This window comes from Lactuca serriola, chromosome 1 (assembly GCF_051521515.1).
Source record: "Lactuca serriola cultivar US96UC23 chromosome 1, Lser_US96UC23_V15, whole genome shotgun sequence".
NCBI lineage: Eukaryota > Viridiplantae > Streptophyta > Magnoliopsida > Asterales > Asteraceae > Lactuca > Lactuca serriola.
In genome coordinates, this window is record NC_136408.1 from 248,754,376 (window position 1) to 248,826,464 (window position 72,089).

General features: G+C 41.3%; 1 non-coding gene across 1 annotated transcript; it reads right to left on the minus strand.

Moving 5' to 3' along the window:
* Positions 1 to 30,907: 30,907 nt before the first annotated feature.
* LOC145079199 (5S ribosomal RNA) lies at positions 30,908 to 31,025 on the minus strand. Its single transcript, XR_013694719.1, has one exon. It is a non-coding gene; the product is annotated as a 5S ribosomal RNA (ribosomal RNA).
* Positions 31,026 to 72,089: the final 41,064 nt, after the last annotated feature.

A 72,089-nucleotide genomic window follows, 5' to 3' on the forward strand; every position in this document is an offset into this window, starting at 1 on the left:
TAGTTTTCAGACCGACCGAGACAACTTCCGCTCTCAGTCAGGCTGGGTCTTTACCCTGAATGGAGGAGCAGTGACTTGGAAAAGTTCCAAGCAGGAGACCACATCTAATTCAATGTGCGAATCAGAGTACATTGCAGTGAGCGAAGCATCAAAGGAGGCAATATGGTTGAAGACTTCATCGGAGACCTTGGAGTTGTGCCAGCCATAAAGGAGCATATGGAGATTTTCTGTGATAATGAAGGTGCGGTTGCCTTGACCAAGGAACCCTCACGAAGGGACTGAGTAGGTTCAGGCACTTGCAGCACGCTAGGAGCATTGGGTTGAAGGACGATATTAGTTTTAGTGATTAGATAACTTTTAGAAACTTGTAATAGCAAATTGTAATTAACATTTGATGATTAAATAAAGGTGTTTTATTTATAATTAAAGTTACTGTCTTGTGTTAATTATTTTCTATTATTTCATTTTGCATGTTTTGACTTCTTAAATAATAAGATTATTTAAACTGTCCATAGTCGTTCATATGTTGGAAGTAGAAAGAAGACTATCATGAATTGGCTTGTAGACTGTCTAATGTGTATTAGACATAACAAAATTTTGCTGCAACGTTCATGAGTACTTATGAAATAATATTTGAGTATTAGACCCATGCTCACTTGAATCACTTCATGGAATTAATCATGAGTGATTGTGAGACGATAATATCATATAGTCTTTAAACCTAGATATATGGTCTATTGTTTGCGAGTTGGTTGTGCATTGATAATGCGTAAACACATCAGTAACTTGATGTTATAAACTTGTTATGTATATGCGTATAAGTCGAAGTTTATCTGTTCCTTTTATCCTGCGAGGGTAAAGTGAAATCTTGGGCCCCTCGATGATTTGGTTTGACTTATGTGTCGGACCTGGCCAGGATTGAGTTGTTGTGTTCAATTAAGTTCTATCTTAGATAGATCAGAGATCGAGAAACAAACTATTGGACAATAAGTATGACTATGTTCCATGTGATTGTCCACATGCTATATTGAGAATGGAGGACTATACGATCCCTTATCTAAAGGAAGTGTCAAAGTTCGATAGAGGCTTTTGAGAGCTACGATTGCTAATCGGATTTTGAAGTCGTACTTGCATCTATAGTTATTAGACTTATCCAAGTGGGAGACTGGTAGATTAGTGTCTAAGTCCATAACTATATTCGGTATGTACTTGATCTGGTTGTAGCATGATCCTTTTAGGTTGCCTTCACCAGAGCAACTTGACTGGATGATTAATGGAGAAAGAGATTATTATGGTTTATTAGTATATTATATGAATAATATGTTAAAGGAGAAATCATATTTGTTTAATTAATATTGGTCAAGAATTAATTAAGAATTAATTTTGTGATCAAAAGAGATTAATTAAACTTTGGGGACTGAAAATGTAATTATTGAATCGTTTCAAAGTAGGTTGAGAAACCCTAGGGATAGGGTGGATGAAATCGTTATGCATAGCCCATAAGATTTCGTCCAAGATAGGGATCCAAAAGATTCTTATGGGCTGCTTGGTGGCTAAGTAACCGGATAAGGACTCTGGCTGAAACCCTAATCTCACACCTATATAAAGGACCCCTATGCTTCATATTTCAGCTACCACTTTAACCCTAGAGATCCAAGAGCCGATTTTAAGCCTTTCACCTCTCTCCAAGATCTTTCAACTTGCTTTGGTGTTTGTGATTCATTAGAGGCATCATATTTGAGCTGCTAAGTTCTCATAAGCTGTAACGCCCGTGTTTCAGGGCTAATCATTAGTAGATGATGTAATAGTCTATGTTAACTATTGTAACTCTTTTTGAAGTAATAAAGATGAAATATTTGAGTATTATGTGAATTATATGAATTTATGCGTTTTATACTTAATTATAAAGGTATAATTAATAAAGAATAAAAATAAGCGTCAAAATTAAAGTGTAAGATAAACCCGATATATTTAAACAAAGTTGTAGTAGTCGAAACAAGGATTTTGGATATATAAGGAACGCCGAAATCCGAGTTATAACGAAGAAGTTATGGTCTGTCGAAGTTTCGCGGCAAAACCGACACGGCACCGGGAAACGTAAAAAGTGAATTTACGATACAAGACTTTTCGACCTTAGTAATCTAAATGAAATTCATAGAATATGTTAAACTGAGAGCGTCCATAAAAAGAATGCCCAAGTCTGATTTCGTATGAAGAAGTTATGAATTTTCTAAGATTTGGCATAGTAGTGCATGACTCGAAACTCGAATTTTAGTTCGAGCGGTTTTTGGCCTACACGACCTAAATGAGAGTTGAAGATCTCATTAATTGGAACACAACGATAAAAAGACAGACGAAAACAGAGTCCGTATGTAGAGGTTATGAATTTTACACGGACATTTAACAATATAATCTCCTCCTACTGTTAAATTTAAGATCGGTCGAGAATTATGTAACATCCAAAAACCCAGGTATACCTTGTGAACCCTAATCTTTGAACATTGTCCGTATTGTTCCTTGATGAAGAGAAGGGTGGTGGACGGGTACACGGGGCGTACTAGAGTGTACGCTCAGCGTACTCGTGCACGTGTTTGATCGCGGAGGGCCGCCTAGTACGCCGGGCGTACCAAGGTGTACGCGGGGTGTACCAGGCCCAGATTGAAACCCTAATCTTAAGTAAGTCCCCTATTTAAAGAACGTTATGTCCTCTTTATGGCCACCATTTCCAGAGATTTATCCTCCCCAAAACCCTAAACCTCGTTCTTGTAGCAAGAGAGTGCCTTCGAGAGCTTGTGGGCGTGTTCTTGAGCATTAGAAGCGGAAAGGTAGCTTTGGATAAGAAGGAGTTAGAGCCTAAGCTCTTGGATCTGAGCTTAGTAGTGAGAGAAGCTTCATCTGGAGCTAAAAAGCTCCAAGATTTCCTACTCTTTTGTTTGTGTTTATGTGTGGGGTGTTTTAGGGTTTTTGTCCCCAAAGTTGATGGCTTTGTGAGTTGATAAGCCCCTATGTAACGAACCATTTTTCACATCAAAAAATTTCTTTTTTCAATCAATATTTAGTAAAATCATTTGCAAATAAACATTGTCTGATCAAACCATTTCATAAACATTTACTATGTTTGAAAACCAAAACATGTAATCAACCAAATGTCAGAGTATAAATCCCAAAACAATCCCATAAATGCGAAAAACAGTGTGTGTGTATGATGTGCAGCTACCGTGCCAGCTCCTTCCCCATCGACGAAGAGGTACCTAAAAACAAAAATGTAAACTGTAAGCACGAAGCTTAGTGAGTTCCCCCATCGTACCACATACCATAAAATCACATAACATACATACTGCCAGGCTATTCTGGGGTGCCTGACTACCCGGTACGACCATTCTGGGGTGCCGACTACCCGTGTGGCCATTCTGGGGTGCCATCCTACCAGTGTCAAACCATTCTGGGGTGCTAACTACCCATCGGTCCTAACAACCTATCCTTGGGGGACTATTTCACCCCCTACTGCTACTATCACGTATATCATAACATATTATCAGACATGTCCGGGGTGTCTAAACTACCCTTCGATCCTAACAACTGAACTCTACGACCATCACATATAACATATCATGCTGGCACATAACATATCAGGTAGTAGCAAACCTAGATGAATATCACAAAGACAATCATCTAACACACAACTCCTACTGGTGGGCTGGCATTGTGGCCGTAGACCCACTGCTACTGGAAGAAAACTCACTTCAAAGTAGCTGCTGATTTGAGTGGGAACTAACTGACTACTGCTGCTGTTGCTATTTCGGAAGTCCTCCGGCTATAATTCCCACAAAACGATCGGTCAAACACTGCTAGCTGTACTTAGGGTAAAATGACCATTTTACCCTTGACTAGGTGAAAGTCCAAGTCAAAGTAAACTTCCAGTTGACCCGACTTGCCGAGTTGGCTTGCCAACTCGTCGAGTCCCTACCCATTCGATTGTCCTTAATCCCGTCTCTACTCGTCGAGTTAGGCATTGACTCGACGAGTTCTCCTTCTAAACTGATGCCCAAAAGTCATTCATCCTACTTGCCGAGTTGCATGAACAACTCGTCGAGTTCATCTTCATCCGATGAACACTCTAAGCTGCGACTCGCTGAGTTGTATGAACAACTCGCCGAGTCTGTTCTTGAGGTAAGAAGATTGCCTTGGACTTGTCGAGTCAGGGAATTGACTCGCTGAGTCCCTCCATGGATGAGTCTGGCTTCCATCTCACTGAGTCCACCCATGACTCACAACTCCACTCAGCAAACACGAAAAAGGGGAAAACTCGGGGACTCGCGACTCGACTCGCCGAGTCCGATAAACGACTCGCTGAGTCATTCACATGCAATTACTATATACTCGATTCTGCTTGAATCCAGTCCATACCATACATAGATCTGGGCTCTTAGGGTAGGTTTTACACATAAAGTTTCCAACTTTACGTGTATACATGCATAGGATGGGGATTTAAGGCTTAATAAAGGCTAAAATGGTAGATCTAGGACATTTAAGCGATTTACTCCCATAACGGCCATGGATCTGAGCTTCTGGAGCTCAAACAAGTCTAGATCTAGAGGTTAATCAACTCATTACAATCCCTAATTCATAATTAAGCTTGGAAATTGGTTCAAGAAGGACTTTAATGGTGTTTTAAGGGACTTTAAGCATAAAAATAGACGGAAACTGAGTTATACCTCAATGAATCGATGAAATCACACCAAGATATCTGGCCTCCTTCTCCTCTTGATCTACTCTCCTTCTTCTCTCAAAATCTTCAAGAAATCACACCAAAACACTTCAATCTCACAAGAAAAGGGGGTTAGGTCGATATAAGGAGCTCTGAAGATGAAGGAGTCGGGCTTGAGGCGCATAAGGTTGAGTTAAATAGGGTGCAAACCATTGAAATTAGGGTTTCATCCAGACAGGGGGGACTCACCGAGTCTAGAATGTGGACTCGCCGAGTCGCCAACTTAAACGTGCTCAAAATCCCAACTCTACTTGGCGAGTCGGGCCTACAACTCTCCGAGTCCAAGGCTAAAAATGTAAATTACTTAGATACGTCATACGTACCATGAACCAGGTGCTACAAACCTCCCCCACTTATTTTAGACTTCGTCCTTGAAGTCTGCTGCTCGATCCTGAAACAGCTCGGGGTAATGTTCTATCATTTCTTCCACCTGCTCCCAAGTCCACTTCGAAGCCTTCAGGTGCTGCCATTGCACCTTCACTAATTCCACCCTCTTGTTCCTCAGATCCTTCGACTTCCGGTCGAGGATTGCGACTGGGCGATCAATTTAGTTCAGGCTGTCATCAACCTGAATATCTTCTAACGGCACCACCGCTAAGTCATCCACTAGGCACTTCCGCAACTGGGAGACATGGAAGGTGCTGTGGATCTGACTGAGTTCGGCTGGCAGATCCAGCCTATATGCCACCTAGCCCACCCGGGCTACAACCCTGAACGGTCCAATGTATCTCGGGCCCAACTTGCACCGCTTCCTGAATCGAATGACGCCCTTCCAAAGCGACACTTTCAGGAGAACCATATCCCCGACCTGGAACTCCAGGTCTGACAGGCGCTTGTCGGTGTAACTTTTCTGCCGACACTACGCAGTCTGAAGCCTACTCTGAATCTACTGAATCCTCTCGGTCGTCTTGAGCACCACCTCTGTGCTCTCCATGACCCTCTGGCCAACTTCACCCCAACATATCGGGGTCCTGCACCTCCTTCCGTACAACACCTCGAATGGAGGACGGTCAATACTCGCGTGGTAGCTGTTTTACGAGAACTCAGCCAAAGGAAGATAGGTATCCCAGCTACCACCGAAGTCTAGCACGCACGCCCGCAACATATCCTCCAGAGTCTGGATGGTCCGCTCGCTCTGACCATCCGTCTACGGGTGAAAGGCGGTGCTAAAATGCAGACGAGTGCCCAACTCATCATGAAACTTCTTCCAAAACCTGGAAGTGAAACGCACATCTCTGTCTGATATCACTGACACCGGAACCCCGTGCCGCGCCGCTATCTCCCTGATATAGATATCGGCCAACTTTTCGGCCGAGATACTCTCCTGGATCGGAATAAAATGGGTGCTCTTGGTCAATCGATCCACGATGACCCATATAGAATCTACCCCTCGCACAGTCCTAAGAAGCTTTGTGATAAAATCTATCGTAATATCTTCCCATTTCCACAACGGGATATCCAACGGTTGCATCTTGCCGTGCGGTCTCTGATGCTCGGCCTTGACCTTCCTGCAGGTCAAGCACCGCTCGACGTACCAAGCCACATCCCGCTTCATGCAGGGCCACCAATAGTCTAGACGAAGATCCTTATACATCTTCGTCGCCCCTGGATGAATGGAGAATCAGGATTTGTGCGCCTCCTCCATCAAGATCTGGCGCATGCCTCCGTGGTACGGCACCCACAACCTACGGTTTAGTGTCAATAATCCTCGGCTATCATAATCAAAGGAGGTGACTTGACCCACTATCCGCTCGCTCTTCCGATGCTCCTCCTTCATAGTCTCCTGCTGAGCTTCCCGAATCTGCTCTAACAGTGGAGTCACCACCGTCATCCTCATACACTCATCTCTGATCGGCGCCGCCTTACGGCTAAGCGCATCGGCCACTACATTAGCCTTCCCCGGGTGATAAAGGATATCACAATCATAATCCTTCACCACGTCCAACCACCGCCGCTGTCTCATGTTCAGATTCGGCTGATCCATGAGGTACCTCAAACTCTTGTGGTCCGTTTAAATGGTACACCGAACTCCATAGAGGTAATGTCGCCAAATCTTGAGGGTGAAGACCACCACCCCCAACTCTAAATCATGCGTCGGATAGATCGCCTCGTGAGGCTTCAGCTGCCTCAAAGCGTAGGCAATGACATGCCCTCTCTGCATCAGTACTGTGCCCAACCCCGAAATGGACGCGTCACAGTATACCACAAAGTCCTCTATGCCCTCGATCAGGGCTAAGATTGGCGCCTCGCACAATCTCTGTCTCAGAATCTCGAATGCTGCTTGCTGCTCAGGCCCCCATTGAAAGACCACGACTTTCTTAGTCAACCGTGTCAGGGGTACGACTATCTTGGAGAAGTTGTGAATAAATCTCCGATAGTAGCCTGCTAATCCTAGGAAACTTTGAATCTCAGATGGAGACTTCGAAACCTCCCATCTCATCACGGCCTCTATCTTCGCCGGGTCGACCGGTATACCATTCTGGTTGACAAGGTGCCTAAGGAATTGCACCTCGCGCAACCAGAACTCGCACTTGGAGAACTTAGCGTACAAGCTCTCCCTCCTCAGGGTCTCCAAAACCTCTCTCAGATGCTCCTCGTGCTCCTCATGTGTCTTGGAATAAACCATGATGTCATCAATGAATACTATCACAGACCGATCCAGCATCGGTCTGCACATGCGGTTCATGAGGTTCATGAACGTGGCAGGAGCATTGGTGAGCCCGAACGGCATCACCACTAACTCATAATGGCCATAACATGTCCGAAACGCGGTCTTCTACACATCCTCCTCTCTGACCCTCATCTGATGATAACCTGAACGCAATTCGATCTTGGAGAACCAAGATGCTCCCTGTAACTGATCAAAGAGGTCATCAATCCTCGGGAGTGGGTAACAGTTCTACACCGTTACCTTGTTCAGCTCCCGGTAATCTATACACATCCGATGCGACCCGTCCTTCTTCTTTACAAACAGGATCGGGGATCCCCAGGGTGAACTGCTCGGTCTAATGAATCCCCTGTCTAACAGCTCCTGTAGCTGTGTAGACAACTCCTGCATCTTTGGAGGAGCCAACCGATATGGTGCCTTGGCTATCGAAGCCGCACCAGGGACTAGGTCGATCCTGAACTCTACCTGTCATTCCGAAGGTATCCCAGGAAGCTCCTCTGGGAACACATCTGCGTAGTCTCGGACCACCGGGACCTTGCTCACCGTCGCCTTACCCGCCTCCCGGGTATTCATAACATACGCGACATATCTCGCGCAACCCTACTAATGGTAGCGCCTAGCCCTCGCTGCTGAACATACTGTGGGTCCACGCTGTGGCCTCTCGCCGTGGATCACCAGCTCTCCCCCACCTAGGGTCCTGATCCGCACTAGCTGTTGTGCGCAATCTATCACCGCCCCATTAGGACTCAACCAATCCATGCCTGTAATCACCTCTTTCCCACGCAACGGAATGGGAACCAAATCCACCAAGTAGCGCTCCTCAAACAACCTCAAGACACAATCTCTGAACACCGCTGATGACCGCACCGATCGATCATCGGCAATCTCTACCTCTAAAGGGAAATCCAACATGCCTGAAGACTCAGTAAACTTTTTGCTAAGCGCAAGAGAAACAAACGATCGGGTGGCACCCGAGTCAAACAACACCTGAACAGGGATACCGTTCACATGGAACAATCCTAACGCATATACACAGAGCACATATCAATAACGTAACATCATATAAATAAAATAAAGGGAAAGAATCATACCCGTCACCACCTCGGGTGCGGCGCATGCCTCCTCGGTAGTCAGCCGAAATGCCTGACTCCTCACCACTGGAGCCTCTGCCTTGCCCTGCCGGCCATCAGTGATCCGTAGGGTCGCTGGAGCTGGCGCCTTCACTGGCGCTGTTGCTGCCAACTGGGGGCAATTGGCCTTCTTGTGGCCCCTCTGGTTGCAGTGGAAACACAACAACTCAGACGTCTATATCACAGGTGCAGGGGCGGTATAATCCCTGCTGAAATGCCCCGTCTTGCCGCACTTATAGCAGCCCGACGATCCCAGTCTACATGCCCCCTCATGAGGCCTGCCGCATTTCCTACAGCCGCTCGGTCCTGACTGGCCTTTAATTCTACCATCTGATCCCTTAGGCTTCTTCCCCAAAGCCCCTCCTACCTGTCCCTCCTCTGTCTTCCTCTTCCAGATGTGCTCTAGATCTATCTCCCTCTCCCTTGCCCTGGTAATCATAGAGTCCATGGTGGGGCAAGCTGAAAAACTGACATGCTCCCAAATATCAGCTCGGAGCATGTCATGGTAGCGGGTCCTCCTCATATCCTCATCGCCCACATACTGGGGCACCAACAATGCCCTCTCCCGGAACTTGGCGGTGATCTCCGCCACAGTCTCCGTCGTCTGCCTTATATCTAAGAACTTCCTGGCCAGCTGCTGAAGCTCGACAACCAGCGCAAACTCTGCCCTAAACCTGGTCACGAAGTCTGACCAGGTCGTAGCCTCGACAGCCGAGGCTCCCAACGAGTCACCAACGGACTCCCACCAATCCCTAGCTCGATCTTGTAAACACCCTGCTGCAAAACTCACCTTCGACCCCTCAGGGCAGAAGCTAGTCAACTGTGCAGACTCAATGTCTGCAATCCATCGCCTGGCAGCTATGGGGTCCTTCGCCCCATGAAAATCCAGCACACCACTGCCCCTGAAGTCCTTAAAGGACAGTGTGCGAGATCCCGACTGGCCAGATGCCATGTCGCTCCTGAACGCCCTGAGGTGATCCTCCATCAACTCAACTATCCCCTCCTTGATCGACTTGAAGATGATGGGGGTCGACTCAAGTATGCCTCTGGTGATCTCTGACGCGATGAACTCGCGTAGCCCCTCATCTACTGGCTCGGAACTTGATCTCGAACCCGATCCCTCTCCTGAACTGCCAACTGTCGGCCTCGATCGTAGTACCACCATTCTGCAATACATAAATAACACTCATTAGTGATACTAATACCTTTTGAGGGATCACACCCACAATAAGTTCCCCGGTCTTGTCTCGGCCTTCCTTAGTTCGGGTACGGATCCTCTGCTTTCAGTAGTACGGGCCCATACTACCTTCCACATATATCCGTACCTTCTTCAAGGGCTGCCTCGACTCCACAAGTTCCCTTTCACTACTGTTGATCACTGCTATACTCATCCTAGGCTTGCCATAGGGAAATCTCTGACTCCGCCCTACCCGGTCCTCAGCTGCTGAAGGCCTCCTTGTAATGCCAATTAGCCATTACTTGAATACGATCACATGTGATGAGGCTCAGATAATCCTTCGAGTAACAGACTCGCTCCTACAACGGTTAGACTCAAACAAGATCTGCGCAATAGGGTCAAATCCAGCACTCTAAGATTGTTCAACCCTGTTCACATGTGACGTGACGTATGCACCTAATGGCTAACTCCCATTACTCAGAGTCCCAAAAAGCACAAAGCAAGTAGCATTCAGACAGAAGGGAACAATCTCAATCAAATCTGTTCTCATAGGGAGAAACTGCACTAGCATACAATGCTAAACTCGTACTATTAGGCATAACCTAAAAAGGCTATCCTACTGCTGTCTACTCAATTCTAGCATGCAATTCTCATACACTAAAACACATAAAGTAGGTCGCGCACATCACACACTTCGTGCTTTCTCAAAACTCATTACTTAATTTTGGGAAAACAATTTCTTTTTCAAAATCTTTTAATCCCTCGATTCGAGTTCAGACACCCCCGAAGGTGTGTCCGAATCTCTCAAACCAGGGCTCTGATACCAACTGTAACGACCCATTTTTCACGTCCAAAAATTTCATTTTTCAATCAATATTTAGTAAAATCATTTGCAAATAAACATTGTCTAATCAAACCATTTCATAAACATTTACTATGTCTGAAAACCAAAAAATGTAATCAACCAAATGTCAGAGTATAAATCCCAGAACAATCCCATAAATGCGGAAAACAGTGTGTGTGTGTATGATGTGCCGCTACCGCACCAGCTCCTTCCCCTTCGACGAAGAGGTACCTGAAACCAAAATTGTAAACTGTAAGCACGAAGCTTAGTGAGTTCCCCCATCGTACCACATAACATACATACTGTCAGGCTATTCTGGGGTGCCTGACTACCCGGTACGGCCATTCTGGGGTGCCGACTACCCGTGAGGCCATTCTGGGGTGCCATCCTACCCGTGTCAAGCCATTCTGGGGTGCTAACTACCCATCGGTCCTAACAACCGATCCTTGGGGACTATTTCATCCCCTACTGCTACTATCATGTATATCATAACATAACATATTATCAGACATGTCGGGGGTGTCTAAACTACCCTTCGGTCCTAACAACCGAACTCTACGACCATCACAAATAACATATCATGCTAGCACATAACATATTAGGTAGTAGCAAACCTAGATGAATATCACAAAGAAAATCATCTAACACACAACTCCTACTGGTGGGCCGACATTGTGGCCATAGACCCACTGCTACTGGAAGGTAACTCACCTCAAAGTAGCTGCTGATTTAAGCGGGAACTGACTGACTACTGCTGCTACTGCTGTTTCGGAAGTCCTCCGGCTATAATTCCCACAAAACAATCGGTCAAACACTGCTAGCTGTACTTAGGGTAAAATGACCATTTTACCCTTGACCAGGTCAAAGTCCAAGTCAAAGTCAACTTCCATTTGACCCGACTCGCCGAGTTGTCTTGCCAACTCGTCGAGTCCCTACCCATTCGATTGTCCTTAATCCGGTCTGTGCTCATCGAGTTAGGCATTAACTCGATGAGTTCTCCTTCTAAACTGATGCCCAAAAGTCCTTCATCCTACTCGCCGAGTTGCATGAACAACTCGTCGAGTTCATCTTCATCCGATGAACACTCTAAGCTGCGACTCGCCGAGTTGTATGAACAACTCGCTGAGTCTGTTCTTGAGGTAAGAAGATTGCCTTGGACTCGCCGAGTTAGGGAATTGACTCGCCGAGACCCTCCATGGATGAGTCTGGCTTCCAACTCACTGAGTCCACCCATGACTCACAACTCCACTCAGCAAACACGAAAAAGGGGAAAACTCTGGGACTCGCGACTCGACTAGTCGAGTCCGATGAACGACTCGCCGAGTTGTTCACATGCAATTACTATATACTCGATTCTGCTTGAATCCAGTCCATACCATACATAGATCTGGGCTCTTAGGGTAGGTTTTACACGTAAAGTTTCCAACTTTACGTGTATACATGCATAGGATGGGGATTTAAGGCTTAATAAAGGCTAAAATGGTAGATCTAGGACATTCAAGCGATTTACTCCCATAAAGGCCATGGATCTGAGCTTTTGGAGCTCAAACAAGTCTAGATCTAGAGGTTAATCAACTCATTACAATCCCTAATTCATAATCAAGCTTGGAAAATGGTTCAATAAGGACTTTAATGGTGTTCTAAAGGGCTTTAAGCATAAAAACAAAAGGAAACTGAGTTATACCTCAATGAATCGATGAAATCACACCAAGATATCTGGCCTCCTTCTCCTCTTGATCTACTCTCCTTCTTCTCTCAAAATCTTCAAGAAATCACACCAAAACACTTCAATCTCACAAGAAAAGGGGGTTAGGTCGATATAAGGAGCTCTGAAGATGAAGGAGTCGGGCTTGAGGCGCATAAGGTTGAGTTAAATAGGGTGCAAACCATTGAAATTAGGGTTTCATCCAGACAGGGGGGACTCGCCGAGTCTAGAATGTGGACTTGCCGAGTCGCCAACTTAAACGTGCTCAAAATCCCAAGTCTACTCGGTGAGTCGGGCCTACAACTCGCTGAGTCCAAGGCTAAAAATGTAAATTACTTAGATAGGTCATATGTACCAGGAACCAGGTACTACACCCTAGAACCCGAGATCTGTCCCTTGTTAGATTATTTTTTGTTATAGAACCATAAAAATCTATCCTTAGTCATTAAGAGCTGACCATGCATGAGTTAATAGTCTTTTAAGGAAGGAAGTGGCATGATTTGGGTGTTGGTGACCTTTACAGCCATGCAAATGCTTAAAGTCACTGACTTTATGGATTAAGAGGCATTAGAGTAACCAGATCTGGGATTTGAGCTTATGTCTTAGGCAATTCAGACCAAAAACCACGAGGAGTGTGAAATTGGGACTTACGTTGGGCGTAATCCCAGTCCACGCAGCGTAGGGGTCGAGTTCCCCGTTTCTAGAAAGCCAAGGGGTACGCCCTGTGTACAGATCTGGTACGCACCGCGTACTCCCTGCTGTTGACTTTTGTTGATTTTTAGGGTTTGGTCAAGATTGAGGACTATTAAGCTTTGGAGGGGTAAAATGGTCATTTACCCTTCTGTGAGTTATAGAAGGGTTAGTCTAGTTTATTGAGGGCCAATATTAATTAAGGACAATTATTATGTGTTAGGCGGGAGCTAGACACGGGGGTAGAGATGAAGATCTCGATTGCAAGATTTCCATTCATTAGCTTACGAGGTGAGTCTCCTCACTATACTTACCTTGAGTGGTAAAACTTATGTGTGACCAGAGAGGGTCTTATGTGCATGAACTGTGTAATGAGATATCATGCTATTTACTTTTGTTATGCTTTATGAGTATTATATTGTGATGCTGAGTTGAGGGACCGGAGGGTCCATATGAGTTGTGGGACCAGAGGGTCCCACTGAGACACATCGACCAGAAGGTCTAATATAGCCTCGAGTGGATAATGCGCTGTGTGTGGTATTTTGGGGAACTCACTAAGCTTTTATGCTTACCGTGTTATGTTTTATGTGTTTCAGGTAATTCCGAGGAGCGCGGCAAGGCACTGACATGATTGTACACACCGACAGGAGATGGTTTTTATGATTCTGGGATTGTGTTTACTTGTTGACATTTGAGACATATGTGTTTTGAGAATTATGATACAAGTTTTACTGTGTTTAAAAATGAAAATTTTGGTTGAGAATTTACGTTGTTACAAGTTGGTATCAGAGCCTTGGTTTGAGGGATTCGGATGCACCCTCGGGTGTGTTTGGATTCAAACTGAGGATTTAAGAAGGATTTTGAAAAAGAGATAATTTTTTCTAAAATTGAGCAAGAGTTAAAGAGAAGTCGAGCTGGAACTGTGTGTACAATCAGCCAGAGTCGAGCGGTGATTTCCCAAAATACCCTCATTTTGTGTTATGAGATATTTTATGTGATATAATGCATGCTAGAGAGTAGGCTAGGTGATTCATATATTAGGACTAGGGTGGCCTGATTTGTGATGCCTTAGCCTAGGGATTTCTGCTATTAGTGTTTAGCTTGAGTATGAGTACATATCAGGAGCGAGCCAATGAGAGAACTACTGTGAGAGTAGCTTGTGAGGCATAGAGTACTTGTAAATTGGGATCCGAGGAGGAGGACTTTGGGAGAACACTGATGCGGTGTGGAAGGTAGTATTGGGCCCGTACTACTGGAAGCACCAGATCAGTGAGCGGCCTAAGTAAGAATCCTAGGGATGCTAAGGAACAATTAGGGGTGGGTGATCGAGTGTAAGTATGCTCGAGTGAGTCTCTGATGATATTATGTTGTGTTTTAGAGACGTCATGGTGGGGACACAGTACAACCCTGGGAGCAGTGGGAGTAGCGATGAGGAGATATATAGGATGATCCACAAGGTGGTGGTTGCAGCTATCCGAGTAGAGATTCCGGAGATGTTTGGGTCTATCAAGACCACCTTGATTCAGACGTTTGACAAGCGATACGCTACTATCACTGAGGCTGCTGCTGCCGCAGCCACTACAACCGTCGCCGCTGCTAGGCCATATGGAGGTGACTCGTTGTTGTTCCAAGAGTTCAACAATACGAAGCCACCAGAGTTTGATGGGACGCAGGATCCAATTGCTGCTATGAGGTGGATCTACGATATTGAGGGGTGTTTTTATACATGTTCTTGTCCCGACCATTTGATAGTTTGGTTTGCGCTGAACTAGCTTCGCTTAGGAGCGATGGATCGGTGGAAGTTTGCGACAACTGGCTTCACCACTGCAGATCATGCTGTAGTGACATGGGAGAGGTTTGTTCAGATGTTTCGAGATGAGTATGTTCCTTCGATAGAGAGGGAACGTTTAGTGCAGGAGTTTCTGTCTCTCAGGCAGAAGACAGAGTCAATGACTGAGATCTCAAGGATGTTCCATGAGAGGGCGATGTTTTGCCCGAACACGTGTCCACTGAGCAGGCACGTGTGAGTCGATAGCTGAGCATACTGAGGAGGGACATACGAGAGTTCGTGGCAAACTCATCATACCGAACATTGGCCGAGCTCCATGCCAATGCCAGGAGGAGGGAGATTGAGCTTAAGCTTCAAACCAGGGAGGATGAGGAAGAGTTCCGGGGGAGGGACCGGAGGCCAGTGCAGTCGCAGCTGGCGACAAAGCGGGCTAAGCCCGCTGATTCCAGAGTTGGGGGCCAGAAGGGCCGCACTTGTGGCAAGTGAGGCAAGAGTCACGAGGGTTCTTGCCGAAAGGGGATCTATTACAAATGCGGAAAGGAGGGGAACATGGTGAAGGATTGCCCCAAGGGATTCTCGGTTTGCTTTCATTGCAACCAGACTGGCCACCGGAAGGCCGAGTGCCCCCAGCTAGTGCAGGGACTAGTACAGGGATCTGCACCTACTTCTGTGCATGCTTCTGAGAGCCGGCTAGTGAAGGTTGAGACGCCAAAGGCTCGCGGGAGAGCCTTTCAGTTGATAGCGAAGGAGGTCCGCGCAGCACCCAATGTCATGGCTGGTATGTATTCTTTTATTTACTTATGTTGAGTTTAAGATATTGTGCTTATATTTTGGTATGCTTAGGTACTTTCCTTGTGAATTATGTACCTGCTTTGGTGTTATTTGACTTGGGTGTGAGTCGATATTTCGTGTCATTAGCTTTTAGTCAGCACATCAGTATCTGACGAAAGGCGTTGAGTCAACCTCTGTGAGTTTCTATAGTTGACAAGCGAGCAGTTTTTGCTACTGATGAGATTTGAGGATGTGTACTCGAGATTTTCGGTGTTGAGTTTCCGATAGATTTGGTACCTATTGCGATGGGGGATGTCTGTGTCATTGTGGGCATGGACTAGTTGAGCCGACTCGGAGCTGTTATCGACTGTGAGCGTCAGTTGGTGACCATACAAGACCCTAGTGGGGGAGTACTTACGGTATATGGCGAGGGTACCCGACCTAGGTCAGCATTTTTCTCGGATGCTAGAGTAAGGCAGAGTCTATAGCAGGGCTGTAGAGGGTTTGTAGCCTACGTGATTGATACACGAGTTTCCGTAGAGAGGTCGAGTTCTATCAGTGAGGTTCCGATAGTGCGATAATTTCCAGATGTTTTCCCCGAGGAGTTGTCGGGTGTGCCTCCCGAGAGGCAGGTGGAGTTTCACATTGATTTGGTTCCGGGGGCGGCGCCTATTGCCAAAGCACCTTATCGCCTTGCGCCACCGAAGATGCAGGAGCTATCCTTTCAGCTTCAGGATCTATTAGGGAAGGGATTCATCCGACCGAGTAGCTCGCTGTGGGGAGCGCCGATCCTTTTGGTCAAGAAAAAGGATGGTTCACACTAAATTAGCATTGATTGCCGTGAGTTGAACAAGTTGACGGTCAAGAACCGTTATCCGCTACCGAGGATTGACAATCTGTTCGATCAGTTGCAGGGAGCTTCTTGGTTCTCCAAGATAGACTTGAGGTCTGGATATCACCAGATGAGGGTGCGGGATGAGGATATCCAGAAGATGACGTTTAGGACTCGTTACGGGCATTACGAGTTCATGGTGATGCCTTTTGGGCTCACCAATGCACCAACAGTGTTCATGGATCTCATGAACCGAGTATGAAGGGTTGGATCTATCGGTGATTGTGTTCATCGATGATATTCTAGTGTATTCGAGATCTAGGGAGCAACATGAGGAGAATTTGAGGGAGATTCTTGGGGTATTGAGATCGAAGAGGCTTTATGCCAAATTATCCAAGTGTGATTTCTGGTTACGCGAGGTCTAGTTTTTGGGACATCTCGTTAATCAGAATGGGATATTGGTCGATCCGGCCAAAATTAAGGCTGTTATGAGTTGGGAGGTGCCGAGATCCCCCACCGAGATCAGGAGTTTTCTAGGGTTGGCCGACTATTATCAGAGATTTATCAGGTATTTCTCCAAGATTTCCGTCCCCCTCACCAGATTGACCAGGAAGGGCCTTGCTTTTATTTGGGGTCCCTAGCAGCAGACCTCGTTTAAGACTCTTCGACAGAGATTATGCAAAGGCCTGGTGTTAGACCTTCCGGAGGGAATAGAGGATTTCGTGGTGTACTGTGTGTTGGGTTTTGAGCAATCTAACACTTCCTAAGTGTGCATGCAACCCTAATAAACCTTGGATCTATGTTTGTCTAAATACATGCAAAATAATAATTTTCCAAGGTTCATAACCTATCTAACATGGCATGGGGAACATTTCTACATAAAAGAGTTAGAAGAGATTACATACCTTTCTTTGATGAGTTTGATTCTTAAGGAGTTTGAGGGCCAAGCACCAATAGTGTGAATGCCTCAAATGGAATCACAAATCACCACAAACTCTTGGAAAACTTTGAGAGAGTATACACACTTTGTATTTTCGGCCACACACAAGCACACACACACTAGTTCACTAGTTACCCTTAGGGGCCATTTCATGCAACATAAGCATGCTTATATAGTGTGCATGGTTAGGGTGAAACCCTAATAACCCATGACTTTTCCTTTCCAAGGATCCATGGGTTAAAAGCTCCATGGATCATCCATGGACTTCCATCCAAGCCTAGCCCATTAACAAATGAGTGTTAGCCCACACCATATAAAACCAATAGCCCACAATTTAATTAGTCTTCCTTTTAATCTCTAAATTAATTCATAATTAATTTAAGAATAACACTAATTAAATAACTTCATATTAATATATTATAACTTACAGTATATTAATAAACATATGTGTATAACTCTCATAAAATTATCCATAAATAGTTTGGATGAAATGCAACCCAAATGGACCATGCCGGGTCGGGTCAAGTCTATACCAAATAAGTTATGGACTTAGACACCTTATCCAACAGACTCCCACTTGGATAAGTCTAATAACTATATTTGCGTATGTTACTTCAGGAACCAACCAACAATCGTAGCTCTCGAAAACTCAGTTGAACTATGAAGCGCCATTTTAGATAAGTGATCATATAATCCTCTGTTCTCATGATATCAGCCGGACAAATACATGGAACAACGTCGTACTTATTTTCCAGCAGTTTGTTTCCCGATTTCCGATTTGTTTGACAAAGAACTTAATCGAACACATCAATTTAGTTCTGACCGGCCGGTACATAGGTCACAACAAAATCATCGAGGGGCCCAGATATCGCTTCTATTTCTAGAAGGAATAAATAAACTTCGACTCATATGCTTGTTCTACTATTTGATGAATTGTACACAAAGGCACATTTTATAACATCAAGTTACTGATGCGTTTACGTGCAATCAATGCACAACCAACTCAGAGGTTACAACTCATATCTCTAGGTTTGAAGATTTATATGATATTACCGTCTCACGATCACTCGAGATAAATTCCATGAAGTGATACAAGTGAGCGTGGGTTTATTCCAATACTCATAACTTATGAGCACTCATGAATGTTGTAGAAACCATTGCTATGACTAAACCCATTTAGCCATCTACAAACTCGATTCATGACAGTCTTGATTCATACCTACTTCCAACATATGAACGACTGTGGAGTGTTTAAATAACTTAGTCATTCGGAAAGAATAACCTAGCTATTTTGGAAGTCAAAACATGCAAAGTGAAACACAATAATAATCGTATCCAATATGGTCTCAGAACCCTTTTGAATATAAATAGAACCACCTTTTATTTATCACCATATTGATTACACATTATTCATTGTATAATGTTTCAAACAATCAACTTAAGACTTGAATAAAAACAATAGTCGTCCCATGCTCCAAGCATGTACACTTTGTTTTTCTAAACAATAGTTATGCCATACTCCAAGTATGCACACTATGTTTGTCTATGATCCTTACATTGTGATGTAGATCAATTGAACATGATTCCAATGATACTCATTTCACAATCCTAAATCCTTATTGTAAATGTGAGAATCCCTGATTCCTATCATTTACCAAAAAAACTGTTAGATTTTAAACTTTTATGCAATGTTCCTCTTGTAATGATTATGCACAAAGTCACCAAAACCTTGTCACCAGTCATTACAGAGTATTCCAAAAGAAGGTCAACCTCTATGGAACGGAAGTCTCATATTCAAAGTACATTGCTTTGAACATCCTTCTTGCATTAAGGTTTTCTAATCTTACATAGATTGAATAACTTCCACCTATGGAGACATTTCCATAGTCCCATTTTGACTATCACTTCCGAACAAGAGTTACTTCTTTTCAGAATATGTCAATATGGTCCTTTCCGACAACTTATATCATACTTCCAACTTTCCCTGAGCAAACAATCTTTGGCGAACCTCAGATTTGTCCTCGACAATTGCTTAATCACTTTAGTTATATCCAGTTCTAGACTTTTCCCTTCTAAATGCCCTGAGCATTTGGAAAATTTAGAAAGGATGAATATTATAGCACATGAAATCGATCCTATATCCGAAGCATATGGGACACGATTCATGATGTCTCACATAAAGACATGATACTAGACCAGTCTTTTGCTACAATATTTTTATTTGCCATGTTTTCAAAATTTAACTATGAAGAGGGATGACGTAATCATAATCGAATTTTGAAGACGCAATATATATAGAATTTTATTCAAGTTGAACCATTCCAACATAAAATTCATATATATATATATATATATATATATATATATATATATATATATATATATATTCTTGACTAAAGATGATTAAAATCTCAATCTAAGCTTTAGAATTGAAATGAAGTATAATTTCCTCTCCCTTAATTATAGCAAAACGACTTTCTCAACCCCTGCAACTTCATGAATTGAGACTTTTGTTTTTCTATAATTAACATTGCTAGCTTGCAATACTAATCATAATTATCATGCTCCCACTAACATGATGATTATCAGCATAACACTTATGCTCCCACTAGCTCCGACATATTTCCAGAAATTTGCTGGACTTCTGAAATTTAGATTCATACACCCTTTCTTAGATAGCTCACATGTGTGTCTAAACATTTTTCAGCCGTTGCCATTTCTCACAAGTCCATGTTAGTGTGCCGGTGAACCACACGCGCTCCACTAACGACTTTTGAAAATGCAAATAACACAATTGATATCTACGTAAAATCTACTTAGTGAAAGCGTTTCCTCACCATCATTTTCATGAATCGGAGAGAAACCTTATGACACTTATATTTTATAGTGTATGAGTTCCTATCCATGCGAATTTGTCAAAACCATAATCACAAGATAAGGTTAGTGACAAATTCAGCCTTACATGGATTAAACTTGTCTAGTCTTAGTTTCTTGTCACCTTGGTAGCACAAGGCCCACCAATGCTTCCAAATTGAACTCTGATAACTCACATGCAAATTCAACTTATTTGAAGTAGGTACAGAAATAAGAATTATGTCAACACGATAGGTTGCAAACCTTAAGTCGTGTGCTAGTGATAAATTACAGGTTTTACTCTTGATTAAATCTTGAAACTCTTTCAGGATCTTTAAGGCTCCCACTGTCCCCTTGACATATAAGTTTCCCCAGTCAAGAACCATTCCTTGACAAAACGAATATTCAAGGGACAATGCGGATTCTTATCAAGACTAACACTTCACACAATTGGTCTTAGTTGGTCTTTGTCTCATCCAAGACATCACAACTTACCAATCTCAAATGTACAAGAGTAGAAAACATTTTACTCTTACATTTGACTAGTGTTAATAAATCCTCCTTTATGTCACTCAAAGTTACAATCTTGGAGTATGACTCTAAGAATTGTTTTGGAACGAAGTATGACTCATCTTCTTGATTTTAACCAATCCAACAATTCATGACCTCTCTTCTTAGCCATAACAATGCACTAAGACATCCTTAGAGTATGAATTTGTGATTTGGTTTCATAATCATTAAGATGATCATGAAATACGATACTAAAGTACTCTCCCATCCTTTCAGATTTGAGAAACTTTTATCTTTCTGCCTAATTTGATTCTTCTCATTTATTTTGTCATACATTGTAACCTTTCCAATGTTACAGAATTATACTTAACCTTATAAGTATAATCATATTTACTAATCATGACAAATCAATCTTTGTGGTGGACCTTGACCAGCGCACACCCAGTGTACCTAATTCCTTAGTCCTTCAATTGACTCACATATACATGTGATCAAAGAATTAGTCTTAATTTTCAAAGATGAAAATTCTCATTCATCATACAATACAATTTGTATGATTCCAAGTTTCTATCCAATTGAAACTTGGGTGATGAAAAACTTTCTTCATTTGGTAAATTCAGACACTACCACAAATGAAATAATCAAATCCACTTTCCAATATTGCTATTACTGGAAACATATAAGCAACAATTTTCCACAGATGCCATTGTAAGGATATTTTTAAAATAAATAAAATTAAAACCCTTTTTTTCTTTTATTTTAAAACTTTGCGGAAAAACTTATCCTTACAATCCACATGAAAACCTTGTTGTTATCTATTCATAAGCAATATATTATAACTCTTAAGCAACAACTCAAAATTCTGATTACCGAACCATGCGATCGAAACCCACCTTCGCAATCAGAATCAACATATACTTACTTTAAGCTTCCTATCTTTTCTTTGATTCTTAAAAACATCAACATATGACCCATTCACATTATGTAATAAGAATCTCCAAATAGAAACTTAATAGAGTTAGTCAGTGGACTTTACCCGAAGTAGAGTCAAACCTATTGACTTGATCAATCTTATGATCTTTCAGGTAAATAGGGCAGCTTTGCAACCAATGCCCCTTCCTTTGGCAACAAAACACAAGGACCCTTTGGTAATGGCACATGAGACTATCTCAGACTTAGCCTTTCTCTTTACCATTTGGTCAACCGAGTTGACTATGGCCGATCCCTTTCCATTGGGAAGAGAAATCCTTTTCTAGATATCCAATGCTACCATTGTCAATGTCCATTTATGACTTGGGAAGTTGTTCTTTTAATCAAATTTGCTTTACTGGTGTTCCGAATCATTGCTGATTCCACAACACCAAGCAAAAAGATAACATCATTAAGGGTCATGTCATAGTCTGCCTCATAGTAGTCCCAAAGAGACTCACTATGTTACTAAGAAAGTGATTGAACATCCAACATTCACGAGACTTTGACACCTAACTCTCCCGGCTTGTCAATATGTGACTTTATCTCCAAGATGTGAGCACACATAGACTATGCTTGCCAATAGGTATTGAGTGACTTTAAACTTTTCAAGAACTTGTGGGTGAGGGAGAATAATTGGAAGAGGTGGAGGAAGTGAAGCATGATGTTGAGGGACACCATCTTCAAGAGATTTGGGAAGATCATAGTTGTCTGAACCAGACATCTATAATGGGAGAAAATCAAGTTAGTTGATTCAAAGTCCTTAATATAACACCCAATATGAAATATTAAGGCTAGGACCCAACACAATATTTTATAATTTGGAAGAGGGATGCCGTAATCCAATCTATAAAATATTTGAAGGTAGGCGAATGACGATTCACCAATTTCCACCATGAAAAATGAAATAATTTATTAGGTTTTAATTGGATTTGAAATTCCTAGATCTTTTCAGATTCATTGAACTTTTCAATGGCATGTTTCAATCTCGAGTGTGCCCTCTCAAATTTTGTGACTGGGATGCCGAGGATCACAAAACAAGGTGTGAATAACCATACCAATTCACTTGGTACCCTTAATATTATCACCCAATCAATGTGCCGGTTAACCACACACGCTCCATTGATCTATGACAAACATTAAGTCACCCTTCGTGATCCTTACGAGTTCACGTTAGTGTGCCGGTTAACCACACACGCTCCACCAACAACTTGGTAAGGTACAAAGTGTGAATTGCATGGGCTAGCACCAAATTCACATTTTTCCTAAAGTAACTAAGATTGGGAATTAAATAAAAAAATATTTAGTTACTTTATAATATTCATTATACTTTTAATGAGAATTTAAAGTCATTGTCCTACCCGTTCGGCTAACGACCCTCCATCGATCAAGCAAGCGGTGGGTGAGAGTGGACACCCATTAAGTCGCCATTTTATAGGCAACAACCTTATACCCACCTTATAGATCGGCTTTGTGAATGAGGCCTACTAACGGTAAAACGACTTGTTCTTATACATATATATAATAATTAACCATTTATGTTATAAATAGTATAAGTGTTGAATTTTAACTTTTAAAATTCTAAGTGTTGGAATTAAAGTTTATTAAAGTGTGTGAAACTTTTCCAAATTCCAAAACTTGAGGGCAAGTTTTGAAACTATTCAAAACTAATTAATTCCATGATTTATGTGTTTAAAGTAGTTTTAATCCAAAAACTCTTCAAGTTCCATAACTTGAGGACAAGTTATGGAAGACTTTAAACTAATAAAAGAATTACTTTTCTTTATTTTTATAACTTATGGAATTAATTAAGGTTACACTTTATTTATATATTTATTAATGAAGTGACTCTTGAACCTCCATAACTTAAGGACAAGACTCTTCATCTTTTGTAACCATCCAAGACTTTTCATTTCATAACTTATGAATTAAAGGTTCATAAAAATGAAGACTCTTCATTTTCATGTAACTTATGTGTTTTAAGTGTGTGTTAAATAAAAGTGACCTTTGGATATCCATAACTTGAGGCCAAATTATGGACTCCATTAAAACACATAAATGATCAAGAATTAATTCTAAAAAATTCAACAAATAATTCCTATCATCTTCTAAATTCATAAGAACATGAACATGATCATCAAAATTTCAAGAATTATATGAACACATAAAAATCATGGAATTTTGATATATGCTATTGTAAATGGATTAGAACAACCATTACACCAACTAAAACAAGTTTTAAAACACCAAAACAGTTTAGGGTAATGTTTCTAGTCCATTTCCAGCAGCAAAAGTCGAAATTCTGCATTCTGTTCATTCTACTCATCGAGTGCACGAACCTACTCGCCAAGTAGGATGACTTTTTCCTTGAAATCGGCGAGTCCCCCCATGGACTCGGCGAGTCCATCAGCCAGACAGCAACAATTTCAACCTTTTTCACTATTTTGCATCAAGTATCAAACAAGCAAGCCTAGGCTCTGATACCACTGTTGGGTTTTGAGCAATCTAACACTTCCTAAGTGTGCATGCAACCCTAATAAACCTTGGATATATGTTTGTCTAAATACATGCAAAATAATAATTTTCCAAGGTTCATAACCTATCTAACATGGCATGGGGAACATTTCTACATAAAAGAGTTAGAAGAGATTACATACCTTTCTTTGATGAGTTTGATTCTTAAGGAGTTTGAGGGCCAAGCACCAATAGTGTGAATGCCTCAAATGGAATCACAAATCACCACAAACTCTTGGAAAACTTTGAGAGAGTATACACACTTTGTATTTTCGGCCACACACAAGCACACACACACACTAGTTCACTAGTTACCCTTAGGGGCCATTTCATGCAACATAAGCATGCTTATATAGTGTGCATGGTTAGGGTGAAACCCTAATAACCCATGACTTTTCCTTTCCAAGGATCCATGGGTTAAAAGCTCCATGGATCATCCATGGGCTTCCATCCAAGCCTAGCCCATTAACAAATGAGTGTTAGCCCACACCATATAAAACCAATAGCCCACAATTTAATTAGTCTTCCTTTTAATCTCTAAATTAATTCATAATTAATTTAAGAATAACACTAATTAAATAACTTCATATTAATATATTATAACTTACAATATATTAATAAACATATATGTATAACTCTCATAAAATTATCCATAAATCGTTTGGATGAAATGCAACCCAAATGGACCATGCCGGGTCGGGTCAAGTATATATCAAATAAGTTATGGACTTAGACACCTTATCCAACACTATGACGCGTTCATATCAGGGTTGGGTGCGGTGCTTATGCAGAGAGGGCACGTGATCGCATACCCATCGAGGCAGCTGAAGCCTCATGAGACGAGGTATCCCACCCACGATTTGGATTTGGGGGTAGTAGTGTTCACCCTCAATATATGGCGCCATTATTTGTATGAGGTTTGGTGTACCATATACACGAACCATAAGAGTTTTGAAGTATCTGATGGATCAGCCCAACCTGAACATGCGTCAGAGGAGATGGTTGGATGTGGTAAAAGATTATGACTATGAGATCCTCTACCACCCGGGCAAGGCTAATGTGGTAGCCGTTGCTCTGAGCCGTAGGGTGGAGAGTGCCCTGATTCGAGATATATGCATGAGGATAACGGTGATGAATCCGGTATTGGATACCATCCGAGAGGCCTAGGTAGAGGCTGTGAGACCAGAGAACCGCAAGAGGGAGCGGGTGATTGGGTAGGTGTCCGAGTTTGTTACTGATAGCCGAGGGCTTATGACCTTTCACGATTGGAGTTGGGTGCCATTTATGGGCGGGGAATGTAGGTTATTGATGGTGGAGTTGCATAGATCGAGATTCTCGATCCATCCCGGGGTCACTAAGATGTATTTGGACTTGAAGAGAGATTATTGGTGGCCCTATATGAAGAGGGATGTTGCATGGGTTGTAGAGAGGTGCTTGACCTGTCGCCGGGTTAAGGCCGAGAACAAGCGTTCGCATGGCAAGTTGCAGCCGCTTGAGGTTCCCCAGTGGAAGTGGGAATATATTTCTATGGATTTCATCACCAAATTACCGAGGATCGCGAGGGGTGTTGATGTAATTTGGGTGATTGTGGATTGGCTGACGAAGAGCGCTCACTTCCTTGCTATCAGTGAGAGCTCTTCTGCAGAGAGTCTGGCAGAGATATTTGTCAAAGAGGTGGTGTCTCGGCATGGAGTGTCGATTTCGATTGTGTCAGATAGATATGTACGTTTCAATTCAAGGTTCTAGAAGAAGTTTAATGAGGAGTTAGGTATGAGATTGCACTTCAATATTGCTTAGCACCCACGGACAGACGACCGAGTGAGCGGATGATATAGACGCTCGAGGACATGCTTCGAGCATTTGTTTTGGACTTCGGCGGATGTTGGGACACATACCTACCTTTGGCAGAGTTTTCGTACAAGAGCAGGCACCATTCAAGTATTGGTATGGCTCCCTTTGAGCTTTTGTATGGGAGGAGGTGTCAGACCCCCATCTGTTGGGGAGAGGTAGGGCAACGAGTGATGGGTAGCACCGAGATTGTTCTGAAGATGACTAAGTAGATACAGCTGGTCAGACAGAGGTTACTGACCGCCCAGAGCCGCCAGAAGAGTTATGCGGATAGGCGGCAATCCGAGCTCGAGTTCCAGGTTGGAGACTTTGTACTCCTGAAGGTATCTCCTTGGAAAGGAGTGATCCAATTCAGGAAGAGGGGAAAGCTGGGGCCCCGATACATTGGTCCTTTCAAGGTGACCAGGAGAGTGGGAAAGGTAGCATACCGTTTGGAGCAACCTGAGGAGTTGAGTCAGATCCATAACAACTTCCACGTATCCCAGTTGAGGAAGTGTGTAGCCGATGAGACGGCAGTGGTACCACTAGAGGATATTTAGGTGGATGCGGGCCTGAATTACATCAAAAGACCGATTGCGATTCTGGATTGAAAGGTGAAGGTTCTGAGAAACAAGGAGGTGTCTTTGGTCCAAGTTCAGTGGCAACATCAGAGAGGGTCTGAGATGACTTAGGAATCAGAGTCTGAGATGCGGGAGCAACATCCAGAGTTGTTTGAGGAGCATGACTTCAGGGGTAAATTCTAATTCTAGTGGGGGAGAATTGTAACATCCAAAAACCCAGGTATACATTGTGAACCTTAATCTTTGAGCAATTGTCCATATTGGTCCTTGATAAAGAGAAGGGTGGTGGACGGGTACGCGGGGCGTACTAGAGTGTATGCTCAGCGTAATCGTGCGCGTGTTCGATTGCGGAGGGCCGCCTAGTACGCCGGGCGTACCAAGCTGTACGTGGGGCGTACCAGGCTCAAATTGAAACCCTAATCTTAAGTGAGTCCCCTATTTAAAGAACGTTATAGCCTCCTTTTGGCCACCATTTTCAGAAACTTATCCTCCCCAAAACCCTAAACCTTGTTCTTGTAGCAAGAGAGTGCCTTTAAGAGATTTTGGGTGTGTTCTTGAGCATTATAAGTGGAAAGGAAGCTTTGGAGAAAAAGGAGTTAGAGCCCAAGCTCTTGGATCTGAGCATAGCAGTGAGAGAAGCTTCATTTGGAGGTAAAAAGTTCCAAGCTTTCCTACTCTTTTGTTTGTGTTTATGTGTGGGGTGTTTTAGGGTTTTTGTCCCCAAAGTTAATGGCTTTATGAGTTGATAAGCCCCTAGAACCTGAGATCTGTCCCTTGTTAGCTTATTTTGTGTTATAGAGCCATAAAAATCTAATCTTGGTCATTAAGAGTTGATCATGCATGAGTTAAGAGTCTTTTAAGGAAGGAAGTGGCATGATTTGGGTGTTGGTGACCTTTACAGCCATGCAAAGACTTAAAGTTATTGACTTTATGGATTAAGAGGAATTAGAGTAACCAAATCTGGGATTTGAGCTTATGTCTTAGCCGACTCAAACCAAAAACCACGAGGAGTGAGAAATTGGGACTTACGTTGGGTGTAATCCCAATACGAGGAGTGAGGTTTTAAGCCACAAAATTTCAGCCATCATTCACTGGATATGTTAAGTTTCTAAAGTATTTTTCCTCAGATTTATGGTTGGGTTTAAGGCCATTGATCATGCAAGGCAAAAATGGTGATCATAGAAAAAGAGTTTCCATGTCTTACTACCGGGATCCTACGACATCAAACACACACTAGTGAGTTTCCATGTCGAAATCTAATGCTAATATACTAAATTCTACATATAGTGAAATGCCAATTTATGTTTTAGTATTTGATTTTATATTAATTGGTTACACTTTTTCTGAAATAATGAAATTCTACAAGTCGTGCGATTAATTACAACATTGGAATATAAAATTTTCCAAATTTTAAGTCTTTATAACAACATAAATTCACGAAAAATAGCATTCAAAGGATAAAAGTTCTCAAACTTTTTATTTATCTGATATTACACAATACTAAGCTGGGAAAGATATAAAAATAGATTTCCAAGCTATTTAATTATATTTTATGATTTTTGAGCATTTATTCCAATAAAAATTGAAATAAATATAAAAAAGTTTCCAAAATTACCCAAACTTTTTATTTAACTGTTATTGTACATAAATATGCTGGGAAAAATATAAAAGATATTTTTCAGTGGGTATTTCTATTTTTCCTTGTTTTATTCCTTTAAGTAATCATTAATTGAAGAAATAATATTAAACAGTTAAAATAAATTACCAAAAATTTTTGTAACGTCATTTACAGTATAAATAACTTGGGAAAATATCAAAAGTGTTTTTCATAATGTATAATCTGGTTTTGGGTATTTATGTGTAATTAACTTTAGAAAATAAGAGAAAAATAGTATACAGTAGAGAAAAATCCTCAAAATTTTTATGTAACCTCCTACTGTAAAGTATGATGTTCTGGTAAAGTTTCCTGAATTTTGACTAATCAGAACTATTTTTCCCATTTTAAAACCATTATAATTACCAAAAACCGGGAAAAATAGCAAGGCATGATGAAAAATGTTGAAATTATTTTTCTGAGTCACCCATCACAGGTAAGGTATGAGAAAATTGTTAGATAAAATTTTTACACTCTCTAAAGTGGTTTTGTGATTTATTATATCTTAACAAAAAGAAAATCGGAAATCATACCAAACATCAACAAAAATTGATGAAATTTAGTGAGGAGTCATTATCCATCATAAGGGTCATCCATGAATTTGTTCCGGATTTATTGACCTCTGGAAGTATTTTATGTGATTTATGCCCTTGGTTTCTAGCAATAATTTTAATAAATCAAAGAAATAATAAAAACTTTTGGTATTTTACAGATTATCGCATGCATGTGAGGACTTTCAAAAGGAAAAATGGTCAAAATTTATTCAGAAGGGAAATAGGGGTATTGAACCCAAACAAGTTAATAAATGTTGCATGTAATGGTGCATGAGATGTAAATATGGCTGAAGTTCATGAATTTGTGTAGCCCATTCAGTGAGGTTTTAAGCCACGAAATTTCAGCCATCATTCACTGGATATGTTAAGTTTCTAAAGTATTTTTCCTCAGATTTATGGTTGGGTTTAACGCCATTGATCATGCAAGGCAAAAATGGTGATCACAGAAAAAGAGCTGTTTGTGCAACTATTTTGTAAAAATTGCCAAAAAGTCAGATATTTATTATTTTACAGTGATACCAGTTGGGTTTGAAATTTAACTCATGGAACTATCCAATAAAAAAAGAATATCATGATTTGGTTAAGTAATGACCGAGTTATGGTCGTTCAAAGTTGAACAAAGTAATCTGGCAGATTGCATGTTTGCTTTGAGTGCATTCTTAGGATATTTTGAGAAGAACATCATGCATGCCTTTGTTAAGGTCCGATTTCTAGCACATGCATGGAGTGAATGAGAATACAAAATGTACTAGAAATGTTTTAAATGCTTTTGATCATGCAAGAACACAAAAGAAATGGAGAAGAAGATGTAATACTTGGTTTTGAAGTCACATGAACATATGTGCATCATTTTCACTCCTTGCATGGGTTTGATCCCCGATTTTCACCATTTCAAACACATGCATTGTGTTATGGTGAGAATCTACAAACTACAAGGGAAAAATAAGGATTTCTAGCCATGGAAAGGCATAGAATCCGAAAAGTAGAGAAAACTATGAAAAAGAAGTAAAAATCATGAAACTATGAGAGAAGATGTTGTTGTTTACCTTGGTTTTGACTTTGAGGGAAGTAAGAACACTTCAAAGTCTTCAAAATCTCGAAATTTGTCAGAGGAATGAGAGAAATTTCGTGAGTTAGAGAGAGAAAGGAAGAGAGTTTGTGTGTGTTAGGAGGGTGGAGTGTGAGGGAGTGAAGAGAGAAGAGGTAGAGTGAGGGAGAAGTTCTAATGATTGAGTTTTGGGAAGAGGGAGCATGGGGAGAGGGGAGATGGCCGGTTTTTGAGTGGATTAGGAGCCCTCTCTCTCCAAAAATTCAAATTAATAATTTTCCTCTTCATTTTTTATAAAAATCTAATTTTTATAAAAGTGATTCTTTAAGCAATTTTTGATTTATTTAAAAATCTTGTTTTTAACTAATTAATTATGATTAATGCATGTTAATTTATATTTCTATTTCATTGGTATAATCCATAATTTGATTAATAAAATTTGATATTTGGAAGTTTATAGTCAAATTTTATAAAGTTTTTAAGCTTTATAATTTATAAGTTTGGATTTTTAGCTCTTTTAGGGTTTTGGAATATTGTTTGATATTCATCATCATAATGAAGTATAATTAGAATATTTTAATCTATTTTTAGGGTTTTATACCCTTTTTCAATTATAACTAAGCTTGAATAATTCCTACATTACTGGTAATGTGTCTTAGGAATTCAACTCTTCAAATCTAAAAACTCGCATTTAGAGAACTTCGCGTAAAGCTTCTCTGGTCGTAATGTTTCTCGGGGTTTGTTCTAGATGCTCTTTATGATTTCCTTCTTACTACGAGAGTAGATAAATTAGTCATGTAAAAAGACAATGACGAACTGATCCAAGTAAGAATGGCGTACCCTATTCATTAAGTTCATGAATACTACGGGTGTATTGGTCCTATCCGAGAGTTATCACTACGGACTCGTAGTGTCCGCATCGAGTTTGGAAGATTGTCCTCGGGACACCCTGCACTAACACTCGTAACTGGTGATATTCGGATCTTAGGTTCATTTCTGAAAGGTACGTCGTTCCTTGCGGTTGGTCAACTGATTCATCTATGCGAGGCAGAGAGTGATGATTTCTAATGGAAGTCTTGTTGAGGTCTGCACCACGAGGACTTCCCAAATGTCACCCATACTAGTACTACTCTCGCCCATGCACGCTTAACTGCGGAGTTCTGATGGGATCCGGTGCATTAGTGCTGGTATGATCGCACCCCCTGGATTTTGTCTTCTTGAAGAATAAGACCAGAGCTCCCAAAGGTGAGAAGCTTGGTCTTTTCATTTTGTTGCTGAGTAGTCGTTAAACTGTCCGGACGGTTCTTGTATCATTTTGATTCAAGCCAAGAGAGGAGTTATTATACATGAAAACTTAGCTCATACACGTTATGATATAATCAAGACAGGGCAGATAAAAAAATGTGTGATTCTACTCTAGTCCCACATCCCAACGAGGAAAAGAAACTACGTTAGAAATCTCACATTCTATTGTCTACCAGGTCTTCGTTATATATAACTCGGGAATGTATAAGCAAGTAAAAATCATGACAATAATCTTCTTACGAATCTTTTTCGATGAACTAAGATTTCCTAGTAAAGGCTACTATTGACCCTGGATGTACGTCGATCGTTCAATGAAAGAGTAAGAGTATGTTCTCGAAGATTTGACCTACATCCCTATGATGCAGTCCTAGTACGGAATGGAAGTATGTTCACGAAGGTTTGACCTACATCCCTATGATGCAGTCCTAGTAAGGAGTAGAAGTAAGTTCGTAGACTAGCCTCAAGACGTTTGTCGTTGGCGCCGAGGTACTATGGGTTGGTCGATAATATGATCCAACCACTGAAAGAGACTTGGAAATCTCTCCGGAGTTAAATTACTATAGTCCAATGACTTGACTAAAGCATGTTTTAGATAGACTCCAATGAAAGTAAGATGAGAGTATTTGAACAGAAACGTGACACGGAAGTTAGCCGACTGTCAACATCATCGATGTTTAAGATGTAATAAGTTCAGGGAAATTTGACCTTCAGGAAGGTCTTACATCATATCCGGAGTAGCGAAAGTTTTGGCCGCATAAAGGACTAACTAAAAGTACCTAAAGTACAAGGTAGTTTCATAAAAAAAATGCCACATAGGACATAGACAGGAACACGGTTCCTTAAAACTAGAGGGAAAGTAAAGTATCTCCTACTGGCGATGGCGTTCCACATCAAGTAGGTGTCTTTCGTACACCCTATGGCATACTCGGAGCTTAATGACTTCGGCTCGGGTTTCAGCAGGATTTCGTGGTCTCTCTCAGATCTCTCACGAGCATGTTCAAGGTGGTTGGTGCGAAGGATATGCATTCCTCCATTGGTGTCAACTTCTGCGATACGATGTAGAGCGGTCCTGCCCTGAATTTCGTTTCGGGAAACTCTACGGATCAGGATTGGTAGAACTCTATATGTTGTGCTCCCTTCATTTACGTTGTAGAAGCTTCGGTCTCCATTAAACGACATAGGTTGATCTTGATCCTCGCTCCATGCTTCCAAACATTAGGCCCAAGGAGGCATCGGGCCATGAAAAGCCGGATGAGGGTTAGGATTTGGAATGGGAGCTACCGGGGTAGGTTCTCAACTTCGGGTTCGGAGTTAGCACCATCCGAAAAGTCTTCATCATGGCGATCATTCAAAGGGATTTGATGATTATTCTCTGGTTCTTCTCCAAACCATCCAGCAATGACTTCGTTCGGAAGGTACAAGTTGCCATGGGGATGGAGTCCAGCCATGTTATCTACGCGAGAATTGGGGTAAGGAAATAATTATGAGACGAATTCTCTAGATAATTATTAGAAAATCTTCATTAGTTACATTGCTATTTGTAAAGTGCATACCAGTCATATGTAATCAACATAGGATAGGCCTTCGAATAAGTGACCTTAACTCCAAATTCACAAGGAATAGGGGTAAAGCAAAATTTTCACAGATTCTAAGTCTATAACATCCTAGTTACATATAGCCTTAGTGTATCCACTTAGCAACTATCAACTTAGTAATGAAGATGCTTTTTAGTTCTCAAGTAAGTAATTATAGTAACACAAAACACCCCTATGGTATTTTAGGTTTATGTTCCATTTTTCTCATGCTGGCATTGTTGGTAAGATTTTAGACTTGTTGCAACCTCACAACTACACTTAGGCACATGCTAGTCAACCCTCAGATAAAATAGTTGATCATGCTATATCTTCCCAGTTTTGACTATATGTCTCTAAGTCCACTTGTGTTGTCCAACAATCGTAATTCTTTTATACTGTCCTAGAGACACTGATTTTAGTATGAATGCAGGCATGTATACTTAATTAAATATTTTATTATTTAAATTATAAACTCTTGTTCAGAGTATTTTTAATCCCTATGTATTTATAGTTAGTATATCTGTTATGGGTTGATATACTCAATTCACTATAAACAATGCTCTGATACCAATCTATCACACCCCAAAACCGAGAATGGCGGAAACGTTCTGGGGCGGAGGACGTCATGTAATGTATCACAACAATGTAAAGTAGTAGACAAGCAACAACATCAACCATTGCATTAATATTATAATTTTAATTACAAGTGTGTTCTTTCATAATATACAACAATAAAATGAATAATCAGAATAATACGAGTCTGGACTGCTCCGTCTTCACAAAACCTAGTCGTCGTACATGTCTATTTGTGACCTGAGAATACAAGTATTTTGAAAGCGAGTATCAGCAATAAAGCTTGTGAATTCATAAGTATTAATATGTATTAGATTTGTAAAAACTGGAAAGTAAAGACTTGAGAACATTTGGAAAAAGTTTGTGTATGTATGAACTGTTTGAAAGTAGTTTGAAAACGTTTGAATACCCTAGCAAATCCCTATGATTTCTATTAGTATAAAGAGTAGTCTTCTACCAAGACTAGATTGTTTTGAAAGTAACAAAATGGTTTTTCCTCTGTATGACTACTATTAACAATATAGATAGTCTACTTCGTCGTTTATGTGAATGTATCACAAAATAAAAGTAATAGGAAAAATATAGCCATGTAAGTGTCATCCTTTTGTATTAGGATCAACCCGACATCACGACTGCCGAAATAGTATTAACCTTAAACGTCCATAGCTGATCATTGTCCTCTGTAGCTAACAGCAGGATGTAGGAATGGTTAGTCCTGTAAAGGTACCCTAATATAAGTATTAACCGTAGGCATCCATAGATGTTCATTACCTCTGTCGCTAACAGTTGGGTGCCGGATTGGTTAGTCCCGTCTTAGTAAGTAAATAGTCTTCTCACGAGACCTGCTGTAAGTAAGTAATAATATGATTGGTAGTCCCTATTCTATAATTGGGACTAAATGTGACTTCCGCAACGAATCTGTAACGCCCCGGTTATTTAAATAAAATAACAAATGAAAGTCCCGGACTAATTGGTGAAGAATTTAGAAGCTGGAGGCTAAAAGAGTAAGTTATGGATTTAATTTGAAAAGGGTTTCAGAAATCAGGGTATGTTTGGTAATTAATGGACTTACTTTTGAAAGATGTTGGGAGCTAAGGGCTTATTGGTAATTTCCGGACCTATTATGAAAGGACTTTTGGAGTCAGGGGCGAAAAGGGTAAATATATGAGTTGAATTGAAAAAGATTACGGGAGGAGGGGCTAGTATTGACCAAATGGTCAAATGTTTGGACGAGACACAGGTTAAGACCCGATGCTCATTCTTTCCTGCTTCATGAAGAGAAGTCGAGTAACCCTAACCCTAAGGAATGAGAGGCAGTCGTCACACCCTATCTTCCTTGCTCCAGCCGTCATCGCCGGCCTTCCCTTGTTTCTCCGATCACGAGCCACCTGGTGTGCTGAGCACCACCATAACCCGCTGCCGGTGAGGTCACGAACAGCCAAGGTAGGACCGTCGAAGGCCGAGTACGGAGAGCTATTGTCGCTGGTTCTGTTCTGACCACCGCCGCTGTTGGGATCGTTCCAACAGCCGCTGAGCCGCCTCTTCGTGTTTCTTTCTTCTTCTTTTGTTACTCAGTCATCCATATCGCCGGTATCGTCATGATGTGACGCCTCCATGGTCGTGGTGGGGTACTGCCGTCAACTGTCGCCACTCCGCCGTCGCTAGTGGCTTTCATTCAGCGGTCTCCACTGCCATCTCCGGCCTTTAGTGTCATTAATGTCGGTTCCGTCGATGAAGTGTTTCACTGATTCAAGGGTTCGGCTTACTGGAGTGTGTTGCTACGAGATTGGGAGCCAAAAAGGATCCAGTTCCACCACCGTGAGGTGGTGGCAGTCAGCGTGAATCAATTGTTGTCGCCGCCGTATGCCACCAAGGGGAGGTGGCTGAGTTCGTTTTGCAAGCAGAAATTGTATGTGTGTGTGCTTAATGCAGTTTAGTGGTGTTTGGGTGTTTAGTCTAGCCGGATATAGCAAGGAAGCCACTACCACCACCATGAGGTGGTGGCTGCCGCCAAGCGCCACCGCCAGCCACCATGGTGTGGTTGGGTGTTGGTGTATTAGTTAGTGTGTGTGTGTGTTAGTGAGTGTGTGTATTTTGGATTAAAGCCTTGTAATTGTAATTAGCAAATTCAATAATGAAAAGAATCATAACCACCACCGTAAGGTGGTGGCCGCCGCCTTGAACCACCATTGACCACCACTACCTGAGCTGGTAGTGGGTGGTGCCCCGCTAGCAAACCCTAATGGGCTTAGAGATTGGTTTTGGGCCTATTGGGCCATGTTTGGGTGGAAAACCCTAATTATGAGTATTGGGCCTTAGACTAATAGGGCCACTTGTGGGCCATTGGAATTGGATTGTGAATTAAGCCCAAGCTATTCCATGTCATTTATCTAGTAGATTAAAGGACTTAATGGATTAAGTCCTTAATGGGCTAATTGAGAAAATACTAATATTTGAGAGATTATCAGCACACACACGAGAATTATTTATTAAGTGAATATTAAATAATAACCATTGGCAGAAATTAATCTATGCAATAAAGGACTTAATGGATTAAGTCCCTAGTGTGTTAAGTCCTTAATGGGTTAAGTGAGAAACACTTAACCCTAATCATCATTTTATGTGAAACCCTAATTTCACTTGGGATTTGTGTTGGGCCATCCAAGAATAATTAAGTAGACTAGAGTAATTAGTTGGGCTTTAGGGTAAGGCCCATATGAAGGATTGGGCCCAATTTGGAAAATTAGGCCATATGTTGGGCTTTGATCCCTAGTTGACTTTGGGCCTATGGATTGGGCCTTGGGCTTGGGTAAGCCAAGCTAGGGGTAATGTACTAATTATCCAAAGCATGTATTTTTAGTTATGTGTTAGAACCCAATTATTAATTGGGTGTTATTTGGTGTTGACAGTTCGGGAATCTGTCAGCCAGCAGCTGGAGTGGAGTCTGCGGGACTTCAGCAGTGTGGGATCGTGTCTACGGGACTTCAGCAATGTGAGGTGAGTTTCCTTCCAGTAGGAACGGGTCTACGGCCATAATGGCGGCCTGTTTAGTTAGTAGTAGTTCCGGATTTCAGTCTGATGCAGTAGTTCAGTATGCTTGGTGTCTTTGTGATACAGACATGGTATGAATTATGTGTCCCGGACTAGGGTCCGATGCAGTATGCATTATATGTGTTTATATTATATGCTATGATTATGTTATGCTATGTTTAGTTAGTTCCGGACCTCGATCCGATGCAGTAGTTAGAGTGCTTGATGTCTTTGTGATTCAAGCATGTTTTGTGTTATGTGTTTTGGACTCTGTTCCGATGCAGTATGCAGTATATGTATTCATGCTAGTTGATATGTTTATGCTATGTTATGTTCAGTCAGTTCCGGACTTCGGTCTGATGTAGGGGACAAGGTCCCAATCAATTCCAGACTTCGGTCCGATGCAGTTAGTTCCGGACTTCGGTCCGATGCAGAGGTCAAGGCCCTGGTTAGTTCCGGACTCCGGTCCGATACAGTTTCCGGACTTCGGTCCGATGCAGAGGGCAAGGCCCTGGTTAGTTCTGGACTCCGGTTCGATGCAGTTTCCAGACTTCGGTCCGATGCAGAGGGCAAGGCCCTGGTTAGTTTCCGGACTTCGGTCCGATGTAGTGGTCAAGGCCCAATAGATGCTTTATATGTTATTGTATGGTATGTGGTAGTTTGGGGGAGCTCACTAAGCTTCGTGCTTACGGTTTTCAGTTTTGGTTTCAGGTAGTCAGTTTTCAAAAGAGGAGCTGGGGAAGATTGCAGTGCACACACCATTTGTTCAGCCTGGGATGTTTATACTCTGATATATTTGACAGTTGTTTTGATATTTTGAGATATATTGTTTATGATTCTTATATGACGTCGATGAATATGGTTTTATTCCTGATTTAAAACGAAATTTTTAGACTGTATTTTTGGGATGTTACAAGTTGGTATCAGAGCCTTGGTTTGAAAGATTCGGGTAGACTTTCGGGTGTGTTTGAACTCAAACTAAGGAAGTGGTATAAAGTTTTCAAGAGAAAAACCATGGTTACAAAAGAATTTTGAGAAAAGAAAACAATTTTAGAAAAAGTATAAAGAAAAGAGTTTTAGAAAAAAAACGAAAAGAGTTTTGAAAAGAGAAAAGGGTGTGGTGCATGCAATCCGCCGAGCTCAAGTAAGTACTCCCAAATTACCCATACAAGTTATGTTATGATTATCAGTATCAGTTTTAGTTTCAGTTTCAGTTTTAGTTTCAGCTTTAGTCTCAGTAGGACAGCATGCTAGTATAGGACTAAGGATCTAGGAGGTTGCCTTATGTGACTACTTTATGTGTTTCAGCTTTATGAGAATTGCATGCTAGTATTGAGTAGACAGTAGTAGGATAGCCTGTTTAGGTTATGCCTGATAGTATGAGGTTAGCATTGTATGCTAGTACAGTTTCTCGTTATGAGAATAGATTTGCTTGAGTAGTTTCCTATGTCTGAATGTTGCTTGCTTTGTGCTTTGTAGGACTCTAAGTGATGGGAGTTAGCCGTTAGGTGAATACATCACGTCACATGTAATCAGGGTTGAATAATCTCAGAGTGCTGGATTTGGCCCTATTGCGCAGCTCTTGTTTGAGTCTAACTGTTGTAGGGACGAGTCTTTTACTCGAAGGATTACCTAAGCCTCGTCACATGTGATAGTATTCAGGTGATGGCTAATTAGCATTACAGGGAGGCCTTCAGTAGCTGAGGACTGGATTGGGTGGAGTCAGAGATTTCCCTAGGGAAAGCCTAGGATGAGAGTAGCAGAGATCAGTAGTAGTATAAGTGACTTGGTGGAGTCGAGGCAGTACTTGAGGAAAGTACGGATAGATGTGGAAGGTAGTATGGGCCCATACTACTGAAAGCAGAGGATCCATACTTGAATCTAGGAAGGCTGAGATGAATCCAGGGAACTTGTAGTGTGTGAGATCCCTCGAGATTGGATGAGTATTGTAATGTTAGTGATGGCATGTTGTCGAGTATAGTGACGCTACGTGGTAGACCAGATGGTAGTTCTGGTGTCGACAGGGGATCAGGCTCGGACTCTGGAGCCGGGCAGATTGATGATCAGATGAGAGAGTTCATTTCATTTGAGAATTTTGCACAGTATCACTGACCAGACTCCTGTGATCCTCAGTGTGATCAAGGAGGGCATTATAGAGATTTGTGATGAGAGGCCGAGTCCATTCTGCACTAAGATAGCAGTCATGATAGATACCCGTACGTTGATGTTTTAGGAATTCAGAGTTTGTGAGGCTTCAGATTGTCATGGGGGTTAGGGACCCCATCATTAGCGGCAGATGGTTGGCAGATATTGCCAACACTTTTCGTACCAGACGTTGTCTCGAAAGGAAACAAGATCTGACTTACTTCCTGTCTCCTGAGGGATAGAGCTCGAGTTTGATAGGAAGAGGTCGGTAGTGAGTTGTGTGATGCGGTTAATGCTAGTTCATAGGATGACTTTTAGACCAGATTTTGGGCAGAGTGTGCCCAGGAGATTGAGGCGCAGTAGTTGGCACAATGGTTGTTAGATCTCCACCAGAAGACTGAGACTGTGACAGAGGTCACTCCCAAGTCTCAGGAGAGAGAGAGCTCAGTTGGTACCACAGTATACAACAGATGAGGAAATGAAGAAGGTAAGTTATCAGAACATATTGTAGAATGATAGCGGGGAGATCGTGAGTATCTAGGGGTGCAAGACCCTGAATGATATTACTTCTAGAGCTTCAGAACAGGATATGGACCTGGAGCACATTGGTAAGAGGGACCCATATCAGTTGCTTATATTGAAGGGTATCGGGAGGAGACTCAAGATTTAGGATTAGCTTTTGTGAGGCCAGGAAGACCAGATTTGGTGCAGCATGTGCGGGAAACTGCACGATGGAGTTTTCCATTCCAAGGGTGTGAGTAAGTGTTACTATGAGTTATTCTATGTTTGTGTCTGAATTATATTTTCAAGAGATGTCAGATGCCAATTGCATGCCTAGAAGCATTAGCGAATAGTGATAGAGTAATTACCCAGATTACGGGATTGGGAATATACAACATCATCTTGGTTTATTCCAAGACTGAGGAGCAGCACGAGAAGCACCTGAGGGAGGTGCTAAAGACTTTGAGAAGGGAGAGAATTTTTGCAAGGTTCTCCAATTGTGAGTTCTGGTTGCGCAGGGTGCAATTTCTTGGGCACCTTGTCAATCAGAAGGGTATTCTGGTCGATTCAGCCGAGTTAGAGGCCGTGATGCAGTGGGAGATTCTGAGGTCTCCAATTGAGATTCGGAACTTCCTGGGTCTAGCAGGTTATTACGGAAGATTTATTCGGATTTTTAGAGTTGTGTGATCCTTTGGACTAGCTAGTGTTGAAACACTAGCAATGGTAAAGTGTGGTTTCTAGCAGATTGGTCATGGGTGGTGAGAAGGATTGGGAATTCTTCCAGTTTTGTGTGCTATAGGGAATTAGCTGAATCAAAGTAGGGGAGAATCACCCAAGGATTCAGAAGCAGGAGCAGTTTTGAGACTAGGATAAGTTTCGCATCTTTATTGGGAAGGAAGATAGCCCAAGCGGTTGTATGGTTTGAGGATAGTGTGAGATGGAAGTTCGGAAAAGCTTTCCAATAAGGAGATCGCGTTCCCGTGATGTTACTAGCCAGCCTAAGGGAATCAGGTTTGGGATTCTAGTCAGGACACGAGTTTAGCTGAGTGCGGGGCAAGTGCGTGTTCGATCCAGTATTAGAGTGTTGTAAGCCTGCGGGTGTAGCCGTAGCATTCACTAGCAGTCAGATAGTATCAGAGTGTTGTAAGTCTGCGGGTGTAGCCATAGCATTCACTAGCAGTCAGATAGTATCAGAGTGTTGTAAGTCTGCGGGTGTAGCCATAGCATTCACTAGCAGTCAGATAGTATCAGAGTGTTGTAAGTTTGCGGGTGTAGCCGTAGCATTCACTAGCAGCCAGATAGTATCAGAATGTTGTAAGTCTGCGGGTGTAACCGTAGCATTCACTAGCAGCCAGATAGTATTAGAGTGTTGTAAGTCTGCGGGTGTAGCCGTAGCATTCACAAGATTAGCAGATAGTACTAGAGTGATGTGAGTCTATGGATGTAGCCGCAGCCTTTACTAGGTTGGTAGATAGCGTGAGTGCGTTGTTAGGATGCGAAAAGAACAGTAGTACCCACCAGTTCGGGTGTTGCAGTGAGGAAATGGAAATCCACGGATTGGATTTCAGAATTTCCTAGACGGATGAGACCTGGTTAAGCCAGTGATAAGATTGTAGAAGCACCACTATAGAGATGAGAGCAAGGAAGCAGCGGACTGCTTAAGGTCATTTATGACATAAGGCTACCATTGGTGATGTAGCAATCGCGTTTAGCTTTGGGTTTGGTGACGTCAGGATTCGATGCATGGAATCAATCAGTTAGAGCAGAAGGCCGTTAGGGACACAGTGTCAAGATAACTAGTTGTAGCTAGATCCATAGAAGGATTTCGTCCAGAAGTCGTGCGAGGCGGCTAAGTAAGGAGTCCTTTGACTCCGCAGTTGGGCTGGAACACGATATTTTAGATGATTGGCGGAAAATTGAGACCAGGTAGGTCTCGGTAGATGTCAGGAAGCAGCCACGTGGCAGCATACAGTTTCAGGCAATTCAGTGATTCAGGCAGTTCAGTGTTCAGACAGTTCAGTGTTCTGAGAAGTTCAGTGTTCAGATAGTTCAGTGCTTCGAGCAGTTCAGTGTTCAGACAATTCAGTGTTTCGGGCAGTTCAGTGATCAGGTAGTTCAGTGTTCAGAAAGTTCAGTGTTTTAGGCAATTACAGGTTTTGGGCAATGTTAGTAATTGTGCCCTAAGTTGCAAGTACAGACAGGATAGTTGGTTTAATGGGAAGTGACAAGTCACCCTCAGCGAGATTATCGGAGCATTGGCTAAGTATAAGTGAATCATAGGGATAAGTAGATCTAAAATTCAGTTTTCTAGTAGGAGCCATGAGTTATCAGGAGATGAGCAGGCAGCTGAGAGACAAGTGGATTGGATTCAACAATAGTGATTCAGTAAGAGTGGTCTATCAGGGATTCAGACCATCCCGAGACAGTAGTATTTAGATGAAGGAGGTGTGAACTTTTCGTGAGGAATTAGTTCGCCTGCAAATATTAGGGCTTTGTGATGGCTAGTCACAGCTACCCTGAGAAGGCTAGGGTGTACCCAAGATCATGACCATGTAACCTGAGAAGTGAGCGGGCAGGGAAAAGTAAGGAATGATTTCGAGGACGAAATCTAATTTAAGCGGGGGAGAGTTGTAAACCCCCGGTTATTTAAATAAAATACCAAATGAAAGTCCCGGACTAATTGGTGAAGAATTTAGAAGTTGGAGGTTAAAAGAGTAAGTTATGGATTTAATTTGAAAAGGGTTTCAGAAATTAGGGTACGTTTCGTAATGGACTTACTTTTGAAAGATGTTGGAAGCTAAGGGCTTATTGGCAATTTCAGGACCTATTATGAAAGGACTTTTGGAGTGAGGGGCGAAAAGGGTAAATTTATGAGTTGAATTGAAAAAGATTATGGGAGGAGGGGCTAGTATTGACAAAATGGTCAAATGTTTGGATGAGACACGGGTTAAGACCCGGTGCTTATTCTTTCCCGCTTCATGAAGAGAAGTCGAGTAACCCTAACCCTAAGGAATAAGAGGCAGCCGTCACCCCCTATCTTCCTTGCAACAGCCGTCATCGCCGGCCTTCCCTTGTTTCTCCGATCACGAGCCACCAAGTGTGCTGAGCACTGCCATGACCCGCTGCGGGTGAGGTCACGAACAGCCAAGGTAGGACCGTCGAAGTCCGAGTACGGAGAGTTGTTGTCACTGGTTCCGTTCCGACCACCGTCGCTACTGGAATCGTTCCAACAGCCACTGAGCCGCCTCTCCGTGTTTCTTCCTTCTTCTTCTATTACTCAGTCATCCATGTCGCCGGTATCGTCAGGATGTGACGCCTCCATGGTCGTGGTGGGGTACTATCGTTAACTGTCGCCACTCCGCCGTCGCTAGTGGCTTTCATTCAGTGATCTCCGCCGCCATCTCCAGCCTTTAGCGTCGTTGATGTCGATTCCGTCGATGAAGTGTTTCACTGATTCAAGGTTTCGGCCTACTGGAGTGTGTTGCTACAAGATTGGGAGCCAAAAAGGAACCAGTGCCACCACCGTGAGGTGGTGGCTGTCAGCGTGAATCAATTGTTGTCGTCGCCGTATGCCACCAAGGGGAGGTGGCTGAGTTCGTTTTGCAAGCAGAAATTGTATGTGTGTGTGTGTGTTTATTGCAGTTTAGTGGTGTTTGGGTGTTTAGTCTAGCCGGATATAGCAAGGAAGCCACCACCACCACCATGAGGTGGTGGCTGCCGCCAAGCGCCACCGCCGGCCACCATGGTGTGGTTGGGTGTGTGTGTTTTATTTAGTGTGTGTGTGTGTTAGTGAGTGTGTGTGTTAGTGAGTGTGTGTATTTTGGATTAAAGCCTTGTAATTGTAATTAGCAAATTAAATAATGAAAAGAATCATAACCACCACCGTAAGGTGGTGGCCGCCGCCTCGAACCGCCATTGACCACCACTACCTGAGGTGGTAGTGGGTGGTGCCCCGCTAGCAAACCCTAATGGGCTTAGAGATTGGTTTTGGGCCTATTGGGCCATATTTGGGTGGAAAACCCTAATTATGAGTATTGGGCCTTAGACTAATTGGGCCACTTGTGGGCCATTGGAATTGGATTGTGAATTAAGCCCAAACTATTCCATGTCATTTATCTAGTAGATTAAAGGACTTAATGGATTAAGTCCTTAATGGGCTAATTGAGAAAATACTAATATTTGAGAGATTATTAGCACACACACGAGAATTATTTAATAAGTGAATATTAAATAATAACCATTGGCAGAAATTAATCTAAGCAATAAAGGACTTAATGGATTAAGTCCTTAATGAATTAAGTCCCTAGTGTGTTAAGTCCTTAATGGGTTAACTGAGAAACACTTAACCCTAATTATCATTTTATGTGAAACCCTAATTTCACTTGGGCTTTGTGTTGGGCCATCCAAGAATAATTAAATAGACTAGAGTAATTAGTTGGGCTTTAGGGTAAGGCCCATATGAAGGATTGGGCCCAATTTGGAAAATCGGGCCATATGTTGGGCTTTGATCCCTAGTTGACTTTGGGCCTATGGATTGGGCATTGGGCTTGGGTAAGCCAAGCTAGGGGTAATCTACTAATTATCCAAAGCATGTATTTTTAGTTATGTATTAGAACCCAATTATTAATTGGGTGTTATTTGGTGTTGACAGTTCGGGAATCTGTCAGCCAGCAGCTGGGGTGGAGTCTGCGGGACTTCAGCAGTGTGGGATTGTGTCTACGGGACTTCAGCAGTGTCAGGTGAGTTTCCTTCCAGTAGGAACGGGTCTACGACCACAATGCCGGCCCGTTTAATTAGCAGTAGTTCCGGATTTCAGTCCGATGCAGTAGTTCAGTATGCTTGGTGTCTTTCTGATACAAACATGGTATGAGTTATGTGTCCCGGACTAGGGTCCGATGCAGTATGCAGTATATGTGTTTATATTATATGTTATGATTATGTTATGCTATGTTTAGTTAGTTCCGGACCTCGGTCCGATGCAGTAGTTAGAGTGCTTGATGTCTTTGTGATTAAAGCATGTTTTGTGTTATGTGTTCCGGACTTTGTTCCGATGCAGTATGCAGTATCTATATTCATGCTAGTTGATATGTTTATGCTATGTTATGTTCAGTCAGTTCCGGACTTCGGTCCGATGCAGGGGACAAGGTCCCAATCAATTCCGGACTACGGTCTGATGCAGTTAGTTCCGGACTTCGGTCCGATGCAGAGATCAAGGCCCTGGTTAGTTTCGGACTCCGGTCCGATGCAGTTTCCGGAATTCGGTCTGATGCAGAGGGCAAGGCCCTGGTTAGTTCCGGACTCTAGTCCGATGCAGTATCCGGACTTCGGTCTGATGCAGAGGGCAAGGCCCTGGTTAGCTTCCGGACTTCGGTCTAATGCATTGGGCAAGGCCCAATAGATGCTTTATATGTTAATGTATGGTATGTGGTAGTTTGGGGGAGCTCACTAAGCTTCGTGCTTACGGTTTTCAGTTTTGGTTTCAGGTAGTCAGTTTTCAAAAGAGGAGCTCGGGAAGATTACAGTGCACACACCATTTGTTCAGCCTGGGATGTTTATACTCTAATATATTTGACAGTTGTTATGATATTTTGAGATATATTGTTTATGATTCTTATATGACGTCGATGAATATGGTTTTATTACTGATTTAAAACGAAATTTTTAGACTGTATTTTTGGGATGTTACAGAATCGCTAGGTTGAAATCCATATTTATTACCAAATCATATATATATATATATATATATATATATATATATATATATATATATATATATATATATATATATATATAGCCCAAACTATACCTATAATAGCTCACTTGGGATATATGAATGTATACCTTTGCTACCCAAAGGTACTGAACCGACTGATCAGAACTATTATGTCCGTATATGTACACATGATTGATGGGATTAAAACAACTTTTAATCTATGAAGATCGATTAGATCTTGAACAAGTATATAAATATGAAACAGTAAAAACGCAATAATAAGAACAAAACAGCTTGAATCAAACGTGTCGAATGATTTAAATAAAATCCTCAGAAGAGCTCGATTAAGAACATCAACTGTAGAGGATTAGAAGATTACAAGAACGATTAAAGAAAAATGTTGTACGCTGTATCAATCGCTATGACGATAATCTCTGCAATCTTAACCTAATATGCATGCAAGCATTAACTTAAATACTGTACATAAAGGCTCTCGGTTAGACAGGCCCAAACCGGAGAATACAAGGCTAAACTAACGAGCCCAAAAGACGCAACATCAAATAAAACTTCAGCCCTACAATCTCCCCCTTTGCGTCAATTTGGAGCGAGACCTTCACTTCTTACTTGGGCCGGCAGCTGAAGCTGGTACCTTCTTCTTCACGGTGCTAAACAGACACTTGGTTATGGAGAGGATGGTCTGTCTAAACCGGATGTACCAATTGATCATATCATTGAAGTACTTGATGTCATCAGCCGAATTGTCCTTACACCGCTTGATGATTGATAAGACGTGTTCCAAGCAAGCTGTGGTGTAAAGGTGCTTGTCAGCTAAAGCGAAGAGACATTTCTGTCCTTCGGCTCTGGTGAACATCACTGAGTTTCGCCTCGGATCTATCTTACCCATTTGCATTGTGTTTAGATCACTGGCCGATCCCACTGGTGCTACTTTCGGTTTCTTTTTGAAAACAGTAGCGACCTCCTGATCCATTTGGGCAACCTCCATGATGTAGCAAGCCAACATCCTTTTGACATGGTCTATGATGGGACCATATTCAGATTCATTTGTCAGCAGGATATTGTACAAGACTATCCAGTCATGAGGATTCAGATTCGGCAGATCCGCCAGGGTGATGATGTGAGCAGTTCTTGCAGATCCACAAATAAGCTTGAACTTAACATTCGTGAATCTCCCCACGGCAAAAGGCTTCAGCACCCGAACATTAACAATCTTCTGGGCGCTCCATGTAAGGTATTGAGGGCGAGCGTCCTCCAGGTAGAAGTCAATAAGCTCCCTGTCAAGCTCATCGTTCGGATGCGGGACTTCAAAAATGTTAGAGAAGGCGTGGAAGATGAACGCCTTTCGAGTCAGCGGCATATCAAACTGCGAATCGATAGTGTTGTTGCAGTCGAAAGATATCACCGGCTCGAGCCATAATATGCTTGGAGTTTCTATGGCCTCTTTTATCATACGATCCCTGGTCCAGGCAGGGAAGAGCAACTTTCGGCTCTCAAGGAGATCGTGGGCTTCTTTTTGCTTTCGTTCGGCTTCTTCAGCCTCACGCGCCACACGACTGGCATCGCCTTCAGCATTGCGACTGTTCTTCCGTTTCAACATGTCGGCAATGGTCTCCCTATCTTCATCTTCATCTTCATCTTCATCTCCTCCCTCAGCTATATTTTTGCCCTTGTTCTTCACACCCGAACCCGAGGCATGACCAGTTGGGGGTGGTTCGGTTGTGTGAGTAGCTTTGGAGGAAGGAGGCGGTTTTGATCCTTTCTTCTCATCTCCCCCTTGTTTCGGAATGGACACGAAACTCGGTAGGCCTTCAATCTTGCTTAAAAGGTCCATGGCCGGGGAGAGCTTTTCAGCAAGGGTACGCCTCACCGAATGGTTCAGGATGGGGTCATGTGCTTCCAGGATGTTTGATAATGTTGCGTGGACATCCGAAACACACGATTTGATTACCTCCCGTTCAGATCGAAGAGCTTCCAGTTGTTCTTGAGAGTTGGAAAGTTGCGTGCTCTTGACCTTAAGGGCGGTAGTCTTACTCGCCAAGACATCCATCAGTGAATTTTCTGCCGCAAGATCCTCTTGTAGCTTTGCCAGGCGGGCATCGATGGAGGCACGGAGTGCCGAGTTGTCGTCGCTAAGATGTTGTCTGAGAGTAGCGAACGAAGACAGCTCCGTCGAGACAAACTTGGCCAATTGTTGAACAACTGGTTCCAGAGTTGTCTTAGTGGCTTCGGCGCTCTCCTGCAAGGACTGCAGCAGGACAGAAGCGTCATTGAATAGTTTATCAACTTTTTCGGTCGCTGCCTCACAGGCTCGGGTGGAGGCGTCTATAGCAGCAGTTGCTGAGGCCACGGAATCATGTTGAGCCCTGGAGAAGGCGTCAACGATCTTCTGAAGGGCAGCTTCAGACAAAGAGGACTGCTGGTTGGAAGAGGAGGCGAGAAGTTGATCAACCTTCTCGTTAAGCTCGCGAAGATGCTTCTTTGTCACTGGAGCATCATCCTCCTCATCACTCTGAACTTGAAACGGACTATAGTAGACCGAATCGAAGTTCATGTGATCACCACCAAGGTATTGATCACCGCCATCGGAGGCGTATTCTGGAGATTGAGGTGGTGGTGAAGCTGGGGGTGTTATGGGTTTGGTTGGTTCAGGTTGAGTGGGTGGGGGGTTAGTTTCGGGTGGTGGTTGTGTATGGGTTTCGGTTTGTGGTGGTTCGGTTACAGGAGGGGTTTCGGTAACTGGTGGTGTTTCGGTTGATGTGGTGAATATGGGTGGAGGTATAGGGAATGAGGTTGGGGGAATAGTGGGGTTTATGGTGGGAATGGAAATAGGAATTGTGGGTGGAGGTGAAGGAACTGGGGATTGATGAAGTTCCATCTCTGGGGTTGGGGACCGAGGAGGTGTGTTGCCTCGTTGAGGAGATTCGTCTCCTTGTGATCCTTCAGAGTCCAAACTCCCACCTTCGGATTCGCTTGAAGAGGAGGGAATAACGAGCTTTCGCTTCAGTTGGGTCTTCCTCCTTTTCGGCTGTGGGGATGAAGCAGTCTTCGGTTGTTTTCGCTTCTTGGGAGAAGGTCCTTTTGGAGCTTTGGACACTTGTTTCCCCTTCTCTACCTTTTTGCCCCTGGCCACCGGTTTATCGGCATCATGAATCGATTGCAGCATGTCCGGTGTCAATTCCCTCGGACCAGTTGGCCTAAACTCCTTGATCGTCCTGATCAGTCTGCTATCGGCTGGCACATCGGCATACATCGACTCCGGGATAGAGCCAATGAATGAAAATTTGGAAGCATCGGAAACGATGATCTTCTTGGTATGAAACGTACCAATAGAAGACATCGATGCGCCCTCGGCAGTTGGAACATTGTACTTCTCCATGGCCCATCTTGTGATCAAGATCCAGAACCGGGCCAGCGACACCTCAGAGTGTCGGGAAGAGGAAGAGAGGCTCTGAATCAGCTGTTGCCATAAGACAAACCCATAGTCCAGGTTTATCTCGTTGTACACCCCATACATTATTGAAAGGAAAAGACGACTTGCACCGTCAGATCCTGAGCTCCTCTCTGACAGACCCTTAAAAAGGACTGTAAATAAGCCATTCCACAGTGGCGGTAAGCAAGACTTTTTGAACTTGGGGACGGAGGAGAGAACTTCTGTATATCCCATGTTGTAAAACATGCCAAACAGCATCCCAACCGGAATCGTCTCTGGGTGAACTCGCGATGGGTCAGCAGCAAACCCTAACATAGTGCAGAAACGGGGGCGAGAAATTGAAGTCTTGTGTTCTCCCACTTCAAAGAATACCCGGTCGACGGCCTTGTCGTAGTAAGCCGTCGCATAGACCTGAGATAAGGCCACCATTGGCACCGTTTCAATTCTTGACAGTGCAGGAGCAAGCTGGGAGTACTTGAGGCATTCTATGACCGGCGACATGTAGGAATCATACGCCAGTGGGTTCAGATCAATGACTAGGCATTGTTGGGGTCGGATGGGAAGAATCTGAGAAGTTGCATGAACAGAAGAAGATTCAGCCATTGTTGCAGGTTTGGAGAAGAAGATAACCGGGAGAGTGTTTGGAAGTATTTCTGCTTTGGAAATTATGGAGACAGTAAAGAGGTAAAAGGTGGTGTAGACGGCTTTTTATAGTGGGTGATAGGAGAGAGAAAAATCGTTTCAAATCTCTTATGGAAATACGAAACGGATTTTTGAGTGACTGATTGGTGACAGTTGGGGAGTGCGATGATCACGTAGGAGAGAGAGTGTCAGTTTCCTAGGATTACGCCGCCCAATAAGCGCCGGCTCAGAGAGAGGAACCGTTTCCATTTCCACACGCGCCTTTAATGCCAGATTGATGACGCTTCAATATCGCACACGCGTCCATAAGTGTCAAAAAAAGTGCGGCCGTTTCAAATTCACGCACCCTCCTTTTTACCGTCGTTTGAATTTCTATCCATTTAACTCCCGCCGAGTCAGCAACTTTTTGTCTTTTCCCCTTTTAAACGGTTGTTTTCAATTAATGACCCACGTGGCTAATTTTTGACCACAACTTCATTAGTAACCATCCAGTAATAATCCAGCCTATAAAATAATTAGTAACGGAATTTTGGAAAATCTTGGATTTTCGTGCAAAGAGTGTAAAAGAAAAAGAAATAAAGCAACTCTTTTTAGGATAATCTGTGATGTCAATAACGACACGAAACTGATGATCCCGGGCACGAATCTCTTCCTTCAAGGTCAAGAGAGACCTCAAAGTGTTAGTGTGGAATCCCGTTGAATTACGATCAAACATTTATCAATAAATGTTGAAAGGCTTCTTTTAATAAGGCTAATTAAGGGTGGTTTCGCTTTGATTCAACAATTCAATTCTTGATATAAGAACGAAGGTGAACAAAGTACTTGTGAGACCGGTGTAGTCTGTTGAACAAGTAGGTTGGAGTTGATTATGTTCTGGCTTTGATTAATATGAAATCTCATATGAAGATTTAAAACTGGATCCTTTGGGAAGAAATGTTATGGTGTGTAACAATTTCATGGGAATCACTCAAAAAGAAAAATTGAGATTTCATGAGGGTACATTCGTCAATTCATTGGTGAAATCTTGATCAAATTAATTGGTCACCGTCAATTCGTTGGTATTGAATTTTGGGTTTCACTTAGCTCGGAGTGGCACGAAACTAAGATCATAAACACAGATGTTGTGTAACCATAAACCTCAGTGGTAGTTCCTGAGAGTCTCAAGGGTTACGTTGATGAAACGAATGTGATGGAGAAGAATAATAGGGATGGTGTAAGAAAACATAGTACCTCTGCTGCGAACATAAGGACCAAGCAGGAAACGCTTAACTCATGTGAGAAAAGAGTGAGGTAGCTCACGATTAGAATAAATATGTTAGCCTTATTGGGAAGACAAGGTTTGTGTATACCAGGTCATGAAGGCTATTATTCAAAATCTTATGAGGCTTGGGACACATACAGCAGCATGCTTCTAGGGACACTTAAGTAAGTCATCAAATATATTCCCATAAACAAATGAGCACACGAAAAGAAAAAAAATATTTTTGGAGTTTTGATATTTAATAAGATAAAAAAAATAAGACTTAAAAAAAATATAAAAGAGTGAAAAGAAAAAAAAAATACGATTTTAAAAAAACTTTGGAGAAAAAAAATTGAAAAACCGAACCCGAAAGTTCGGTTGGTTTCGGTTGGGAAAAAGTTGAAAAACCGAACCCGAGCGTTCGGTTGGTTTCGGTTCAGGAAAATTTTGAAAAACCGAACCCGAACCTTCGGTTGGTTTCGGTTCAGGAAAATTTTGGAAAACCGAACCCGAACCTTCTGGAGGTTTCGGTTTTGGAAAATTTTTAAGAAACCAAGGAGTTTAGAGATGCAATTTGAAAAAACTTTTTACACAAAGAAAAACAAATTTTGTACAAGGAAAATATACAACATAGAAAAACTACCTTTGAAGTAATGAGCGAGTCAGATGATTGAACCGAACCCGAACGTTCGGTTGGTTTCGCTTCTTACGTTTGAGTTTGAGAGGTAGTGTGAGGTACTGACTCTGATTCCATCATACCTAGCCCTTGCAAGATTTTATTGAATGATGCTTCAGGAAGAGCTTTGGTAAAGACGTCAGCCAGTTGATCAGTGGTTCTTACGAAGTGAACTTCGACATTTCCATCTTCCACATGATCTTTGATGAAGTGATACCTCAGTGCTATGTGTTTCGTTTTAGAGTGTTGCACTGGGTTATGACAGATCCTAATTGCACTTTCAGAGTCGCAATATAGTGGGATCTTCTTCATATTGAGTCCATAGTCTCGAAGTTGACTCTGGATCCAAATCACTTGGGATGTGCAGGATGCAGCAGCAATATATTCCGCTTCGGCAGTAGACAGCGACACACACGTTTGTTTCTTGGATTGCCAGCTGACCAACTTCCCATCAAGAAATTGACAGCCACCAGTTGTGCTTTTACGGTCGAGTCCACATCCTCCAAGGTCAGCATCAGAATAGGCTTGAACGAAGAAGCCTGAATTGGATGGATACCAAAGACCTAAGGAGGTGGTTCGCTTGAGATAGCGTAGGATGTTCTTTACTGCCAGCATGTGAGGTTCGCGTGGGTTAGCCTGAAATCGAGCACAATAACACACAAAAAACATGATATCAGGCCTGCTAGCAGTTAAATACATCAGTGAGCCTATCATTTGACGATAAAGCGTGATATCGACAGCCGGTTTATCTAGTGAAGGGGTAAGCTTGGTGTCGAATGCCATTAGGACTTTTACTTTTGAGTCTCCCATCATTCCAAACTTCGCTAGGAGAGTCTTCGTGTAAGCTTCCTGATTGATAAAGATGCCTTTGGGTCCCTGTCTTATATTTAAACCAAGGAAAAAATTAATAGGACCCATTGAGCTCATTTCAAACTTAGTCTCCATCAACTTTCTGAATTCAGCTGTTAAGCTGGGATTCGTAGAGCCAAAGATGATGTCATCGACATAAATTTGAACTATCATCAGTGGTTACCTTCCTTTTTGCGAAATAAGGTTGGGTCAACCGAACCTTGTTTGAACTTAGACATCTTTAAAAATTTTGTAAGCGTTTCATACCAGGCTCTCGGAGCTTGTTTGAGGCCGTACACAGCTTTATCCAGAATATAGCAATGATTTGGATACTTTTCGTTCACAAACCCAGGAGGTTGCTCCACATACACAGTTTCTTCGAGTTCTCCATTGAGAAATGCATACTTGACGTCCATTTGGAAAACCTCAAAGTTTTTGTGAGCAGCATAGGCCAGAAATATTCGAACAGATTCTAGCCTAGCTACTGGTGCGAACGTCTCTTCATAATCTATCCCTTCCTCCTGACAGTATCCTTTGACAACCAGATGAGCCTTGTTCCTTATGACATTACCTTCCTTATCCATTTTGTTCCTAAAAACCCATTTGAGACCAACAACCGAAGCATCTGGAGGAGTTGGAATGAGGTGCCAGACTTTGTTCCTTTCAAACTCGTTCAGTTCGTCTTGCATTGCTTGAACCCAATCGGAGTGATCGAGGGCAGTGTTTACTGTCTTCGGTTCAACTTTTGATACGAAAGAGTTAAACATACAAAACTCAACCTTTGAAAATAAGGATGTCTGTTTTGCCTTCAGTTGAGATCGGGTTAGAACTTTTTCAGATACATCACCAACTACTTGAGAGATGGGATGATCTCTGGTCCATTTGGTAAGAGGAGGGTAATTCGGATCAAAGGTTGGGTCTAATTCAGCGTCGATCATTTCTTCTGGCTCAGATTGGCTATCGAGATCAAGTGTCATATGATCATGCTCCCCCTCAATTGATGAGTCTTGAGAAACATGAGGTTCAGGGGTTTCTTGTGGTGCTGGACTTTCAGGCGTTGAAGCACCTTCGTTTGGAGGAGCATCTTCGGTTGGAGAGGCACCTTCGGTTGGTGAAGGACCTTCGGTTGAAGTCGTAGAGTTTGGCTCCCCCTGGACTGGTGAGCTTGGCTCCCCCTCGACATGAGAACTTGGCTCCCCCTCGACTGAAGCATTGTTGGATGGAGATTCATCAGCGGGCGATTCTCCTTCATGCATTCTTCTTGCAGCATCTTCGACAATCTGCTTCATATGATCAACTTTGTTGTCAGCTGCATTTGCTTCTGAGAGAGAAGCTTTTTCCGGTTCGTCAAAGAGTTCCATAAATTTCTCGTATAAATTGGCGATCGAGACTGTGACTTGGCCAGTTTGATGAAAGATTTCCCCGGCAGTGTCTTCTATGGCCTGTAGCTTCTTGACATAGCTATCGTCAAAGGTCACATAGTATGTCTCTTCAATCCTTCTTGAACGTTTGTTTAGAACCTTGTACGCCTTGGATGTGAGTGAATAACCCAGAAAGATTCCCTCGTCGGCTTTGACGTCAAACTTGTTGCGGTGTTCTTTAGAGTTAAAGATAAAACACCTTGAGCCAAATACATTGAAGAATTTCACATTGGGTTTTCTGTTATTTAATATCTCATATGGTGTGAGCGTGAATCGCTTATTGAGATAGGACCTGTTCTGTGTATAACAAGCAGCAGAAATAGCGTCAGCCCAAAGATAAAGAGGTAAGGAAGCGAAACTTAGCATAGTTCGGGCAGCTTCACTCAGAGATCGGTTTCGTCTTTCGACTATTCTGTTCTGTTGTGGTGTGTAGGGAGCTGAGAAATTGTGACTAATTCCCTTTTCTGAAAGAAACTCTTCAAACTCCCTATTCTTGAATTCGAGACCATTGTCGCTCCTGATGTTACGAACGACCTTCTTAAGCTGTACTTCAATTTGCTTGATAAACACTTTCAGCTTTTGAGTCGCTTCAGATTTGAGCTTTAGAAAGAACACCCATGTAAATCGTGAAAAGTCATCAACGATAACAAGAATATACTTGCTACCACCGATGCTTTCGATAGATGAAGGACCACACAAATCGATATGAAGCAATTCGAGTGGTTCAACAACTTTTGTGTTGATTACAGATGGGTGACTTTGACGACTCTGCTTTCCCATTTCGCATGCAGCACACAAATGCTCTCTGTCGAACTTGAGCAATGGAAGACCCCTAACATGACCTCCAGTGACCAGTCGGTTGATATCTTTGAAATTGAGATGTGAGAGTCTTCGGTGCCACAACCAGCTTTCGTCGGATTGAGCTTTTGATAACAGACATATGGCTGGGTTTCCTTTGATGGGTTTCATGTTCAGAGGAAACATTTCACCCTTTCGTTCTGACTTTAGAATCACTTTCTTTGTCTTTTTCTCTATGATTTCAGAACCTTCATCATTGAATGAGACTTTGAGACCTGTACCTCCAACAAGCTGAGATACACTGATGAGGTTGTGTTGGAGTCCTTCCATATAAGCCACCTTCCTTATTGTAAAGTCACCATTCGTTATCATCCTGTATCCCTTTATGGTGCCGAAAGAGTTATTTCCAAACTTAACGTTGCCACCATTTGCAAGAGATCTGTATTCCCTGAGCTCCTCTTTCCTCCCTGTCATGTGACGCGAGCAGCCACTATCGATGTACCATTCTTCGTCAAACTGCTCGTCACTTATAACCTGCAAAAATTAGGCAGATTTAGGAACCCAAAGTTTCTTGGGTCCATGTGAGCTTTTCATGGGAACGGGAATAGTAAGAGAGATATCAACTAGATATGTTCGTTTTATTAGAGTTGTTTCATCTTTCTTTTTAATGGTAAAGACTTTTATTTTGTTAGGATTGGATATGTTCGTTTTGGACTCTGGTTTGGATTCATCGACCTTCTGCTTTCCCTTCTGTTCAGCGGTTGAATGAGGTTTTTGAGGAGAAGCGGGATTAGCTTTAGAGCAGGATGGAGATGAATTGGTGTAAGTAGAAGAATTAGAAGAACGAGAAGAGTTAGATTGAGAGGTTTTGGATGGAGAGAGCTTCTTGGTTGGTGACTCTAGGTGACTCTTTTGCTTTTGATCATTGGAGGGACTGACCTTAGAGTCTTGTTCTCCTTTGACTTCAGACTTGAACCTCTGTATTTGGTTGGATTTGTTCTTGGAACCGAACCTTTGGTTTCGGTTGAAGTCCTTTTCAGAATCGAACCTTTGCCTTCGGTTGGTATCTTCTTGTGAACCGAACCTTGGCTTTCGGTTGGTATTTTCTTGTGAACCGAACCTTGGCTTTCGGTTGGTATTTTCTTGTGAACCGAACCTTGACTTTCGGTTGTTGGAACTTTCAGGCTTTCTTACAGGATTGTCTTCATACTTCAGATTCTTGTCTTTGTGTGAATAGTATGCATTCTGGAAGTGCCAGAATTGTTTCCTTTCAGAAAGGTTTTTCCTGTATCTTTGGTTCCTTTCTATCTTTTTATCCCTCATTTGCTTAGGTTGATGATGAACGTTCGCTTTCGTTTTTGTTGTCACCTTGGCTGGTTCCTTTTGAACTTCAGGAGTTTTACTTTGAGCCGAGGGAGCAGAGGGAATATCCGAAGAAGATTCAGTTTGCACTGAGGAAGTGGAAGGAATATCTGATGAAGTTTCATTTTGAGCTGTTGGAGTAGAGGGAATGTCTTCTTTTGCTGAACGATCGTCCTCTTGAGGAATATCTTTCGTACCACTGGTGCTTGGTTCACTGAAATTATCAGGCTTATTCAAGGGTTCAGGTATGTATCTCCCTTTTCTCATCCAGGAGGTTCTTTCAGATAGGCCAACGGTTTCGTTTCCATTATCTATTGGAGCTTCCCAGAAGTACTCATCACAGCCATCAGCATTGTCTTCGTTTACAATATCTGTGAGCTCAGCTGTTTGATGTTCGGTTACTCCAGTCACTTTGTATACTTGATTTGGAGTGGTCCTGACCTTTTGATACACAACTGCTTTTTCTACTAATTTCGGGGACTTTTGTTGGGACAATCTAGCGAATTCCACAGAATTTTCAGAAATAAGATTTTTGTGGTTTTCAGTTTCGCTTTTAACAAATTCTGAGCAGTCAACCGTATCCTCTACAGAAATGTCACTCATGTTTTCGTCCTCGTTAAGCTCAGATGCATTTTCAACATCGATTTTATTTTCTGAGCTTACGTTGGCGTTTAGAGAGTCAAATTTTTGCATGGTTTCGGTTCTCAGTTTAAGTCTGTCATTTTCGTCCAAAAGATTTTTTAGCATGTCCTTGTGGTCTTTGGATTTGATGAAGGACTCAATTTTGTCCAGTCCATACATATAGGTTGGGTTGACATCATCAGACGATATCACACTCTCACAATTGTAGGCTTCGGCATCGATTTCATCCTCCTTAAACTCTAGGAAGGGCAAAATCATGCGATGGATCTTTTGACCTATCTCACAGTCTAAGTGAAGTTGAGTAATATTGGAATATAAGCGTTTAGCAATTAAACAAAAAACATTTCGTTGTTTTAACAATTTTAAATTGTCTCTCTGCAAATAAATGTTTTCGTCTTTAACTTTAACTAATTCCGACTCTTTTAACTCAATCCACATCCGCCGCTCCTCACTCTTCGACGCCGCCCTGCTTAATTGATCAGTCAGGTTAGAATTGGTGACTCGAGTTTGAGTTAAGCTACTATCTAAATGAGAAATTCTTGTATTAACATTTTTTAGTTCTTTCTCATATGAGGATGGTGGTACTTTAGATGAAATAAAAACAGATTGTACCTTCTTTATCAGTTCATCGAGCTCATTGAACTGCTGGCTGAGTGTTTTGGCCGTAAAGCACATATCCTCCTGTACCTTCGGTCCGTCGCTTCCTCCATCGGTGTTGTATCCCCTCATTTGTGATACGTCAGTCACCATGAAGCATTTTCCTCCACTGCTTTCCTCCTTAGCCACATACGCCTTTCCATGGGTAGGCTTCCTCACTTCTTCATCTTCTGAGTCAGTAGACCAAACTTCTGTGCTACCGAACTCATCGTCATTAACCGAACCCTGCACAATAAGAGCATTAATAGAAGGGTTAGCTGTAGACTTCTTCTTTCTCAACTCATCCAATCTCTTCTGCAGCACGGCTTCCTCATCATTTCCATCGTCCTTTTCGGCTATCTTCTTAAGAACACAGTCCTTAGCATAGTGGTTCTTGCCACCACAGTAGAAACAGCTTACTCCGGAATCGCCATCTGCCTTCGGTTCCTTCTTATGCTCCTCAGCCTTCAGTTCATTGTTCGCTTTTTCAGAGCTGTAACTCCCCTGCCAGTTTCGGTTTTTGTTGCTGGGGAATCTCTTCTTTATGAACCTCTTAGGATTGGACACCATCATGGCATAATCCTCAGACGTGAGATCATATTCCTCCAAGTTAAGCTCTTCATCCTCCATCACAGCTTTACTTTTAGATAGAAGGGCCAACGAACCAAGACTAGAAACAACATTCTTCTCTTGTACCACAATCTTCTCTTGAGACTTTAGAATGCCCACCAGTTTCGCCAAAGAGTATGATTTAAACTGCTCATGGGCTTTGACTGTGGAAACCACTGCTCTCCACTCAGACCTTAGTCCGTTCAAGAAAGTAACCTTCTGTTCGATAAGCTTTCTTTCAATGTCGTGTTTGATCATCTTGCTGAGAAGATGATTGAAGTGATCAAACGTCTGGGTCACTGTTTCTTGGGCCCCTTGCCTGAATTCTCCAAACTCAGATAGAAGCAAGGTTTGGATAGAATGTTCAAGATCTTCGTCTGTGGAATACAGTTCGCGAAGTCTATCCCATACTTCCTTCGCCGTAGTACATGAGCTGACCAGTCTGAATGTGTCTAACTGAAGTGCGAATCTGATCAACCTTAATGCCTTAATATTACACTGGAATTTGTCTTTCTCGTCTTGTGCAATATCCTTCACGTCCTTAAGCAGATCGTTGTACTCTTTTTGTGTCTTGATGATTCTGGATGTAGCAGAATGAGAAAACGGTCCATTGATGATGGCTTCCCATATGAGATAACCATTGTCCTCCGATCCAATCACATAATCTTCAAAATGATGCGCCCATACTTCATAGTCATGGGTGTATAAGATTGGAATCTTTGTCGTCGAACCAATGATGTTGGAAATATTAATAGGGTTTGATTGCGTTGCGTCCATAATGATCGTAAAAACCTGTTCAAAGATCAGACTTGTAATAAAGCAGATTAGGGCAAAACAATAAATATTAAGATACGTCAATTAAGATGACGGCTCAATAAATATCGATGATTGCGGAAAACCCTAATGGAAATCTTTTTCACAGAAAAGATGTGTATCGATTACACAGCCTCCTGCTCTGATACCAATTGATGGGATTAAAACAACTTTTAATCTATGAAGATCGATTAGATCTTGAACAAGTATATAAATATGAAACAGTAAAAACGCAATAATAAGAACAAAACAGCTTGAATCAAACGTGTCGAATGATTTAAATAAAATCCTCAGAAGAGCTCGATTAAGAACATCAACTGTAGAGGATTAGAAGATTACAAGAACGATTAAAGAAAAATGTTGTACGCTGTATCAATCGCTATGACGATAATCTCTGCAATCTTAACCTAATATGCATGCAAGCATTAACTTAAATACTATACATAAAGGCTCTCGTTTGGACAGGCCCAAACCGGAGAATACAAGGCTAAACTAACGAGCCCAAAAGACGCAACATCAAATAAAACTTCAGCCCTACACATGATATATATCTAATATTTAAACGACCTTCGGACGGATACCCGATACCCTACCAGACCACATCCCAACGAGGAAAAGGAAATAAAGCGGGTTAGCCTTCCTACGTCCTTTAAACAATACTTATATAACTATACACATATAGGCATGCTTTTAACAAGGTATCTATGTAAGGGTCTCCATGTAAGTGTATCCATGTAAGTGTACCCAAGTAAGTGTATCCATGTAAGTGTATCCAAGTAAGTGTATCCATGTAAGTGTATCCAAGTAAGTGTATCTCTTCATATAGCATTTAGTATAGACTCATGAATGAACTGACTCTGGTGTAATTCCTTGTGATAGGAATAGCAAGTAGTATCTCCTAACTGTACCTATAATAGTTACTAGAAATGTACAAGTGTCAACGAAGGTATACCTTTGCTAGCCAAAGGTACTGAACTGACTGAGGGAACTTTTATGTCTACACATGTATAGATGATATATAACTAATATTTATACGACATTCGGAAGGATAACCGATACCCTACCAGACCACATCCTAACGGGGAAAAGGAAATAAAGCGGTTTAGCCTTCCTAAGTCCTTTAAACATTACTTATATAACTATACATCTATGGGCATGCATTTGATAATATAAAAGCATAAAAGGAGTTTTGTAAAACCTTTGAAAAATATTAATATCTAAGAAAAGTTAGACTTAATGTCCGTTTATAAAACGGTTTGAAAGTATTTTGTTTGAATAAACAGTTTAAGTATAAAGGAAACCTTTGTTTGAAATACATTTGTAACTAAGTTTGAAAAGAAACATACAGTGTATAAGGTAGTTTGATAAAGAGTTCTAAACATATAAAATGTTTAAGAAAGTCATTTGAAGAAATCTGTTTGGTAAAACAGCTAACGTATAGTAAATCCATTTGCATGCTAGTTATTAATCACATGTGATTGATATAATTACTAATCATGATTTAACTTGTATCCCCCCATAAAGCATTTATAAACATTTAAAAACATTTAAAAGGTTAATTCAAGGGGTATGAACTTATCTGCTGTGAGCGGATCGGAAGGAAGTGCCGGACAAGTGCTTGGTGTCAAGTGAAGACTTAGACACACACAATGATCCTAATTACATATGAAGACATATGTATATAACCAATTAGTGATTTTAACACTAATTAAACATGTATAAACATCCTATTGCGAGGAAAACACTTCGGTCAAGTGCTAGGAGGCTATCGGGTTGCAACAAAGGAGTGCAAAGCCTCATACGGGAGTTTATGGTCCAATGACCATCTTTATTGGAGTTTACGGCCCATGGGAGTTTACTCCTGGCTGTAAACTCTCAATTTGTCACCAAAAGGGGCTTAAAACTCTAAGGGCTTAAGTGGTTAAGTGCTCCAAAGTTTTAAACAAGTGTTTGGGTGGGTTTAAGATCCTAAAATGACCTTGCTTGGTGTTCACGGCCCTAGGACCACTCCCCCATGATTTTATGGTCGTAACTCATGGTAAGGAGTACCATTTCGTGAATTGGGGTCCTTAGGTCAATGGTGTAAGGTTCTATGTCACTAACCAAGGCTTACTAAGGTGTTAGGGTGTCATTTGCACCCTTAAAAGGGGTTTACGGCCCAAGAACATGCCTTGGTCGTAAACTCCTTGAATCTGATGATTTCTTATGTTTTATAAGCTCTAAATATGATAAACTTAGTGTACAATGAGTTGGATCAAGAGTACTTACAATCTACGAGCTCAAATGGTCGATATTGGCCAAGAACACGAGTGTGTGTTCTTGGTGTTCTTGGTGAAACTTGAAGATCTACAAAATGGAATGATTTCACGGATGAAATCATGTAAGATTACTAGTTCATGTAAGATATCAACTAGTTAAGACAACAAGCTTATGAGTTTTGAAGATCGGGGACGAAGATCGGGATGATACTTGAGAGGATTTGGAAGAAAATCTGGCCAGGAAAGGAAGAAATGAGAGGAAATGACCCAAGGCTCTATATATACGCATGAGTTTACGGCCACATGAGTTTACGGCCGTAAACTCATGGTATTGTGGCCGTGAACTCACTTAGATGGGGTTAGGGCCTGATTTGCTACACTGTGGTTCTAGCGGGTACTTTCTGGCACTTACTCCTTAAGTGTATTAGGCTCAAAACTCCTTAGAATGACCTGTAACCTGTCTAGAACTCTGTACTAATGATTTTGACACCCAGTTGGGTTGATTGAATAAGCTTTATAAAAATAAAAAATTTTGGGTTGTCACATTGTTCAACAATCGTAATACTTTTGTTCTGTGCTAGTGACACTAATTTTAGTATGAACGCAGGTATGTATATTTAGTTAAATATTTTATTATTTAAAAGTATAAACTCTTGTTCAGAGTATTTTAATCTCGTTGTGTTTATAGTTTGTATATCTTTTATGGGTTGATATACTCAATTCACTATAAACAATGCTCTGATACCAATCTGTCACACCCCAAAACCGGAACGGCGGAAATGTTCTGGGGCGGAGGACGTCATGTACAGTATCACAACATCATCCATTTCATTAATAATATAATTTAATAAAAATGTGATCTATAAAGTTTATAAGACACCAAAAATATGAATCAAAATAAGAGATGAGTCTTGAACGTGCTCCATCTTCTCAAAACCTGGCATTGGTACCTGTCTATTGATGACCTGAGAATACAAGTTATTTTGAAAGACTTGATCAGCTTTAAAGCCGGTGAGTTCATAAGCATTAGTGTCATTGTTTGTATGAAAATGTTTATAATTGTTTGATGTATAAGTTTGTAAATGTTGGTAGTAATTGTTTGTAGTAAATGTTTGTAACTCCTAGAAAATCCTATATTTTCTACTAAAAGTAGCCTTCTACTAAGGCATCAAATGTTCTGTGTGTTTGTTTCTTGTAAAAGTGTGCATTTTCCCAAGTGTGACTATCATTAACAACATATAGTTTTTACATTACCGTTTATGTGGGAAGATCACAATGTGAATGCAATGGGAAAATAATAAAGTATTGTAGTGTTGTATTATAGTAACTACTGTTGTACTAACTACCTTAAACCGATTGTTAATTAAGGTATAATGTGATATGATTGTAACCATACTTTATCGACTAGTATAACACGACCCTCGAACACATCGAAATATTATATTATTCGTCACTCAAAGACCTGCAGGTCCCACTGTAGCTAGCAGCAAGTGTAGGACGTTCAGTCCTTATAGATCTATACATAAATTCACGCACTCCCTCCAGGAGACTCTGGTTACAAAACGAGCCATAGTAGTGATGCCATGCCCCAAAGTGGTGGCTCACATTGATGTTATAGTATTCTTGTATATGTATTGTATGTACTAGTGTAGTGTATGCTCTCTCTGTCTAGTATGTAGTATGTTCTCTTTGTTTCTCATCATAGTATGTTCTCTTGTGTAGTGTAGTGTATTGTATGTATTGTCTCTCTTTATAGTATTCTCTATCTGTTTCTCTTTATAGTAAGTATTGATTCTCGTTATATTATTCTCTATTTGTTTCTCTTTATAGTGAGTATTGTTTCTCGTTATAGCATGTATTGACCCATGTATGAACTGACTCTTTGTATGTTTCATTGTACTAGAAATAGTGAATAGTGACTTCCTAAACTATACCTATTATAGTTTACTAGTAAAGTTGTTTGTATAACTGAGTGTATTGAACTGAGATAAAAGCTTTTATGTCTATATATATATATATATATATATATATATATATATATATATATATATATATATATATATATATATATAACTAAGGATCAAACGACACTCGGACAAACAACAGGGTACTCTAAGTCCACAACCAAACAAGGAACAGGAAATAAAGTGAGTTATCAGTCCTAAGTCTTTCCAACCTTACTTATATAACTATATATGCATTAGACATGGTTTTGACAATATATAAGTTTAAAAGACTTAAAAGAAAAGTTTTGGCATATAAGAACAAGTTTGATAAAGAATTTATTATGTAAAAGAGTTTGATAAACATTCTGAAGTAGTTTTGTTATAAAACTGTTAAAAGTATAGCAAATCCATTTGTTTGATAGTTATTAATCACATGTGACTGATATAATAACTATAATGTTTCAACTTGTATCCCCCCCCCAAAAAAAAACATTTAAAATAATTTAAAAGGTAGATTAAGGGGGTATGAACTCACCTGTAGTGATTGATTTGGATGAACGAGTGGTATAGGATGCTAAGTGCCAAGTGAAGACTAGAGCACACACACGAATCCTCTTTATCATATAATGATACATATATGTATACAGTTAGTGTTTAAACAACTAATTACGCAAGTAAAGACACCCTAGGACATGGAAAACACTTAGATTCAAGTGCTAGAAGTACAAAGGGTTGCATCTAAGGGGTGTAGGGCCTCACATAGGAGTTCACGACCCAATTGGTAATATCCCCATGGGTTTACGGCCCAATGAGTTTATGGCCGTAAACTCATGGTATTTTGTACCATTTTGTGTGTTAAGGTCTTACAATCCATAGGGAAGTGTTATATTCCCATATCTAAGCCTTAGGAAGAAGTTATGGTCCTTATGTCCCACTAATTAGGGTTTACAGCCAAATGAGATTGCCTTGGCCGTAAACACGTTTTTTTTCTTGAGGAAAACTTGTTTTCAAGTCCTTACTCCAATATCCTAACTAGGTAACAAGTGTAGGAGGTAGGTACTTACAATTTGAAGGCAAAAGGAGGGTGTTTTCGGCCCAAAACACCTAAGTGTTCTTGATGTTCTTGATGAAATGAAGAACACTTGAAGATCTACCCAAAAGAATAGATTTCATGGATGAAATCATGTACATTCACTAGATATTGAAGGATATCAACTTGAAAATGGAAGTATTACTTACTAGATTGAAGATCAAGATGAAAGAGCTTATGATACTTGAGAGAGAAATCGGATTCTAGCCTTGAAAAGATGAAGAATGAGGAAGAAATGGAGGAATATCTTGTATATAGAATGATTTTACAACCAGCATGTGTTTACGGCCGTAAACTCACATGGTGTGGCCGTAAACTCCACATGATGAAGTTTAAAGCTTGATTGTTAGGTTATAACCTCAATAGACACTTCCTATCACTCATTCTTTTTGGTGTACTAGGCTCAGAATGCTCAAACAGACTCTAAACAGTGCTAAAAGTTAGCAAAAACAAGTTTAACTTTGATTGGAGTGAATGGTTTGTACAAGATAGAAATTTCGGGTTGTCACATTAACCATCAGGTTGGAATGCCCTGGGTCTGTTGGCTTACGTAAAAAGAAGTAAAGCCTCAACCATCAACCAAATAGGTTCACATATACATAACATATAAACATATAGTTAGCCAATAGGAAACAGACAATCAAATGATCATTAAGCAAAACAACATCCTATATATCATGATATCATTCTAATAGATCACTACAGCACAATAGCATGCATAACAAGATATTAATCCAAACGGCCAGCATTGGTGCCTTCGACCCACAAGTACAGTGAGTAAAACTCACCTTGTAAACTGAATAGAAGTTGATAACATCCCGACACCAAATCTCAACTCTCTAACCGACTCATATTCCCGCCAAATGACCAATTTCAATCAAAATCCCAAAGTACCCAAAATACCCTCCAGGTCAAACTTGGTCAAAGTCAACATGTTAAACCAATTAGGTCAACTGACTCAACCTAGTCGAGTCAACTTGACCGAGTCAACTCAGGGTGCGTACATGGGGCATACTCCTGAGGTATGTTGAGCGTACATGAGGCTTCGCAGGTTGACCACCATCGGGGTAGTTGATCGATTACGCGAGGCGTACCCTCGCAACCCAAAAATCCCATTAAGATCTTAATGGCTTAAGCTCCTACGACCAAACTTCAGATCCATGGTTAAAATACACTCTAGAATCATAAAGTCTCCAACTTTATGACTTTACATGCCCATTTAGAGCTTAAATCTAGGTCTTTATCCATTAATACCTTCTGCAAGATGCATGGAGCAAAACTAATCATTGGGACCTCATTTTTATGACTTAGGACCCCTACTAGTGTCTGAAAGGTCAACTCAAATTGATGTGTGTATGGGCTTTATTTAGTGTGTAGGGTAGTGTTTAGTTAAATTAAGCTAGAATAACAACCACAAATATATGGAAAGAAAAGGATATATTAGTAACAACTCAAGACCTATTAAGTTGTATACCGGTGAAAACAATCCAAGACCTATTGGATTGAATTCATATCAAGTCAAGAACATGTCTCAACTATGACAAATAGTGAACTATAACAATAATTCAAGGTGAATAAAGATTCTTTTTATTAAAAGTTCCTCTATAACTTTTTCCATACATAAACTTGGCTTTATATGAATCTTTTATTACAAATTTGGTGGTTACAATCCAACCAACCAACTACTTATTAAAACTAGTAAATGAAAATTAAGGAAACTCTTGAAATAACACAAAAAACGTCCGAGACACTTGAGAATGAAAAAAAAAACGTCCATGCTTCATTAAGGGGCCATAAGAAGCATTAAAATGTAACCCCAATCCACCAAAGAGTATCAAAATTGCTAGGAGGATTTAACCCTATTTCAATTTGTGGGTTACCATGCACAACCCAACCATTGAGCCCAAACCACTTTCTAGCCCACTAGTAACCACTAATCCATCACCTTTGGTCTTTCATGACCCATGCATGGATCATCCCATCCCATTTTGAAAGGAATTGACATCAATTCATCAAGGCCATCATCATCAAGATAAGGTGAAAGATCTGCCACATTAAAGGAAGCATGTACTCCATGGTTTCCTCCCAAATCCACCTTATAAGCATTATCATTGACACATGACACCACTTTGTAAGGACCTTCAGCTCTTGGCATCAATTTATTTTTCCTTTTTTTAGGAAAACGTTATCTCCTCATATGCACCCACACTAAGTCACCATCTTGAAAGACACAGAGTTTCCTATGCTTGTTGGAATTTTGTTTGTACACCTCATTCACAACTTCAATCCTCTCACGAACTTGTTTGTGTTGTTTCATCATGACCTTCAACTTGTCATTAGCATCCTTGTGAACCAATTCATCCTTAGGAAATGGAATCAAATCCAAAGGCATGTAAGCATTCACACCATACACCACTTCAAAAGGACAGTGACTTGTAGCATAAGTAGGAGATCGATTATAGGCGAAGTTAGCATGTGCAAGTTTAATGTCCCAATCTTTTTTAGTTTTGCTAACCAACCCTCTCAACAAAGTAACCAAAGTTCTATTAGTCACCTCCGTTTTCCCATCTGTTTGTGGATGATGGGATGTACTAAAAATTAACTTAGTACCAACTTTCCTCCACAAAGTGTTCCAAAAGTAACTTTGAAACTTGGAATCTCTATCAGAAACAATTGTTTTAGGAATACCATGCAAATGAACCACCTCTTTAAAGTACAAATCAGCCACATTAGATGAATCATTGGTTTTATGACATGGCACAAAGTGAGCCAGTTTTGAAAACCTATCCACCACCATCATAATGGAATCCTTCCGCCTTTGAGTTCTAGGCAAAGCCATAAAGAAATCCAAGGACACGTCTTCCTAAGGACGAATAGGAACCGACATAGGAGTGTAGACACCATGCTTGAAAGTTGTTTTCGCCATGTGACATGTAACATGCTTGCCCACTATGTTGGTTACATCCCCTAACATCTTTGGCCAAAAGAAATGTTCTTTAAGCACCTCCAAATTTTTGGTAATGCCAAAATGACTAGCCAAAACACCCACATGAGCTTCACAAATCAGCAACTCTTGTATTGCATGTTTTGGTACAGAAAGGCGATTTCCCTTGACAAGAAAGCCATCTTGAATCATAAATTCACCATTAGGACCACCTACACATTTCAAAAACATATCTCCAAAGTCCACATCATATTGATAATGGTCCTTTAGATTTTCAAACCCCAACAAACTAACATCCAAAGTCACCAACAATGAGTAACGCCTAAAGAGTGCATCAGTCACCACATTGCTTTTGACATCCTTGTATTTGCATGATAAATGAAAGAATTGCAAGAAATCCACCGACTTTTCATGTCTTGTGCTAAACTTTTGTTGCGCGTTGATGTACTTCAAGTATGCCTGATCAGAATTCAAAATAAAATGACTTACATGCAAATAATGACTCCAATGATCTAAAGCATGAATAATAGCATAAAAATCCTTATCATAACTGCAATAATTCAAACGAGCACTACCCAAATTTTCAGAAAAATAAGCAATAGGACTTTTGGATTGGATCATAACAGCCCCAATACCAACTCCACTTGCATCACACTCCACTTCAAATGGTTGAGCAAAATCAGGAAGAGCCAAAATAGGAGCATCACACAACAATGCCTTGAGTTTATCAAACACCTTTAGAGCTTATTCTCCCCATGCAAAGACTCCTATCTTCAAACAACCTTTATGGGACTTGCAATGGTGCTAAAATCATGAACAAATCTTCTATAGAAAGAAGCAAGACCATGAAATGATCTAACTTCAGAAATGTTAGTAGGAATAGGCAATGCCTTGATTGCTTCAGTTTTGGATGGGTCCACGGATACGACATCTCTTGAAACCACAAAATCCAAAAATGCTATTTTTTTCCACCAAAAACGAACATTTTTCTTGTTTCCCACCGATTTTTTGAGCTCTCAGGGTCTCGAAAACGTATTTTAAGCACAACAAATGATCCTCCAAGCTCTTACTATATACCAAGATATCATCAATTTATACCACCACAAACCTACCCAAAAAAGATTTTAGCACTTCATTTATTATTCCCATGAAAGTGTTAGGTGCATTAGTTAGACTAAAAGGCATCACGATCCATTCATACAAGTCATTTTTAGCTTTAAAGGTTGTTTTCCATTCATCCCCTTCACACATACGATTATGATGGTAACCACTTCTCAAATCAGTTTTTGAGAACACAATGGAATCATGAAAATCGTCCAACAAATCATCCACCTTAGGAATAGGAAATTAGTATTTTATGGTGATGTTCTTAACAGTCCTAGTATCAACACACATCCTATAAGAACCATTTTTTTTATTAAAAGTAACATGTAACTTTTTTTTCTGTTTTTGATCAATGAATGAAGACAAAATGGAAACATTAGTGGTAAGATCATAATCAGCAAAATCCATCCTCTCACCATATTTCCTCCTCTCACCAAGGACTTCAAAATGCAAAATATAAGCATTCCATGGTGTCCAAAATGTAAAAATTTCCCACACTTTGAAACAAACATGAAGATGAAAAACAAATAAACGTTCTTGATCAATGAGGCTTCCAATTTGGATTTCTTTAAGATCATTAGAAAGGAATTATGTTCATAAAAGATATGAGAACTTGAATTTTTGTGTCACATATAGTCACTGGTTCTCGTGGTTGTGAGCTCTTGGAATGAAATTTGTTGTTCGACAAAAATCACCATTTCTTCAACGATTTTGTCCATATCAACAAAATTGATTTCTTCCATAATTGCTTCAACAGTTTTATCTCTGACCACAAAATTAATTTCTTCAATAAAATTTTCTTCAACCAAGAAATTTATTCTTTCACAAAATTCCCCTTCCCCATCGGTGTCGTAGATAGGACTAGAATCTTCTTCCGCCTCTTCTTCAATATTACCTTCCTCTATTTATTCTTCATCGTATAACTTATGAAACATGTTCGGATAACAACTTTTGAATAGGAACTGAAATCAAACAAACTTAGCAGGATTTTTTTTTGAATAAGAACTCAAGATCACCCAATCAGAACTGGGCTTTGATACCACCTATGATATGAACATGGGCTTGATTTAGTGAGTAGGGTTGTAACACCATAAATTTTCAAAAAAACTGTTTTTCATTTTAAAATCACATAATTCTCATAATCACATTTCACAAAAACCCCAAAGTGTTAAATTATCAAAAACACATACCCATAATTGTTTGAATAAAAATCCAGGATCCTCAAAAACATAACTCCATCCCGTGTGTACAATCAAGTCGACGCCTTCCTGCGATCCTAAGAAGTACCTAAAACACACATCACATAACACGGTAATCACGAAGCTTAGTGAGTTCCCCAAAACACCACACATAACTCATTATCCTCTCATGGATATATCTCAAATAAGACCCTCTGGTCGATGTGTCTCAATGGAACCCTCCGGTCCCACAACTCGGGTGAACCCTCCGGTCCTAACTCAGTAAAGCTCAGCATAATACACAACCTAAATCACAAAGACATATTGCAGGATATCACAATACTCGATATAAGCACAAAAGACCCTCTGGTCACACAAAATTACCACTCAAGGTAAGTATAGTGAGAAGACTCACCTCGTAATCAAGCAAATAAACCTCGTACACGAATCACCGATCAAGCCTCCACCTAACACATACGATAACTATCTCTAATTAACACTTAAGTCACAAATCTAAATAAACCAAGCTATTTTCTATTTCTAATCTCTTAGAATGGGTAAAAGACCATTTTACCCCTCCATGGTCTCCATAATCCCTGTGTTGACCAAACCCTAAAGTCAAACAAAGTCAACACTCGATTCAACAGTCCATGTTAACCCGACTCGTCGAGTGCATCTATGTGACTGGTCGAGTCCCCCTGTACCTTCAGAAATGTCATGAAAATCCAACTTAACTCATCGAGTTGACTCATTAAATCACCAAGTTACTTATATCCAGACTCTTTGGGGAAAACCCTAGCCGAGTCGTCGAGTTGGCTCATCAACTCGGCGAGTCCCTTAAGTCTATTTTCTCATTCAGACGTTTTAAGGCAGAACTACAACCCTAAACTCTAGATCTAGCCTTCCAAGGCAGAGATACCATGAAAAGTTGCAAGCTTTACGTCTAAGCATGGCACTTAGGGCTTGAAATGCCAAAACAAGTTCCATTTAGAGTCCTAAGCATAAAAGCTCTCCTCTAGCTTGATAAAGCTTGGACCTTTGCGCTTAAGGGACCTCATCAGGTCCAGATCTGAAGTCTCAATCTCTTGGCAACTCATAATACTCAAAGTCTCAAGGAAATATGGAAAAAGCCCTAAAACTTCCTAAACACGAGATCTAATCAAAATAATGAGCAAGGTGGTCACTTTTACCTTCAAACAGAAGCTAAGGATGGATAAACACTGGATCCAATAGTCCCTCCTCGTTCCAAGCCATGCTACTCTTCTCTTCTATTCCAAAAGTGCACTAGAATGCTCAAAGTTAGCTCTTTTTTCTCTCTTAGATTAATCTATACGATAAGGGTTTCACACCGGGGAGTAGGGTAACATGGGAGGCAGAAATGAGGGCTTAAGGACCTTTAAATAGGGCACAACCCCAGGAAATTAGGGTTTCCTCTCATAGCACCAACTCGTCGAGTTGGTCCCTCCAACTCGTCGAGTCGGTCGTAAAACCCACATGGCCAAAAACCTTCTCTACTCGATGAGTTAGGGCCTCTAACTCGTCGAGTTGCTTAATAAAAATCATGAAAATTATAAGGACCACCAAATCCTTTCTGTGGATGGACTCAACGAGCCATTCTTGGGACTCGACGAGTCTCGGTGTAAGGACCACCAAATCCTTTATGTGGCTTGACCAGTTGTTAGTGAGGAAAGTATCGTAGATGTTTAGACACAAAAGGACATAGGAATCATGGGACTCGATGAGTGTATGAGTAGACTCGGCAAGTCCAAGGCAATCTCCCAATCTTTGAAGATGGACTCGACGAGTTGTTCATACAACTCGGCGAGTCGTAGATCGGACACATTCTTATGAGGGAGATGAACTTGCCGAGTTCAAGGATGAACTCGACGAGTCGGATGAAGATGGTCCTGATGGTTTGAATGAAGGAGAAACCGTCAAGATCTTACTAGACTCGATGACTAGAGTTGAGGTTGGATCGGGTTAGTGGAGTATGGACTCGATGATTTGGTAGACCAACTCGGAAAGTTAGGTCAACTGGGTGTTGACTTTGACCAATGTTGACTTTTCCTGGTTTTGATATTGACCCTGGTTAGGGTTGTATGTTATGTTTGATGAGTTGAGGGTTGTAGTGTAGGGATTGAGTAGTCGAGGAGAGCCAACCTTCACACCGAGGACAGTTCAGACACTACACGACATCGAGGTGAGTTACCTTCTAGTAGAAGTGGGTCTAAGGCGCCAAGGCCGACCTACTAGTAATTGTTAGGTGGGATGATTATGTTTGTGATAATTGTCTGTTCTGTTATTGTTAGATATGTGAGTATGTTAGATTGCTAGATATGTGAGTATGCTAGTTTGCTAGTTGCCATGTTATATGAGATAGTATCAGTAGAAGGGGACCAATGGGTAGGTCGGACACCCCAAATATGTCTAACAGCATGATTATGAATTGATATTATGTGTTAGTAATAGGGTGAAATAGTCCCCGTGTTCGGTTGGGATAGACCGGAGGGTAGGTCAGCACCCCAAAACGGCTTGACATGGGTAGGTCAGCACCCCAGAATAGCTTGACATGGGTAGGTCAGCACCCCAGAATGGTTTGACAAGGGTAGGACGGGCGCCCCAAAATTGCCCGAAAGTATGTATGCTATGTGATTGCATGGTATGTGGTATGATGGGGGAAATCACTAAGCTTCGTGCTTACAGTTTTAGTTTTTTGTTTCAGGTACCTCTTCGTCTAAGGGGAAGGGGTCGGCGGTGTAGCAGCACATCACACACACACATGATTTCCGCTTAGAGTTTTCTGGGAATGTACTCTGATATTTTGTTACTTCAAGATGATTTGGTTTTGAGACATGGTATTATGGTTTTATGTATTGAAATGATCTTAGCGATGTTTCAATAAAATAATTTATAAATCACTTAATTTAAAACCAAATTTTTGGCTTCAATTTTGGGATATTACAAGTTGGTACGACATCCCTGGTTTGAGGGATTCGGACACACCCTTGGGGGTGTCTGGACTCAAACCGATGGACTAAGAGATTTTTCACAAATAAAATAGTTTCTAAAATTTTTAATTAAAGAATTTTGAGAAAGGAAAAGGTGTGTGATGCATGCGACCGACCGAGCTCAAGTAAGTTTTCCCCAAGATACCCATACTTGTTAAGTTATGTGTATGATTTATGATTCTGAGAACTGCATGCTAGATTAGGGCTAAGGATCTAGGAGGATGCCTTGTATGCCTGATATATGATTCTGAAAACTGCATGCTAGATTAGGGCTGAGGATCTAGGAGGATGCCTTGAATGCCTGTTGTATGACCTGTATGCTAGGGCTGTTTAGCCAGCGGTAGGATAGCCTAATTAGGTTATACCTGATGTGGTTACTCAATGCACGAATGCTGCTTGCTTGGTGCTATAGGGTTCTTGGCTAAATTTAACTAAGTAGTGAGCGTATATGTAACAGGATTCGCAAGCTAGTTAGGGAAGGGAAGTAGGGACTCCTAGTGCAGCTGATGGCAGAGAGTAGGTCGGAGGGTGCCCTAGGAAAGCCTAGGATGAGATCAGTTGGAAAGGGATATTGGGAAGGGGACTTGGTGAAGTTGAGGCAATCCTTGAGGAAAGTACAGACAGATGTAGAAGGTAGTATGGGCCCATACTACTGAAAACAAAGGATCTGTACTTGAGTCAAGGAGGTCGAGATGGAACCAGGAAACCGGGAGAGTGTGTGAGACCTATTGGGAGTATGTATGATCCAGATGTTTACATG